The 67727-nt window shown below is 41.6% G+C and overlaps 3 protein-coding genes and 1 pseudogene across 3 annotated transcripts; 1 reads left to right on the forward strand and 3 right to left on the reverse strand.

Annotated features, from left to right (window-relative positions):
- Positions 1 to 2237: 2237 nt before the first annotated feature.
- LOC139458532 (uncharacterized) lies at positions 2238 to 3053 on the reverse strand. Its single transcript, XM_071239965.1, has one exon. It carries the CDS (start codon positions 3051 to 3053, stop codon positions 2238 to 2240), a length of 816 nt encoding a protein of 271 aa, XP_071096066.1.
- A 572-nt stretch (positions 3054 to 3625) lies between these two features.
- Positions 3626 to 20034, reverse strand: LOC139459062 (E3 ubiquitin-protein ligase TRIM45-like). The gene is made up of 6 exons (XM_071240505.1): positions 19995 to 20034; positions 15276 to 17285; positions 7054 to 7183; positions 6277 to 6391; positions 5713 to 5839; positions 3626 to 5129 (listed from the first exon to the last, which is right to left on the reverse strand). Exons 2-6 carry the CDS (start codon positions 16672 to 16674, stop codon positions 4993 to 4995), a joined length of 1908 nt encoding a protein of 635 aa, XP_071096606.1. The 5' UTR covers positions 16675 to 17285; positions 19995 to 20034; the 3' UTR covers positions 3626 to 4992.
- A 7034-nt stretch (positions 20035 to 27068) lies between these two features.
- On the reverse strand, positions 27069 to 29302 carry LOC139459063 (glycoprotein 3-alpha-L-fucosyltransferase A-like; annotated as a pseudogene).
- A 26564-nt stretch (positions 29303 to 55866) lies between these two features.
- LOC139459064 (uncharacterized) lies at positions 55867 to 66818 on the forward strand. The gene is made up of 10 exons (XM_071240506.1): positions 55867 to 55934; positions 57349 to 57473; positions 58126 to 58199; positions 59498 to 59564; positions 61205 to 61280; positions 61990 to 62058; positions 63594 to 63665; positions 64276 to 64420; positions 65977 to 66064; positions 66718 to 66818. Exons 2-10 carry the CDS (start codon positions 57383 to 57385, stop codon positions 66816 to 66818), a joined length of 783 nt encoding a protein of 260 aa, XP_071096607.1. The 5' UTR covers positions 55867 to 55934; positions 57349 to 57382.
- The last annotated feature ends 909 nt before the right edge of the window (positions 66819 to 67727 follow it).

Consider the following 67727-nt stretch of genomic DNA (forward strand, 5'->3'; position numbering starts at 1 on the left):
CACAACTGTGCTTAGTGCAGCATAACTATTTTGTGCAACATGATTGCAACACAATTGTGCTTAGTGCAACATAACTATTTTGTGCAACATTACTGCAACACAATTGTGCTTAGTGCAACATAACTATTTTGTGCAACATGACTGCAAAACAATTGTGCTTAGTGCAACATGTTTGTGCTTAGTGCAACATAACTGTTTTGTGCAACATGATTGCAACACAATTGTACTTAGTGCAACAGAACTATTTTGTGCAACATGACTGCAACACAATTGTGCTTAGTGCAACATGTTTGTGCTTAGTGCAACATAACTATTTTGTGCAACATGACTGCAACACAATTGTGCTTAGTGCAACATAACTATTTTGTGCAACATGACTGCAACACAATTGTGCTTAGTGCAACATGTTTGTGCTTAGTGCAACATAAGTGTTTTGTGCAACATGACTGCAACACAATTGTGCTTAGTGCAACATGTTTGTGCTTAGGGCAACATAACTGTTTTGTGCAACATGACTGCAACACAATTGTGCTTAGTGCAACACAACTATGCGTCAAGGAACATGATTTAGGTTAGTGGACTAAACTGGAATTGTGAATTAAAACTGTATTAACATTACACCTTTTGAGTTAGAAGCACCACTGAATTCGCTGACAGTTTCCCAAGTTCTGTTTTACAAAGACTGATGGAGTTCTGAACAACTTGTTTATCTGTACCATAAACATCTCCAACTCATGATCCAGAATATCTCATCAATACCAGTATTCCAAACATAATTACTGTTCACTCTTTCCATTCCCCTCCAAGGTGTTTGTTATCTCCCGACAGCCACATCCAGTCGTAGGTTTCAAAAATCCTTTTTATTATACTGCCCTCTCAACCCCCTTTCATATGTGAGAAGTCCCTCTCTCCCAAACACCCCATGCTTGTCATGAGATGACTTAAATGAGGATTGGATGGTGTCAATATACCCTAGTGGCTTAGGTTTGAGGATTGGATGGATATAATGAGTGACCTAGATCTGTGGTGTCATTGTACCCTAGTGGCTTAGGTTTGAGGATTGGATGGAAATAATGAATGACCTAGCTCTGTGGTGTCATTGTACCCTTGTGGCTAAGGTTTGAGGATTGGATGGATATAATGAGTGACCTAGCTCTGTGGTGTCATTGTACCCTAGTGGCTTAGGTTTGAGGATTGGATGAATATAATGAGTGACCTAGCTCTGTGGAGTCATTGTACCCTAGTGGCTTAGGTTTGAGGATTGGATGAATATAATGAGTGACCTAGCTCTGTGGTGTCATTGTACCCTAGTGGCATGGGTCCGTTGCTCTTGCGGTCAAACACTCGTCTATCAACATATGATTTTAGGATCAATGTGATGTAGTTGGAATATTGCCGAGTTACAAAAAGCAACTCTGGTTCAAGCACTTATATGTAAATGTGTGATACAAGCAGTCTTCAGTTGTACACTTATTTACATTTTGCATGTTTCCGTCTTTTTAAGCCTGACATGGATGGAGCCTATATAGGTTCAATTTTAATTTCATATTTAGTGTCAATTTTAAAACATGTACCCACAGAACCTTTACTTACTGTTTTAACTTGTGTTTTATGATTGTATTTCAGTCCTCTTTGTCAAGAAGCCTACAGTGTTGATAGTTTGTACATACTCTACTGTTGTTTGACTTCTGTATAACAGCGCAAGTGATTGTGTAAATAAAGTAACTTATTCAGGTTTTGGATTGATTACTTCATTGCTGGTTGGATCTGGGAAGTGTTGGGTGGTCACATGTGAGGATCTGGTGTGTTGGACTGGGAGGTGTTGGGTGGTCACATGTGATGAGCTGGTGTGTTGGACTGGGAGATGTTGGGTGGTCACCCGTCAGGATCTGGTGTGTTGGACTGGGAGGTGTTGGGTGGTCACACGTGAGGATCTGGTGTGTTGGACTGGGAAGTGTTGGATGGTCACACGTAATGATCTGGTGTGTTGGATCTGGGAAGTGTTGGGTGGTCATACGTGATGATCTGGTGTGTTGGATCTGGGAAGTGTTGGATGGTCACACGTAATGATCTGGTGTGTTGGACTGGGAAGTGTTGGGTGGTCACACGTGTGGATCTGGTTTGTTGGACTGGGAAGTGTTGGGTGGTCACATGTGAGGATCTGGTGTGTTGGACTGGGAAGTGTTGGGTGGTCACACGTGTGGATCTGGTGTGTTGGACTGGGAGATGTTGGGTGGTCACCCGTCAGGATATGGTGTGTTGGTTCTGGGAAGTGTTGGGTGGTCATACGTGATGATCTGGTGTGTTGGACTGGGAGGTGTTGGGTGGTCACACGTGAGGATCTGGTGTGTTGGACTGGGAGATGTTGGGTGGTCACACGTGTGGATCTGGTGTGTTGGACTGGGAGGTGTTGGGTGGTCACACGTGAGGATATGGTGTGTTGGACTGGGAAGTGTTGGGTGGTCACACGTGAGGATCTGGTGTGTTGGACTGGGAAGTGCTGGGTGGTCACACTTGATGATCTGGTGTGTTGGACTGAGAGATGTTGGGAGGCCACACTTGATGATCTGGTGTGTTGGACTGGGAAGTGTTGGGTGGTCACACTTGTGGATATGGTGTGTTGGACTGGGAAGTGTTGGGTGGTCACACTTGTGGATATGGTGTGTTGGACTGGGAGGTGTTTGGTGGTCAAACATGATTATCTGGTGTGTTGGACTGGGAAGTGTTGGGTGGTCACACATGTGGATCTGGTGTGTTGGACTGGGATGTGTTGGGTGGTCACACATGTGGATCTGGTGTGTTGGACTGAGAGGTGTTGGGAGGCCACACTTGATGATATGGTGTGTTGGACTGGGATGTGTTGGGAGGCCACACTTGATGATCTGGTGTGTTGGACTGGGAGGTGTTGGGTGGTCACATGTGTGGATCTGGTGTGTTGGACTGGAAAGTGTTGGGTGGTCACACGTGTGGATCTGGTGTGTTGGACTGGGAGGTGATGGATGGTCACACGTAATGATCTGGTGTGTTGGATCTGGTAAGTGTTGGGTGGTCATACGTGATGATCTGGTGTGTTGGACTGGGAGGTGTTGGGTGGTCACACGTGAGGATCTGGTGTGTTGGACTGGGAGATGTTGGGTGGTCACACGTGAGGATCTGGTGTGTTGAAATGGGAGGTGCTTGGTGGTCACACGTGAGGATCTGGTGTGTTGGACTGGGAGGTGATGGGTGGTCACACGTGTGGATCTGGTGTGTTGGACTGGGAGGTGATGGGTGGTCACACGTGAGGATCTGGTGTGTTGGACTGGGAAGTGTTGGGTGGTCACACGGGTGAGGACCAGGTTGACGGCAATTCATTTCACCCTTATCAAATGGCATATCATGTAACCACTGAATTATCTGGTCCAGATTGGATATTTTCAGGCAAGTGTCGTTAGAAACAGACAACCAAAGGACCAATGCCATATAGCTGTGATACTGCTGCCTAGAAGAATATGTAATGTAGTTGTAATATTGCTCGCTTGAGGCCAATGTGATATAGCTGTCATATTGTTTCATGGCCATTCAAACAAAACAAATACTGGTAGAAATATTTTGGTTAACACTTTTATTTTTTTAACATGTCCCACATAAATAAATACATGTTGAAATTTTATTTGTACAAAACATATTGTTAATTTGTGTTCTTGGTCATTTGTGATTTGTCTGTCTGTGACGAGACTGTTAAGTCTCAACAAATGGTGATGTCACTTGGCAGTTCTAGCTTTTGTGGCCTGGCCTTTCTTTCTGTGGGTGACATGGGATTCTTGAGCAGTACACACAGGAATAGTAGTACTCTGTTCTGTCCATGCTCCATTAGATGACGTCTGTCTTATCCTGTCGTTGGCTTTATAACATGGTCTGAAAGCAGAGAGGATCAGAGAAGGGACATTCTTCCTGACTTCTCATCTCTCCTCAGCTCAAGTCACGTGTCTGGGGAACCTGTCCCCGAGACAGTAGTCTCTGTAATGTGGTGTTAACAGAGAATGAGACTATTCTATGTTCCTGAACTTTGGCTGCTCAGCGTGGCCGTCTGGTTGAAGAGTGAAATGGAGAGAGTGTTTTGTCCATGTTATATTTTGTTGAAATCCACATGTTTGACACAGAGATGAGAGCGTTTGCTGTTCTCTATGTGTTATCTTCTCAACAACATCTGTTGTTCACTTGAGAAGCCTCAGCAAAGATGTGAAACAAGATGACTGGCAATCTACCAAATACCTTCGCTACGTTGCATATCTAAGCAAGGACGGGAAGGTGGCCTGGTTATCCTCTGAGACTGAGTTCTTCACGATGACTCTCTGATCAAGCATGGGGGATTGTACGAGGTACCTTACAATGGCCACTTGATGCACACAGTGAAGTCAAGCAAGTGTTCCAAGTTTGTCATCTTGCTTTTCCTGTGGTGATCTGCCTTTAGATGTTAGCTTTAAAATGTGGCCACCAGCTTCTGACGTGGCCATGTTCGTTTCATCATCAGCCGCCAGCTTCTAACGTGACCATGTTTGTTTGATCATCAGCCGCCAGCTTCTAACGTGGCTATGTTTGTTTGATCATCAGCCGCCAGCTTCTAACGTGACCATGTTCGCTTGGTCATCAGCCGCCAGCTTCTAGCGTGGCTATGTTCGTTTGATCATCAGAAGCCAGATTCTAACGTGGCCATGTTCGTTTGATCATCAGCCACCAGCTTCTCACGTCGCCATTTTCGTTCGACCATCAGCTGCCCGCTTCTAACGTGGCCATTTTCTTGTGGTTATCTTCTGCCAGCTTCTCACCTGGCCATTTTTGTTTGATCATCTCCCGCCAGCTTCTAACACGGCCATTTTCGTTTGATCATCTGCTGCCAGCTTCTAATGTGGCCAAATTCGCGTGGTCATGTGCTGCTGTGTAGTCAGTTGCTGTTGAACTTGGGCAGTCTGACAAGACGAGTGTGTTTTCCGGTGATCAACTGTGACTGCTTCATAACGTGACCTGTCTGAGCGGAGAGGGTCTGCTGGTAACAGAACATTCTGAGTTCTTCACCATCTTCCCACAGCACGACCAGTGAGGTCCGCCGGGGTGGTTGCCATGTCCGTGCCCGCAGCCTGCAAACCCACCTAGAACATCCACAAATATATATTGTCAATGCAAGAGAACAACCATCCTAGATTTTCTGCCAAAACAGATTCCATTTGGAGCAAAGGGCAAAATAGCTGTGGATAATATATGAGTGGACCACTGAAAATCAGCGTCACCAGGTGTTCCCAAAAAGGGTAAGCATGTCCTAGCGGTTGACAAACGAATCCAAATCTCTCTTCTATCTTCAATTATGATCATTGTGTCAATAACATTTGCATTGCTTTAAGTCTAACCTATGAGTTCACCCTTGAACAGGACAACAATGTGAACAATTGAACTTACTGTCGTCTAGCATAAAGACATTACAATTGGTTAGCATTGAAGTGGTCTGCAGCAACCAATGCTTGACATAAAAAGTGACTGTTTGTTGTAAAAGGCGACTCAGATGGTCAGGCTCATTGACATGGTTGATGCATGTCATTGTATCCCAATTGCGTGATCAATGCTCATGATGTCAATCACTGGATTGTCTGGTCCAGACTCGATTATTTATAGACCTCCGTCATATAGCTGGAATATTGCTAAGTGTGGCGTTAAACAACAAACAGAATTGAAGCTCACCTGGCATTGCCCCCTTGCATCCACACGTGACGTCCCTCTTCCCTCCGGTCTGACAGAAGGTGCAACACTGCCAGATACCCTTGTGTTCCCGCCATCTTGCCTTCACACTGAACTTGAAGGGGCTATCCTGAAGATGGACATAAAATACTTAAATGATAAACAAGTTTATCATCATCAGATATGATAAATTTCAGGTGCTACTATTCTTCAGTTCCAGCCCACTGAGATACCATGTAGCAGTTTAACATTATATACCTCTCTCATCACCTTCCAGGCAGTAAACAACAAATACCATCTTTTGACAGTTGTTTTGTACGACGCGACGGGATGGGAACCCCTGACCTTCCACCCTCTGGGCAGGCGTTCTGTCCACTAGACCTCCGAGCCATATATATATATATATATATATATATATATATATATATATATATATATTTGCAGAAGTAACATCAGTTGAAGTTTTATTTTTAGGCCTTTATGTAGCAAGGACCATATTTTCATACAGATTTATAGGCAGAGAGGCTATTAATTTAACGCTGTGATTTTAGTCCGAATTTAACCTACCTTGACCGGCTGGCCACTGACTGCCACGTGGAGGAAGTGCGTGCCCTTCTGGACCGGGGTGAAGGTCAGCTGGTGGGTTCCGTCCTTCTTACAGGAGATGTTTACAGGAACGCTTCTGTGGAGGGGAAGAACACATTATCAGCGTGTACATACTCGTCAAGGTGCTGACAGTGATAAACACACCACGAAAGACGTCAATGGCTAAATTAGAGAAGTTACGTATTCCATCTTCTCTGGGTGTACATGGGGGTGCAACCTGGGTCTTTTGGGGCAAAATTTAATCCGAATTCCGAAAATGCTGAGGAATTTGTCCTCCAGTTTATTATAATATTCAAACTGCACAGTACATGATGATGTTTAGAAAAATGTGATGCCCACCCCCCACCTCACCCCCACATATTGTTTGTTTTAAAGCACAACTAAAAAAAAATATATTTCTAGAAAAATCCATGGACACTTGTGTTTAGTAAAATATGTACATGGACAGGTGGTCTTACTAAGGAATTGATAAAGGCAAATTTACAGAAACACAATCTCATTAAACTCTGATCTAAGTTCTCGCTGCCGTTAAACAAAGCTTTGTTTAGCGATAGGGAGAACTAAGATATGATTTTAATGAGATTGACGGAAACAGTGCATTTAAAGTCCATAAGTTAATCCTGCCTTCATAGATATCCCACCTTCTATGTACCATCTAAAGATCTTCATTGAAGTATCAGTAAAACTGTGATCCAACTTGAAATCCTTTTACATACAGATATATACACTCCAACTTACCTGAGACTTTCATTCTGGTAGATAAGCCACGCTCTGACGTTGACGTCACTTCCGTTGTACTGCACGTGCTCTGTATCTCTTACGGTCAAGGTCATCTGAGACTTGTGACCAATCCTCGCTGTGCTCAAACCTGTAACAGGATATCCAGTGTAAGCATACAATACTTAGTATAAACTAAATCCCCATTAACATCCGGGGTAGAATAGGTCTTCACCAATCCCTACTTACCGTAAAAGGCGAAGGCGACCATGCTTGTCGTAAGAGGCGACCAACGGGATCGGGTGGTCAGGCTCGCTGACTTGGTTGAAACATGTCATCGTATCCCAATTGCGTGGATCAATGCTCATGATGTCAGTCACTGGATTGTCTGGTCCAGACTCGATAATTTACAGACCGCCGTCATATAGCTGGAATATTGTTGAGTGGGGCGTAAAACAACAAACCAACCAACCGTTAGTCGCCTCTTACGACAAGCATGAGTTGCTGAAGACCTATTCTACGCCAGATCTTCATAGGTCTCAAGCGGCTTCTAAATAACCTCACTTAACCCAACTCAAAGCACAATGCTAATTATGCACCTGAAACACCGTTTCCTCACTATCTCACACACGTTGTTCTGACCATGTCCTGGTGACATACAGTGTGCCTGGTTGTGCGTACTAAACATAACATGCCAAGATTATCATCAAAACATCGATCCATTGGCCACGTCATACCAAAAGACGTTCAAGGGTGGTACTTGTCGTTACTCTGCCTGGCGCTTGGCATTAAGGGGCTAAGGCAAGGACTGGTCAGCTCGGAGTCCGTATACTGTGTCTGAGTGGGGTATCCATGTTAAACTGCGGCATGGTATCTCAGTGGGCAATCGGCATTAGTCCGGACTAGGACAAGCGGCCACACACGCACGCACGCACGCACGCACGCAAGCGTGCAATAAGTGCAATAAAATGTTAAAAACCTGTTTCACCTCACCTCATCAAGAACACGAACTTAAGTTAAAACTCTCAACGGTGTTAAACAAATCAACAAAACAATTTGTAACAGCTTCAAACCCTCTCAGGTTGCTGAGAATAATCTCGCAATTAGTTAAAAACAGAAACAAAAATGTTCCCCTTGTAAAGCAGGCAGTGTTTTTGCGAACATGTTCGCCTTGCGTTGCATTGTACTCAGATATGTGCTGCTGGGCCAAGAATAGCCGTGTAGTGGGGATGTGTGAAGGTTATGTCATTCCTGCAATGTATCCCAGTTGTTGAGTAAACCTACCCAGCGCTGCACGGAGCTGTGAGATGCGGCAGGGATCTGTGTGGGGGGGTCCGACTGCTGAAGCTCATTACAGGCAGCAGTGTGATGAGTACGACGTATGGTTATACACACTTGTAGCATGTTGTGTCTATTCACGCTGGAAATAATCCTCTCTGATTACAATCACCTGGTGTACTTAAGCAATGGTTCGTCATAAACTGAACAAAAAATGCGATCATGAATATTTGGGGGATTTTTATTTGCTGTGAAGACGGAGCACTAAATTTCAAAATATTTCTGACTCTACACGGTCCAAATTACAAAGGGTTTTTGACAATTTCAAAAGACGTTTACCCACTGACATACTGGTATATCACGTGTCAAACATACCCGATATACCTTATATCACCCTGGATCTCGAGTGTCTACAACCTACATTCCACACATAGCGTCAACCAGACAGGGTATCACGTTATACAGACACGGGTCTTTTCTTAATGAAACGGATCAGTCGGGGTACATGTTGTCTCGTGGGGACACTAGGGTGCTGACTGGGATGCTGACATTCATTCGTGGGGCGATTAATGTCAACTATTCATGAAGATATTCATAAGTTGTACATGACCCTGGTGTCTGGTATGGCATCATGCAGCTTTTCTAAGACGTCAACTCAGAGCCACAAACACTACGTGTGGCTACGTCCACCCGCCTAGTTTCCCGACATCTACCTGTAACCAGACGTACGCATATAGTCAAATTATGAAATATCCCTTGTAAATTCTTGAGTTTGAAAATTCGGAGGCTTCACTCGCTGCTATAATGTGACGGCTTGATGTCTCTCCAGACACTTGAGTGAGTGAGTGGGTGATCAGTGTATGGGTGAGTGATTGTATGGATGTGCGTTTGGTTATATGTGTGAGTGGGCTAGCGAGTGAGTGGGCGTGAGTGTATGTCGCTTTTCTCAATATCAGTGAGTGAGTTGGGTTTTACGCCGCTTTTAACAGTATTCCAGTTATATCGCGGCGTGTCACCTTAATGTGGGAGGGAAGCCCGAAGTGATGCAGGTCTCAGACTTATCAATATCAGGGCAGGGGACACCACAAATGGCTTCAAACATTGTACCCATATGGGGAATCAAACCCGAGACGTCGGCGTGACGAGCGAACGCTTTAAACACTAGGCTACCCAACCGCCCCACAACACGTAAAGCTCGGAGGTATAAGAACGAACAAGACACCAATGGGTGATTGAATATTGCTTAACGCTGCATCAGCAACTTTGCACCTATTCGCGGCGAGCAAGACACCAACATAAGTTCCCTGTTTGAAGGGAGGGGTTGGTTATTCAAGACCATGGTTTGCAGTAATTAGTTACGACGTACTGCCTTCTCTCCATGCTAGTCACGGTGACTGACAATTAGTGTTATGAACCTCGGAATGCTCTTTCTGTTGTAACTGGGAAACACCAAGCGCGACGACGTAATTTAAGCTTTGAGAAACAATAGCCAATAGAATACGTCACGGCACATTGTCTGTTTCAACCACCTTGTTGAGTCAATGTTCCTTTCGCTATGTAAGCTTGCCTTAGACAAATAGATGTGAAGCCACGTCTGAAAATAAATGATTGATAAATATCCCCTCTTGACAATCATCATCATCATCATCATCATCATCAGCATCACCCGTGTGATATTTATATAACCAAAACACAATACATGTCATTATTTATCTTATTATCATTCATGTTGTTTTTTGTTATATTATTAGTAGTATTAGTATTAGTAGTATTGTCCAGAAAACTATGATCGTGGGTCGAATCTTGGATTCGTCCTGGTTATGTTTCTAGGTTTGTCAGCACCATACCCGTGGTCGTGTGTTTCACCAAAGTGGAAAATGATTAAGATTGACATCAATCTTGCTTTCCTCCCACATCAAGCTAACACGCCGTGATATAACTGCAATACTGTTTAAAACGAGGTTAAACCCAACTCACTCACTCATCTGTACCAGCATCTACATACTTACGATGCTGATGATGATGATAGTGATAACCAAGACACGTAGGTATGTGATGATCGAATGAGTGAGTAAGTTTTTGTTTTACGCCGCTTTTAGCAGATTTCCAGCAATATCACGGCGGGGGACACCAGAAATGGGCTTCACGCATTGTATCCATGTCGGGAATCGAACCCGGTTCTTCGGCGTGAGGAGCGAACGCTTTAACCACCAGGGCACCCGACCCCCTGACGTTCAAGGGAAATAAACGACTCCGCGTACCAAGACCCTTGATATAAGATAACCTTTTAAGTGTTTATAGTTTTATGTTTGTGTATGTTTTTAGTTCATATATGGTCTCTCGTAACCCTTAAAGGGTGGCTCACTTTTTATTGTATTTTGTATAGCCTATTTTTACCCTATACTTGTGAGGTGAGACTTTAATAAATTATCTGTCTGTCGGTCTGCCCGGCTACATGGTAAACATAAACACATACGCTCAATGGCACTATTACCGAACTAAACATAATAACGTTTTTTTCATAATAACTTCTCAGGCTGCTGCTGTCCCGACCTCACGGCGCCCAAAAGACACGGCTTCAGTATCTAATACCCCGTCTCACGAAGTTAACAAGATTTAACATGGGTCAACTCTCTCCGACCTAATGTATCCAACTATCTCAAACCTAACATCTCTCTTACCGCTACTGTAGACGGGCAACTCGTCCGACCAGCTGGCGGAGAGGGTAACCACCATCAGAAGTACTCGCTGAGAGGGCTAATTTTAGTCGAACGGAAACATTTGGTAGAATGAATTTCAGTGCCAGCTGGTTGCAACGTAAGCTATGCACCAGCTAGTAACCGCTGGGTTGCCTTTTAATACATTCGGTAAATTGGTGGGATGGTTTTCACACATAAACAGACGCTATTCATGATGATATTTGATTAATAGCGGAAGTAGCAAAATTGATAAACCACGAATCATACCTTGTACAGGAGTGAAACTAGTTTGATGTATTCATTCCCCCGCGGGGATTCCGTGACTGAGAGGGCCAACGTACCTCAAGCTTGTAACTGCCGGCTAAAATGGGCATCGTTTATTTCTTGACCACAGACGCGATAAAACAGATGAATTCCGATTACAGAGTACCAAAGTTGGTTCCAAGAAACCACTGATTTAACCGCTAAATTACCAAACATGAAGTTGCTAATATATCCATATCTTTGTGTTTAACGCTTGACTCAGCGATAGGGGCGGGTGGTAGCCTAGTGTCTAAAGCGTTCGTTGACCACGCCAAAGACGCGTGTTCGATTCCCGACATGTACAATGTGTGAAGCCAATTTCTGGTATTCTCCGCCGTGATATTTCTGGAATATAGCTAAAAGCGGCGTAAAGCCATACTTACTCACTCAGCAATAGTTCAGCTACATGACCACAGACTATAAATAAGCAAGTCTGCATCAGACAATCGCAACTATATAGCGACACTGTGTTAATCAGGTATAGGACACACATATGTGATCTATCGCGTATATGACCCTGAACCCCGAGGATGGAACAGGGTAAGCAGATATTGCTGGATTTTTTTGTTGATATCTCATATGACCGTGTTTATCTCGCACTACCAGAAGCTAATGGTCTGCAGAAACGGAAATTATAACATTAGAGTCATCACAAAACGTGAAACATGTTTACACACTATATATATGTCCGGGGATATGATTAGGCAACCACCTGATGACAAAAAAATAACAGCTGTGCAGTTTATCCAATTAGGAAAAAAAATTAAAATTATCACTCACGGAATAGTTGATTACGCAAAACCGACGATTTGTTCCTAACTATGTTTCAGTCGGTAATTTACTTTCAAACCTACATGCCTCTGTAACCTCCCATGAACAAATCTGTTAAAACCACAACTCATAAATGAAACGAAACAGCCAATTTACGGGAATGCCTGTTGCATGTCTGATGCGCGTGGTGTGAGTCATAAGCTCATTACACGCACGTATAGCGCTTGTTCCCATGCTGTGCCTGTAGATATTCCCAGTTTTAGAATATACCAGGTTTCTCTGAGATCTTATCTTATTGTCGGTTATTCTAGAGGTTAAAGTGTTTGTTCTTCACACCGAAACAGTTTATGAAATCCTGCCTATAGGTGTCGTGATGTAGAAGTGCTACACTAGCAGCACAATACCCCCAATCACTCACTCACCCACTCTCACTTAGTCACGTGGTGCAGACCGGCTCCCCTCTCCTTCACTTTGGCGTATTGCTGAGTGTGGCGTTAAACAACAAGCAACCAACAAACAATAGAGGTTCAAGGGAAAATGTAACCAGAACTTTGGTACTCGCGAACAAAAGAACACCACAGATCGCATGTTGGCATGGAGTTGAATTCCTTTACATGAGATCATCAGTACACTGTATCAGTGTTTGTTTTGTTTGTTGTTTAACGCCGCTCTCAGCAATATTCCAGCTATATGACGGCGGTCTGTAAATAATCGAGTCTGGACCAGACAATCCAGTGATTGACATCATCAGCATCGACCCACGCAATTGGGATACGACGACATGCATCAACCAAGTTAGCGAGCCTGACCACCCGATCCTGTTAGTCGCCTTTTACGACAAGCATAGTCCCCTTTTACGGCAAGCATGGGTTGCTGAAGACCTATTCTACCCCGGATTTTCACAGGTCGTTTATGCTTTGACTCGTCTACAGCACTGTATCACATACGACCCCTGATCTCCTCCCTACCCACACTCCTACATCAAACCATGTGATAACATGGAAACCGTGATACATGAACATAACTCCCACATCCTCTGTACTAATGATGGTTCTTTGATGGCTGATTAAGCCGTGTCGATCTATGTGCAAGTTCATTCCACGGTTGTTCTAAGGGCACGTGTGCGAGTTGTCGGAATGCATGTAGCTAAGAGGGCGGATACGAAGAGCGGTGCAATTACGTGCACCTGAAATAGACTAAATACGTGCACGTGCACAAAAATAGACCACTCGCGTGCGAGGTCAGAATTCCAGGGTGAATGTGCTTTAACTTGGTTCACAAGTGGTTCGGTTCGTTCTTCGTGGCAAAACCGCGAATGTTGCAAAAAACATGTTTGCATTCTGCAAATAATGCACATTTACTATATGCGAATTTCAATGTGTTCTTTAATGCTATAATAGCCTACAAACCTGAAGAAATACGCTCATTTTATCCTGGAGGGTAAACGCTTGTTGAAACCCCTAAATGGTAAAACCGTGCGTGTATGTTGTGGAGCTGTGTAACTTACGCTTGCGTTACAATCTCAAGACATCAGATCTAGCACAAGTATACATATTTGTATACAGTGAGACCTCATTGATCCGGACCCGTAAGTCTATGTAAAGAGCGTCTATATATAAAGGGACATGCTCGATTATCTAGTGTATCTTATCTCCATGAGGATAGGAATAAACATTTTCTGACCATCATTAGGGTCGTAATATTGCAAAAAGCGGCGTAACACCGCCCCCCCCCCCCCCCCCCCCCTCCCGGTACACTTTAGTAAGTGTCAATCATAATTCAATCTGAAAATGAACCTGGATGCATTCGTGACGAATGACCCGGATGGTTATGCCCCTTACCACCTCCCCCTCCCCCCCCCCCCCCCCCCCCCCCCACAGCCCTCTCCCCTACCCTACTATAGAACCACGCAGGTTGTGTCATGTGTCACCCCATTGTCATGATATTCTATTGCCCCTTACACCACCGTATGTGCTACAGTAAAATGTTGCATAGCTGAGGTGAACAGCCCAGCGGGCATAAGCGGCGTGTTGATGTTAGGGTGTTGTGTAAAGGTTTGTTGTGCTTATCTTATGTGGCAACTCACGAAACATACCAGAAAGAAAATAAAGAAACGTGAGAGCGTCTCAAAATAAACCATGAGAAATATCAGCAATATATGCAACATACAAGCACGCGGTAGTGTTCAGTAGCAGGGATTTGAATAAGCATGGGAGCACGAGCTCGTACGGAGTCACAGACTTGCATGGAAAGCTTTGTTTGTTTGTTGTTTAACGCCGCACTCAGCAATATTCCAGCTATATGACTGCGGTCTGAAAAATAATCGAGTCTGGACCAGACAATCCGGTGATGGACATCATGTACATCGATCAACGCAATTGGGATACGATGACATGCATCAACCATGTCAGCGAGACTGACCACCCGATCCTGTTAGTCGCCTCTCACAAGCACAGCCACCTTTTATGACAAGCATAGGTTGCTGAAAACCTATTCTAACCAGGATCTTCATGAGTCTGCATGAAAGCAGTCAGTGATGTTGGGAAAAACGACTCAAATATATTTCCTTTCCATTTCAACTATGCAACCTATACAAGCAATCATCCATTGAACTATACAACCAAAGATTCGTTGAGCTAAATAATCAATGATTCGTTGAACTATACAACCAATGATTCGTTGAACTATACAACCTTTGAGCCATACAATCAATGATTCATTTAACTATACAATCAATGATTCGTTGAGTTATACAACCAATGATTTGTTGAACTACCCAATTATTGAACCGTACAATCATTGATTCATTGAACTATACAATCAATGATTCGCTGAGTTATACAACTAATGATTCGTTGAAATTTACAATCATTGAGCCACACAATCAATGATTCATTGAACTATACAATCAATAATTCGTTGAGCTATACAACCAATGATTTATTAAACTAATCAACCACTGAGTCATTTAACTATACAACCAAAGATTCGTTAAGCTTAATAATCAATGATTCGTTGAACTACACAACCATTGACCCATACAATCAATGATTCATTGAACTGTACAATCAATGATTTGTTGAACTTCCCAATCATTGAGCCATACAATCAATGATTCGTTGAACTTTATAACCAAAGATCCGTTGAACTATACAATCAATTATTTGTTGAACTAGACATGTATCAACTTACCGTCACCGTCGACGGTGGACTTGGCAGCGGTCACTTGTCTGGACACCACCTTCCCATACATCTGGAAGTCGTTAATGACGTCTGCTTTCTCCTCGGGACTAAACCTTACGAAATCGTTGATCTTGGTCTTCGGGTCAACAGGGAGTGAGTTCAGACGGTTCAGACGTCCGGTTATTAACTTCTTGACGGTCAGTATCTCCAGATCTGAACCTGAGTCGATCAGTTCAGACACGAGTTTACAAGTCTCTCCGACCTCTCCCTTCGAATCCTTCAGGTGCAGTTCAGTCACGTTCAGACTTCGTTCCCTGTCCTTGACTAGTGAGTCTATCTGACCAATCAACGCCTGCCTGTGTTTCTCGATAGCTTGGATGTAACTGTCCATGAACTTGTTAATCTCAGATTCCACCTGTTTCGCTCGTGTCCGAATCTTGTCTTTCAGAGTTGAGACGCTTTTAAGACGTGCTTCAACGGCATTGACTTTGGGAACGACGTTTTTTATGAGAAGTTGCATCGAATCCATCTCCGTTCGAAATAGATCTGATGACACGAACTGACACTGGTGGTCCCTGTGGTCGAGCACAACACAGTCCCGGCATACGACCTCGTCACAACTTGAACAAAACAGTTTCAGTTCTTCTGACGTATGTCTAGGACAAAATATTTGACGATGAATGCTTTTTCTCTTTTTGTCCGTGTCTGTAGGTTCGTTCACGCTGACAAGGTGATGGCCCTTGGTTCGCCGCTGTCGTCTGTGGGCCTGTTCGCAATAGGAACACAGACTCTCGGAACACTCCACACATCGCACTCTCACCACAGACCCTTCTGTGAGATCAACACAGGAGTCACAGAACTGGGGAATGTTGTTGTTGATATTCTGCAAGCAGTCTTCAGCTAGTTTTCTCTCAACCACATGATTTTTATGTAATTCACTGACGTCCGTTGCGATTTCAACTTCTCTTAAGCAATCAGGGCACAGAATCATGCGTTTCTTGTGATAGTAAGTGTCGTCTGTTTTGCCGTCTGCTGAATCGAAGGACGGCTGATCTAAACTCGGAGCAGACGACAACACCTTCGCACTCGATAGCTCCTCCCTTTCACCCGAATCATTCAAATCAGGGCAGTTAATGGGATACGTACGGAATCCGGAGATGCACTCGGAACAAAACGTATGAAGACACGGGAGAATCCGTGGATTTACGAACCTTTGAGAACACGATGTGCACACAAGTTTTGGCGAAATGCCTGCACATTTGCTGGATTCGTCCAAGTTGGCCTCCATGCTAACCCGACTGTTAAACGCGTACTGTTCCACCGAACCACTCAGCTGTTCTGAATAGGAAATGCAAGAGTCGTCTGCCTCTACCTGCAGCACGTGAGGCGATCCACCGGCCGCTTCCATTTGGAGGTTTATGTAGCTGTCTGCTCTAGATCAACACGCTGTTCAGAACACTATTGTAACCCCTCCTCTCACCGAGCCTATTCAATGCTAACGAATCTCCGTACTGGTGTATAGAACAAATAATCTCGTTTTCAGTCCGTAAAGATTAAGAAGTGTATGTAGTCTACACTTCTCGAAAGTGGGTAAGAACTAAGCAGACCTTGGTACACGCGGTATTCAGAGTACACGCTGTTTAACTGTCGTCTGCTTATTCATACGGTTGTCAAACGAGTTCACGATCACTCTCATAACATGAAAATAGAACAATTTCAATAGCAGATGTGCGTCAGTCAGATCCAAGCCTAATGACACTGAGTTCCCTATTAATGAATTACCCTGGCGTGTTGAGCAGGTACACGTCTCACTCAAGGAGGGCGAACGATTGAGTGATCGTCTTCCACAACAAAGGGTGTTGATTACGTCGTCTGACGGCGATGCTCCGATAGACACCTATCTGTTGTACCGTACACTTATCAGTGTCGAGGCGAAGTGTCAACACTCGTCCTCTACACAACCCACAGCAGCCCAGAACAGTGATAGGCCCGCTTGGCTTTTGGGATTCGTGTCTTGTCCTACAATAGATGTGAAATTGATGTTATTTATACCTATTATTGAGATTGGATTATGATTTGTTGGAAACGTGGTGTGATACTGGTGTGTTTAGAAACACAGGTGTGTGCAGGATATCGTAAATAAACATATAACACTCTCAAATACACATATCACCCTTATCAAAACGACATTTCACACCCCATCGGCATCTATTCCAAATCTCAAAATTCCCAAATTCTATATAAGCAACCCCTAAAGCCCCCTCTTGGGTTGCACAGACCACCCTTTCGGAAACACATTAAATGGCCTGGCCGGGCCCGTGTGCGAAATACGCACCAGTCGGAAAGCGCACGTTAAATCTCCAAAGTAAGTAAGTAAGTAAGTAAGTAACGACATTTCACACGTCACGCAAGTCTCTCTCCATTAAGATATACTGTCGAATACTAGCACTCATACAAACAAACATCTTGATCTCAGCATTCTCTCTGTGTCGCGTTGTTTTTAAAAAATAACTTTGTATTCATGACCCACCCGTAAAGATCTATCAACTTGCTCTCGTCGCTATGAGGTTGAAATAAAGCCGATGCGACGTCAAGATTGTAACTCACTCACTGTGCCACGGGGCCTTTCTTTACCTAAGTGACACCATTATGATAATTAAACAAACAAATACTGTTACATACATTTGAATGAAAAATTGTTAGTAAATAATTTTCTTATGGTGAACTGTATTGCAGAAATGACATAATATCGTGAAACTGTCAATACCATTTAATAAACTGCCGGGCAAAAGAAAGCATACGTCCATGTTTGATGGTGGCTAAAAATGATTGGTTGTTGGTTGGTTGGTTGTTTAACGCCGCACTCAGCAATATTCCAGCTATATGACGGCGGTCTCTAAATAATCGAGTCTGGACCAGACAATCCAGTGATTGACATCATCAGCATCGACCCACGCCGTTGGGATACGATGACATGCATCTACCAAGTCAGCGACCCTGACCACCCGATCCCGTTAGTCGCCTCTTACGACAAGCATTGTCCCCTTTTACGGCAAGCATAGGTTGCTGAAGACCTATTCTACCCCGGAATCTTCACGGGTCGGCTACAAATGAAACAAACAAGAAATGTGACGTCATATATATATCCGCACTTGAAGGTTGACCTCGCCTCGGTGCATCGGGGTACAATGTGTGAAGTCCATTTCTGGTGTCCACCGCCGTGATTTTGCTGGAATATTGCTAAAAGCGGCGTAAAACCATACTCACTCACTCGGTGCATCGAGTCATCTTTATATATTTGTTCAGTTTCCCGTTATCTCTTTTTGAGATTAGGTTAATCCCAAATATGGTTGTCAATTTGTTCAGATAATAAAATTGTGTTGATGTTGACGTATTTGTATATATTCAAAGAACTTTTTGTCTTTGCGTAACTGAGTATGGGGAAACGTGTGTGACCGAGAGACAGGAAATACCGACAAAATAACATTGTTGCAATGTTCCTCCGCGAAACCAGAGAACTTCAAAGTTAGGCGAGATCAGTAAACTACAAAGTATGAAATTATAAGAACTGAAGTATCTATCTATCTATCTATCTATCTATCTATCTATCTATCTATCTATATATATATATATATATATATATATATATATATATATATATATATATGTGTGTGTGTGTGTGTGTTTTTACGTTTTGGAGACAACAGAGAGCTTGGAATTTTAGCGCTCTTCTATATATACGACTGTTATATGTTTTTATATAATGGTTTGCTTTGTTTACTTTAGGGATGCCCACCTCACGTTAGTTTACCAAGTTGCCGGGTGCTTATATGCTTTCAATGCCTGTCATATGTTCGAGTAAAGTATTTGGGTGTAAACAAACTGCTTGAGTATATACAGCATCATATTTTGTTCGGTGATTCCGTAATTCAGAACGATAACCCACTCAAAACACTGGACTCAACCCATGCCCCTTCACTCAGTATATTTGCTAACACCAAAGAGTTCGCGTTTTATTTAGTCATGGTAGAATGGAGATAAACATACTGTGTTTTCAATGTAGAGCTAGGTTACCTGTAGATCTAACCGCGCTAAATTTAACATTTGAAACCTCACACTGCGCGTTCGGTTCCAAATTCAATTAGGCGCGGTTAGATCTACAGGTAACCTAGCTCTACATTGAAAACACAGTATGTTTATCTCCTAATTCTCAGCTCCCTGGGACTCATACAACCTTTAACCACTGATCACAACTCGTTATCTTTCCACACTTGCGCGCCTCTACTGAAAGTGTTCCTATAATCCAACGAATACTACAAACACTATAACACAATAAGGAGATGACGGTTTTGTTGAACGATTTAAACGCATATAAACATAAACAACTCAAAGAACACCCGATTGTTTCTATTGATATGTCGTCATGAATTCTTTCAGTAGTATATAAACATGAACACATATATACGTTATTTGTATCTGAACTACACTGACATTTATAGTTGCACGTGTTTACTTCAGAACTGAAACACAAGACCCGTAGTGTATCCCCTATCCCACCTATGTGTCTAAGTCTAACGGCCCGGAACTACACCCGAGTACTCATCCTAGCAGATGTGCAGTTCAGAATGTCCATTAAACATGTTGACATGTTGTCTCCAAAGAACGACAATCAGAAAATATCCGAGCATTGTACATGTATGCGACAGTGCTAAGGAGACAATAGCTTACCTCTACTTTAACGCTGTATCTTCTAGGATGTAGGAGATCGTATCGAGTGTCTACAAATGCTTCGAGGTATATCTAAACCCCTCACCGCGTGGCAAATTTATGTTAAGCAATACTAGTACTGCTCAACCTGTTTGTGAAATTCCTGTAGCGTCAACCCCCGCTTGAGCGGATCAACGTGGGGCGCTGCGCCAGTACAAACACACGCCTTCCAATCTGGGAGGGACGATAGTTCATGGCCCGGTCAGTTTGTGTTACCTGTAATCAGAGCGGCGCTCCCGCGATAGAATTTCATGGCTGGCTGTCCAGGGTGATTATTCTTTGTCATGAAGGGGAATTCCACACATCACGTGACCAGTCTGCGAGTCTCCGCTATAAATACAAATTTAGCGGGGTATCCAGTCAGTGTTGAAAGTTATAGCTGAAGTCAAAGTTCTGACTGCAAATCAATGCGATATGACGGTAATAGTGCTGACTACAGGCCAATGTCATATACCTATAACTCTCATATCGTTGACTACAGGCCAATGTCATATACCTATAACTCTCATATCGTTGACTACAGGCCAATGTCATATACCTATAACTATCATATCGTTGACTACAGGCCATTGTCATATACCTATAACTCTCATATCCTTGACTACAGACCAATGTCATATACCTATAACTATCACATCATTGTCTACAGGCCATTTTCATATACCTATAACTCTCATATTGTTGACTACAGGCCAATGTCATATACCTATAACTCTCATATCGTTGACTACAGACCAATGTCATATACCTATAACTATCATATCCTTGACTACAGGCCAATGTCATATACCTATAACTCTTATATCGTTGACTACAGGCCAATGTCATATACCTACAACTATTATATCGTAGACTACAGACTAGTGTCATATACCTATTACTCTCATATCGTTGACTACAGACCAATGTCATATACCTATTACTATCATATCGTTGGTTGACTACAGACCAATGTCATATACCTATAACTCTCATATCGTTGACTACAGACCAATGTCAGATACCTATAACTCTCATATCGTTGACTACAGACCAATGTCATATACCTATAACTCTCATATCGTTGACTACAGACCAATGTCATATACCTATAACTCTCATATCGTTGACTACAGACCAATGTCAGATACCTATAACTCTCATATCGTTGACTACAGGCCAATGTCATATACCTACAACTATCATATCGTTGACTACAGGCCAGTGTCATATACCTATTACTATCATATCCTTGACTACAGGCCAGTGTCATATACCTACAACTATCATATGGTTGACTACAGGCCAATGTCATATACCTGTATAATTGCTGACTACAGACCGGTGTATATCTAAATTGCCAGATTCCACCTCTCGTATCACTTGTGTTTGCTTCACACAAAATGGTGGCGCCCAGTCAGGACGATCTGATCGATGATCAAGTTCTATATCATGATAAAACGGGTAAAACATCGCGAAATGCATCAAATCACGTGAGCACCTTGATTAAAAACATGAAAAGATTTGGAAAATATATGCTTACAACGAGTTGGCGGTGCACATGCTTTGTCAAATCCTGCAATCGACCGAAATCTGCACGACAGTTTACGAACCGGATTTCGATTTCGGTGCGCGATCTTGATTTGGACTATGCATAGACATGTTAGTCCAGCCAAAATGTAACTGCATAATACCAGCCTAGTTCGGCAAGGGTGGAAACTGGACTTGTATGGTCAGTATACTCTCTTGCCTCGGGAAGATGTGGGATACCATACCCTATAGACGTTTGTGTTTGTCATTAAAACGGCATATTTCTCATTTATGGGAGATGACGTTCAGTCATACGAAGGCACGTCACCAATAAGTGACTGATTTACTATCAATACAATGTCAGTGTTTTTACTGAGTGCTGCATGCGTGATGAGGTGTTTTGCTGCATGCACCTAGGGGTGTAACCGGGGGAAATACAATTGTAAGCACATAAATGCCGTAATAGAGAAGATTTATGATTTTATATGCTCCGAGGAAAGGTTATTATTTTTCAAAGCACTTGTTGTTGTTTTTTGGGGCTACGCAGACGTTACGCCACTGGCATCCTTGTGTATTCAGCTGTGTTCACAAAAACGCCACACTCAGCAATATTCCAGCTATATGACGGCTGTCTGTAAATAAACGAGTCTGGAGCGGACAATCAAGTGATTGACATCATGAGCATCGATCCACGCGATTGGGATACGATGACATGCATCAACCAAGTTAGCGAGCCTGACCACCCAATCCCGTTATTCGCCTCTTACGACAAGCATGGGTTGCTGAAGATCAATTCACTCGTCTAAGGCGCCGCGATTCGCTGTGCAGAGTTGTGTCCCTTAGGCACGCCAGAAACCTACGATTGTGGGTTCGAATCCCGGTTCGCCCAAATTATGTTTCTAGATTTGTCAGCACCATGACCATGCTCGTGGGTTTCACCGAAGTGGTAAACGTCTGAGACCTGCATCACTTCGGGCTTTCCTCCCACATTAAGCTGACAAGCCGTGATATATACTGTTAAAAGCGGCGTCAAACCCAACTCACTCACTCACTAATCAGCAACGGAGAAGGGTATGGTTATATGACAATGGCGTTATCACCATTTCAAAATCACAAAGAAGTCTCTTCATATCATCTTATGTCTTTACTGGAATGTTTAACCTCCTTTAAAGGGGCACTGATCTAACGCAATTCCCCGGGACTGGTTGTTGCCTTTGTTATTGTTTTTCCCCAGTGAGTACCCGGATGTATAGCAGAAATCTAGACTAGTTCGCGACCTCTGCTGCGCCATTCGTAAGCGCATTAGTCACTTTTATTGTTAGTAATAAGGGCGTATGGTCAAATTGATCAACAAAATGAAATAGCATCGGTAATGGTGACGAAGTCACTTGCTTGGTAATTTTGCGATTTTCGTTTACACTATTTTGACTTGCAACACAAAGTAAATATTTCACCCGAGCATTGCTTTTTTTATAGTGTGTATATTTTTTTACTGTCAAATGTGTAACACATTTATTAAACGTCTAAATATTCAGTTATTTTACAAAGTGACTGAAAAACATTTCTATCTGTATTATCATGATAACAAATTCCAAACATTTTGATGTTTAATGTCATCACCAAGAGACTGAAAATGTTACGTTGAAAAGCTGCTAATCCTACATAATAATCTGTTGTGATGTTTGTAGGCCTTTTTGATCGCCTTAATCAATCTGGACAGATTTTTTAGTCGAAATGACTGAAATATTTACACATTTTATAAATTGCCTGAGAGAATCACATTTTACAAATTGACAGTAATATATACACGCTTACAAAGGAAAAGACCTGTGAAAATAACGTCTATCGCGCATTGAAGAATTTCCCAACCAAGACGTAGAGAAACAAGAACGAATCGGTTCAAAAGAAGGAAAACAAAATGCAAATATCATAATTACAACCTACCAAATTTATGTGTATAAATTTTAGGCAGCTTCCTTGTTCGAGGAATGTATCCATGAATATCCACACAAAGGAACAATATCCCACTCGTCTGCAGCTTTACAAAGAAACGTATTCGATGTCACGTGTCTCACTAACAATCAAATATTTTAAAAGATATATATCGTTTCGGGATATTATAACCCGTGTTCGTTTCTCAACTGATCACTTGGATTGTTTCAGGTGTTTTACATAGGTGTCACGTCTCAATGGTCGGCTGAGAAAGCCCACGTGACAACTATTTTCATAACGTCCACGGTTCCTAAAAAATCCATTGAGTGATAGATAACAATGATCAATCAATCAACGTATTATCAGTTAACCATTTGAACAAAATATGTTGTTTTTACAGCGGCACTTCACGCCAATATATGAGTGTATTCCCTTTGTATTAGAAAACCTAGACATGTAAACACTCACTCTTGACATATCCACTGTGCAAGATAACAGTGATAAATCAATCAACGTATTTTCTGTTAATCCTTTGATGACTAGGAACGATCCGTTGATTTACAAAACAAAGTAAATCAACTGATCATTCATCTCTTGCTGGGCTGCCACGTGCATATTACATAACACACATTTCACCTCACTTCAAACCTGGATTTAGATTGAATAATTACCCCAGACACAATAAATGCCAAATGGGAACCTTTGTCAGGTAATGTAAGTGGTGCTACCACTAATTGCACCTGTAATAAATTCATTAACTGAGCATCAAGTGAATGACGACAAATACACAAGTGTAGGGTTATACGAGAAAACGTGGATGACAACAAGGGAGTAGTAATCGTATTATCGACGCAAGCCGAAATCCGAAAATCCTTTCACTGCATGGATACTCTTTTTAGTATTAAACTATAACCATCTGGGGTATTTCCAAATGACATCTGATGAGCTCCGCTGTTCTTTTTGTCTGTTTGTTTAGGCTGAAGAAATTAATTAACATGTGTCCTTTGTCGAAATCTTTATAGATCACAGTTAACCAATCAGTGTTTATGCAAAAATGCGTAAAACAAATATTGCCTCCAGCCTCCAAGTTTATTTAGCTGTCCTTGCAGACGGTAGCCCAGTCTCTGGTCACGCTCAGTTGCGTTGCGTATCATCCGGGTACTCACGGGGGGAAAAACAATAACAAAGGCAACAACCAGTCCGGGGAATGGCGTTAGATTAGTGCCCCTTTAAATGAGATAAAGGATACAACATTGTACACGTACGTAACTTACATAAGTTTTTAGTATCAATTTGCAATTTTTGATTAGAAGTTTCAAATATTAAACTGTTAGCGGTCAATTTCAATTTCTTTATTCAGTATAAAGGCCACAGGCCCATGTACAAATAAATATTGACCTATAGAATATACATATTGGTGCAACATTAAACAACGAATGGGATGAACGTAATACAATAGCCTCTTTAATATATTTACAGCATTGAAGTAAATCAGGGAGTTTGCCTGAGCTTTTATGCTTAAAAAAATGAGATTTACAATATATATTTGGAATGTGTTTCTGTCTGATATCATCATATAATGGGCATGATAGCATAAAATGTAATTCAGTTTCAATGATGTTCTTACAAAAAGAACAAAATCGAAATTAAAATCAATATTACTTTTTCTTCCAATATTCACCATGATATTTTATTCTCCAATTCTTAATAGTGATAACATTCTTCTTAGTTCTTTACAAGTGATTTTTAAAATATACAGTTCAATAGCAAATGCTGTTTTGAGTGACGAATAAAATTCTAGATGTTTATAATCATTAACTTGTGAATGCCATGTTTGTATATAACAATCTTTAACTCTTTGTGAAAACTCACATATAAATAAATCAGTGAGACCAACAGATTGATTTACAAAACCAAAACCATATAAATACAAAATATTCTTAATGTTAGTAGCCCTTGTAACTCTTCCTACCTGATCTAATCTATATATCATATTATAACATTGTCTAGGATATCTTTCATTTGACATAGTGGTTAGTTTACACCAATATTTCAAACAATGTACATAAGTCTCACAATACAATTTATAGCGTCCACATTCACCCAAAATAGCAACATTAGTACAAGATTTCTCGACACCAAGTAAATATTTACAAAATTTAGTTTGTATAGCTTGTAAAACATTCCAATTGTGGGTTCCCCAGATTTCCGAACAGTAAAATAATATTGGTTATATTTGTGTATGAAACATTTGAAACAATATTGGTAAAGGAAGGGAGTTAAGTTTAATGTTTCTGGACTTAAGTTTGCACACATTTTGACCATGATAATCGGTTTGAAAATACAGCACCTAAATAACTATATGTTCCTATCTTTTTATGTACATCATCATAAAACCATTTTTCAACATTTTTAAGCTTTCCACCATTTCGGAAAACTAATATTTCAGTTTTATCAAAGTTAACTTTCATACCCCATTTTTAACAAAAAGAAGATAAAACATTAATGTTTCTTTGCAAACCAACAACTGAGTCATCAAATATACATAGATCATCAGCATACAACAATAAAAACAGATCATTGAAATCTTCTCCAACAAATATACCTCTACCACCATACGTCTGTAATGAGTCTTCCAATTGATTAATAAACATAGAAAATAAAAGAGGACTCAAAACGCAAACTTGTCTAACTCCACTAAGACATTCGAAATAATCTGATAAAGAAAAAGTTTATCATGTCATTTATTCCCTCATTAATCTCCAAATTATCTATATCATCAATATAACTACTGACAAAAGACATGGATTCTGTATCTGTAACATTGTCTTGAATATTGAGCCCCTGAGTAAAGTGTTCTAATCTAATCTGTTTATTCAGTACATGAGTGGGCCAGCGGCCCATAGTACAATTCGGTTCACCAGACATGTATAAAAATACAACTGTGTACACCTAAATACACAACAGCAAGGCATTCATAGATAAAGAATATTACTTCTGCAAAAATGAATTCCTTAACTTAAAAGCGTGGTAAATATAACAAGCCAGACTTCTAATTGTTGACTGATGCAGAGACGACATAAGTATGTAAAATTGTTCTATTGATGGATTTACATAATATTTTTGAGGAATATATGTTACTCGGAGAGCATAATATTTTTCACAAACCAATACAAAATGGTATTCAGACTCAACATAGCCTGTTTTACAAACCATACATAACCTTCGCTGTCTTGGGATACCAAAATATCTCCCGGTTTCTATGTGGAGCGAGTGGGAGCTAGCTCTAAAACGTGCCAGTGCAACGCGAAACTTATTGATTGTATTTATCTTCGAGTAAAGTGTTCAATCCATGCTTTACTGCTTATATCGCCTTGGCCTTTATTACTGGGATTTCTAAGAATGGACTTTACATAAGACCAAAAGGCTTTGGGATTTTGCTTACTAGAGTTGACAATATCTACAGCAAGTGTATTAACATAGACGGATGATTTAGAACGACAAACCTTTCTATACTTATTTCTTGTACGTCTAAAACTCTGCAAAAAATCAAGATTTCCTGACAATCTAAACTTATCAAGGTACATATACTTCTCAGTTTTTAATGAGTGACATTATCGGTGATGCGTAGCAAATACCTTTGTCAAACCATGCTGTTATGTCATCGTAGTGTTTCCTGTATTTGTCAACATCCCACAGTCTTCTGCATGCTTCACACATCGCCTGAACCTCTAGTCTGTACAACCGCCGAAAAATGACACCACCTTTCTTACGTATGTATTCATCATATACAGGTTTGTATTTATCCTTTCTCTTCAAATATGCCGTGTATTTGGTTTCATTGTTGGCAAGTTGTTTGATAAAAACGGCTAATTGTTCAGGAGATTTAAAATCCATTGCATTTATGTAAGTATTGTTTTCAGCATGTTTAGTATAATCAGCACCCCCTAGAGTCCGTAATATAGAAAGAATTTTTCTGTTACATAATCTTTACAAAATGCATTTTCAAAAGACAGATAAAATTTATACTTTGAGCTTAACATCTCTAAACATGCGGGGCCATCACTCTTTTGGCATTTAAGTTTTCCACAAGCACCATATACGTCGACTTGGACGTATTTCTTTAGCTCCTTAACATAGTCCATTCTTTTGCTATCTGCGTAACAATGACTTACCATCCATGCAATTGTGCCATTTTTTTGTTTAAAAATCGCAGAATAATCTTTATCTATGGTGTGATTTCTAGCTTGTAAAACACCATAAGGAGCAGGAATATCACTATCGTTTCTGTAATCAATTGTCCAGTTGAACACATTCTTCCAACTCTGTAGCCAAATACTTCTTTTTCCAACCCAACTCGTCCGTGGTGATTCGTGGTTATGTAGAATCCAAACTTGGTCTTTGTACCGCTGTGGTGGAGTTTCCAGCTTCAGGGAAGTCGCAGCAAACATCACGGCACTGCTTCTTTGTAAATACGTCAGATTTGTAGTCATGCGACAGTTCACGTCCGGGCAACCACGAAGCGTAGATAACTCGTCCATGACCGGTTGATACATTGACCTGGTATACAACAAAATTATCTTTGGGTTCTCAAGGACATTGTCTCGGGGATGTGACCTCGATGAGTAGTTAAGTGCACGCGCAGGAAGAACTATGTTCTTTGTCTCAGATTTCGACGTCTTGAGCTCCCTTGAAAGGGCGAAAAGTCCCACCATGATCGTACATGTGAGCACTAATCCGTAGAAGCAACGGCGAATCTGTAAATTGATAAGTCTATTTGTTATTTATTGGTCTGAACACAATTTCACTAAATAGACTAAGAGACGCTATGTGGTCCCAACCAATGACATCGTCATGTAGCTGTGCGCAGAAAGGGGGGTGGGGGTGTAATTTGTGAGCAGTTAGATACAAATAATTGCAAGCAACGGTTTATTGCTGAATTGTCCTAACTTGGAACATATAACTACTTCCGGTAAGGGACATTGGGGTAGCCTGGTGGTGAAAGCGTTCGGTTGTCACATCGATGGACGGGTTTGACTCCCCACAGGGGTACAACGAGTGAAGCCCATTTCTGGTGTTCCCCACCGTGATATTGCTGGAATATTGCCAAAAGCGGAGTAAAACCATACTCACTCACTCAGTAGTTCAAGGTAATAGCAGTGTACATTTCTCTTTCTACCTGATCATGTCAATAGTGGCCCCTTAAAGAATCCCAAGTAACGGAAAAGCTGATAGTGAACTAATTGAATTTATAAAATATAATTGAATTATATGAAATCGGAATTGCGGTGAATATAATCTGTCAACGCACAGAATAACCAGCGAAACAGAATCTATTGGGCCTAAAAGGCATATTAGCGGTGGAAATTATATGAATCGATCACTGTAATTCAGTGATGACCCCAGGTGTTCGCGAAAAGGGTAAGCATGTCCTTCCCCTCCGGTAGCGCATGCCACTCACACTCACACAATTTCCATGAAAGGGCATGAAAAAAATAAAATCTCAATTGTCTGTCGAAACAGATTCCACTGGTGTTAAAAGACAAAATAGTGGAGAAGATTATATGAATGGATAAGTGAAACACCCGGTGCTCACGAAAAGGGTAAACATCAACGACAGGCGTGCTCCGAGCTACCACCTTAAACAGACAGGCAATGCAGGCAACAACCCATTTCCTGCATTCGCTTACTTCATCCGACAAGCAGAAACATACCTTGCACCCTTTCAGTGTGAAAGTACACGCCCCTTGGATCCAAGACCTTATACTTGTCCAGTGTAGCATCGTCATCGTTCTTTCACGAGAACTAGAAATCTGTAGGAATTGCATTCATAATTCTCTTTTCACAATATGGATTTTTTTCCATTAAACTTTAACTGAAATAACAACCGAGATAGTACTGAATACCCTGCGATAGTAACCAGACTGTTAACTCGTTCCGTTTGCATACACGCATGTGTTTACTTGCCTGTATTGGAGAAAATTAAAAAGATGCACATACACAACAACGAAAAGTCTTTTACGTAATTTATAGGTTATCTCGCAAAACTCCACAGTCAGTCAACGGATAATTCTCGAATTTATTCTCGACTTAATTGCCCCTTTTATGGGAGTTAAGCCCCCTTTACACAAGGCTTCGACCTTTGTGCCACCTTTGAGCGATCAAAAACTGGCCAGGACGCTCAATGGTCGCCTTAACCCAGAAAATCGTGTTTCTATGTAACTGCTCCAGCAGTTGTTCAGCAGTAACTACTCGAGTTGTTCAGTGTCTGCAACCAAAATGAAACACTGCAGGTACACGCCCTCTATCTATAGGCAGGCTCAGAAGGCACAACAGGTAGCTCAAAGGAGGCAGAATAGAGGTAGAAGCATTGCCATGGTGTCTCAAGGGTTGCTGTGGTCGCCGAATGGAGGCACAGCGGTCGCCACAGTCATCGTTCAATGCACGCTGTTGATCGCCCAAAGGAGGCATCTGTTACCTGGCGACAATTGAGCGACCACTGTGCCTTCATTCTGCAACAGCGGCAATGCTTGTGCTTCCCTTCTGCCTACTTTGAGCCACATTTGAGCAACCAACCTCCTCGGCGACCTTTGTGCGACTGTTTTGAACATGTTCAAAAACTGCCGGCGACCATGGCGTTCATGGCGATGCCTGAACCTCCTGTGTACTACATTGGAACGACCTAGGCAACCATTCTGCCTCCTTTGAGCCTCCAACAACAACCTGGCAAATTTTATGGTCGCACACGGGAGGCACAAACGTCGACATCCTGTGTAAAGGCCCCATTATTAGTTTATGGCCTGCGTTTTGTGAGTTATGTAAATATCTACCACATATATACGTAGCGGATTCTTACAAAAGTTTGCACATCGGTTTTTCGATTCATACCTCAATGAACAGGAAAATAATACACAGTCAATGCTTATAATTAAATTCGACAACGTAAAACATGTTTCAGCTACAATAGTTAAACCAAACACTGTTGTATGTATCAAAACAGGCAAAAATGACGAGATTGATAAACATTCCAGGTGTAGGAATACAAACTGTGGCGTGACATGAATCAGGTGATCGTTTAATTAATGAACATAACTTGACACGCCTACACGGTCAGTAGCCAATCAACGGAGAGTAGGATCAAAACAATGTTCATTGGACCTGCCAATTAAGGCAAGAGGTGAAAAGAACTGCAACAGTCAGACTATAACAAACCTGAAGAAATATGTCCGGGGGAAGGCGGCTGTTTCAAATTACATGGTCAGTTATCGCCAGATTCAAACATTACTTCCCTGATTACGGTAAAACAAAGTTGGAAAAATGCTAGTTAGAAATGAAACCCGAAGACATGAAAGTTGAACCCACTCGCGAGGGGAAAAAAAACAGGCGAGCGAGCCTGCAGTTTCATTCATTCTCGGCCTTCGGTTTCAAATGGTAGTTTGGACAATGAATATGTATGAAAGTCGCTAAATGTCCTGTGCATGACGATACACGTGAGCAGAAGGGGAATTCCCTCGACTGTAATATTAGGGTTCCCCGACATTCCGCAGTAATACAAGTAGTGCGCCTCGATGGATTCATACAGTTTGCACATGGGTTTATCGATTCATTATAACAGGTGACCAATTCGGCTAATCAGAATACAAGAATTTCAATGAACACAACGAAAAGTTAATTATCTAGTTTTGAATAGTATATATTTAGGAGATAAACATACTGTTACCTGTAGATTTGATCACGCTAAATTGAATTTTGAACCAACTAAATAAAACGCGAACTCTTTGGTGTAAACAAATAGATTGAGTGAAGCGGCATGGGTTGAGTTCAGTGTTTTGTGTGGGTTGACGATCTGAATTACGGAATCAACGACAACTCTTGAACAAAATATGGTGCTGTACATGCTCGAGCTGTTTGTTTACACCGTAATACTTCACTCGAACATATAACAGCTTTCGTTCTACATCGCGCGTCACCATTACGACGTCATATCGCTCATTGTGACACAAATGATATCACGTCACAGTCGAATATAGAAAAGCGCCAAACAGACCGATCCAGTCTGTCAATCAAAACTAGCGCATGCATGAGTTTGATCCAATCAGAAGGCCGGGCGCTTTGCGGATTTGTCAAACTTACTTCCGGGGTCAAATGATGCTCGAGAAGCTATTTTCACTCGCGATATAAATTACGAATCGCTGGGATTAAATGTATACCCTTACCCAAACCCACAGGGACGGGAGGAAAATGTTTGAGGCTGATCGAGGTGTGCGGTAGGCCTCAACATCAGTAAAATGTCGCCACCATCTTCCAAAGCTCTCTGTTGTCCAAAAAACATACATGACATTATCTTTGTAGATTTCTATAGTGTTTTCTGCACGAAATGTATTGCCACACAGCCTTTGAATATTGTAGTAACCGCATCTGTGCATTTTGTAACCTGTAATTGTAGATATAATTATGTAAATATTCCTTCCGACAATGACTGAAAAAAGGACTATTCTATGAATATTAGCTTCCGCTGTGACGCGGCTGTCAAATCGGCTGTTTTAATCAGAGGGTGTTTATTGTGATTTGACAACTTTTGATTGACCAATCAGAATCGATTCATATGCATAAAAAGAGATCAGCAAGGAGGGAGTATAGGTGATGGTACACATGGGGTTGCCTACTTCGGTGTCTAAAGGTCCTCTATCCAAATTTAAGTTTGTCGTAAGGAATAGTGTAGAAAGTTGAAATATCAAATGTTTTGACACAATTCAAACGAGGAGTCAAGTAAATCCTTAGATTGTTGAGAATCCAGACGGGTATTAATTCTGTGAATATAATGAAATTGCCTTCCTTGATCGGACTCAGGATTATGGTTCATCTTTCAGATAAGGATTTGGTGCATACCCAAGAATCTGTGCCATGAGTATCACCCCACGTTGAAATCACTCAACCGTAAAATGGTGATAGATAAAGAGGACACGTAGTTTCAAAGTTCTGTACGTTAGTAAGGTAAATATATTTAATAAAGTTTCCACTGGACTTAAATGATTGGATTACATGTCTTTATAGTGAAATAATTTACAAATGTTTAAAGCATTTGGGAAACATTTAAAACTACGTTTGAAATATGTTACTCGATGCTTCTACGTGTATGTGTAATTCTCCAATTTCTGTGAAAACATCGAACTTCAGTGATCGATTAACAGTTAATTAATGTAGAAACGTAAACGTTTCAACCGATATCATAACAATCAACCTTTTCTCTATGTATATGCAAATTATCAGAGGTGTAAATAAACACCTTCACAGTTAACTTTTAACTTTTATTAAGCATAATAACAGGACGTTTAAAGTTATGTGGAGTTACATCCCTTTACTCGGGGCACAAATATATGTATAGGTCAGTATCCACTGGCGAGAACGCTCAGTGGGGGTAGGCAATTAAGCCGGTGCATCCGGTCATGTACAGGAACACCCAGACAGAGGTTGGCAAGTAGTCTAAGCCACATGTTATTTCATGGGATAACGAGGGGACATGATATATAAAAAGTAAATATAGTATTCCAAGAAGTTTATTTACCACATTATTTAAACAATCACAAATCATTATCACAGGTCATTGCATTATACACAATACATTTTAGTCTGGACAAGTTTTTCACACATCTTTGAACTTGAAAACAAATGTTGGTTAGATATCTTTAGTTATGATTATACATTTGTCAGTTTCCTGACGGGCAGATTAAATATGCATTGCTGAATGGATCAGGTCAATTAGTTTCTCCCTGGAAGACACTTTAGTGTGTACTCCAAGTGAGACAAGTTTGTCTCGCAAGTCAGCCACACACATGTCATCTAAATGTGACTGAGTACTGGGAGCAACGCTGCTGATGTCATTTTGTATATTGGCCCTCTTTGCGCTTCTGGCCTCTTGTAGCTCAGATTCCCAGTACTCAAGCTTACGTTTTGTGTAAGGTCGTTTTGTCCTAGCCAAGTGTGACTGACTTTCGACACGCTTTCTGACAGTCATAGTCTCAATGGGACCGTCCCACTTTTGTGTTTTCTGCTGGTGAATCCTTTTGATATCGTCATTTATTTTTTCAAGGGCCTGTCCACTAAATTTGCCAATATTCCCGTGCCTCGACATGAAAACGGGAACATGGTATACTAAGCAGTGCATGTAGGGAGTGATGTTCTTTTTCAAGATGCCCCTCCTTTTCTCCCCTACTCTAAGAAGTAACAGTATCCACTCCCTAGCCATGTCGTGCAACTGTCGTGCGTCACTACTTTCCCCGCCAACTACGAACTTGAAAATGTCCCTGAACCCTGTCCAAACGTTGATTAAGTCTGTCTCCGTGTCTGGAGTCAGTCGACCGTGAAGTTTGTCAGGCAGTTGATTGAGAACTTTTTTCTTGTTGTCCCCTGAAAGGCTGGTCCACTGTAGACCCTTGCTGTCCCTATCCTCCCATACATAAAACGACACCCCACAACTTCTGATGCTTTCTACTATCCCATCCAAATATTTAGGTTTCCCTTGCCTTAATTTTGCTAACTCTTTATCCCTTGCTACCCCATCCTGAATGATTAGTCTTTCCAGAACGTCTGTGATTCTCATCAACAGATGTAGCTCGTCAAGGACAAAGTTGTCGATAGCAATTTCAAACAGTGGTGTGTGTTGAACGCCGAACTGAAGCTTATCTGAGTGAGATCTTATCTCGTCAATTGTCCTGCACATAGGGTCGGTAGAGAAATACATCCAGTCATGCGTCATGTTGTGTCGGTCGTCTTTGTGTACTTTACACAGTGGACACGCATAATTTCCCGTCGAACCCCCTAAGCCTAAAACTAACTGAATCATTTTCATATCAGACCCAAAGAAAATATCGACCTCTACACATCTGTCCCCAATTTGGATGAACTTGTCCTTAACGATGGAGTTGACTTCTTCGAACAATGGGACCAGAGCCATTTTAAGGTTGCTGTAGTTCTCTTTGCAGCTGATAATTGCTAATGTGAATTGATTTACTGATGATTGTTTGATTGCATCATCTATGATATTGAATGAGAAAACAACGAAATTTGAGAGGCTACTAACTCTTGTCCCATCCCCACCAAACTTTATTCTAACTTTTTCCACATTTGGCCTAGACTCTAAGTACTCCCCAACGCGAGATTCTAGCTCTTTCTTAAAACTCATCACTGCTCCTGGGACATTGCCTGGTACTCTATGTATTTTGAACTCGCGTGACAGTTTAGCTCTATATTCTGCAACTGCCCCGACTCTGGGCAGGTCTTTGTTGATCTGGGCAATTTCATGATAAGTTGAGTCACTTACCCCAAATTTATCAAGTACAAACAAGATCTGCGACAAATTTTCTCTTTCCCCATCTACTGATTCCTCCTGATCATAATTTATAGTAATTTTTCCCCCTTTGATGACTTTAGTTTGAGACTAGTTGGTGTAAGTCCAAGTGTTCTAACGACATCTAATGCCTTTAATGTAGATGCCTGAACATTGTTCAGGGTTCTGTAGGCCTGGCGTTTGCTCATTTCGTCAAACTGTCTACTCTGACTGAGTGGTGTTTGAGGTGGCGTTTCAGCAGGCTCCACAACAGTCTCGCTCATTTGTCTAGCATTAACAACTTCATTCTCTAATAACCCTAATTTGTAAGACTGCTTTACGTATGCCTGCTTTTTCACACCAGTAAGCCTTTTGAATTTTGAGTTAACTTTTGAAATTGTTACGCGTATGCGTTTTTCTATTCTGACGGATTGTTGTAATTGTATTACATTTAGATTTGCATTTAGAATGTCCACGAAAGTGGAATCCGGATGTGCGGTTGAGTAACTGTCTATTTCTCGCAAACATTTATGGGAAATTTCTAAAAAGAGACATTTTTCGCCTGATTTAGGAGTTGGTGACGCACTGAAAAATGATATCTTAATTCTACTACTCAAAGAAGTATCCCTAACTTCTTTGCTGTTTGCCATGGCTATATCCGTGTACCTAGTCAAACACACATTTAATATCCAGAATATGAGCCAAAGATAGGTCATGCTAAGTGTTTGTTACTAGGAGTCCAGTGTCCTCAAACTGCACACTTTACTGGTGACAAACATAACAAGCTTCTCCACCGGTACATTCCGCATTGTCAAAACTCCTCCAGTCGCCGTCCACGTCTTCTTCATCGACAACTTCGGTGAAACTCTCACGGGAAAGTTAATCTGATGACCCTCGCCATGTTGGTTAAGGGTATACCACCAGTGTGTAGACAGAGACAGTTTACTGAAATCCTTCTTTTCAAGAAGGATCCCCTTGTCATAGCTGGGCAGGTGACCAAATGCGTGTCTGTACACGTCAAGCTCTATGTGTGCAGATAGTTGGCCACCTGGCGACTTGACTGCTGTCTTCAGTAGCCTCTCAACAGTAGCTGAAGCGAGCCTCAGGCGCTCGCCGGACACGGGAGGGCAGTTGTAGTCCTCCAGGAGATGGGCAGGGATGTGGCAGGAGGGCTCCCAGGTTGCGTCGTCTAGGGGGTAGTCCGCCCACTTCACTAGATAAAGAAGACCCTGCAATAAATAATGAAAAGCATAATTTCGATTCATATCACCTCCCTCAGGAATAAGCTAATATTTGATACACTCAGGTAACACGCGGGATAAGTTGAATGGAAACACATTGTATGTCATAATTTTAATATTCTCCATGTCTGATGGTCCCTCTCTTAGAACATGAGGATATAGATACAATGAAGTGAGTAGTCATTAAATATAATCAGATAAATATATTTCATTTTTATACTAGCCCTTTGGGCTTGATGGGTTTTTGAGTTGATTTCAATCCAGTTATTAGTTAATGTTCAATACAAAATATTCATCTTATTGAGTCATATATTCTAAATAATGTTGGTAAGTGAGTGAGTAGGGATTACGCCGTTTTGAAAGTATGTCAGTTATATCACGGCGTGTCAGCTTAAAGTGGGAGGAAAGCCCGAAGTGATGCCTGGCCAGCTAGAAACATACTCGGCGAGAACCGGCACTCGAACTCACAATTGTATGTTTCTGGTGTGCCCAAGTGACGCAAGTCGAAACAGCTAATTGCGGAGACCCACACAACTGGGACACCCGTGTCCCTATAATATTTACGAAAACAATTAATTGAAACACTACGTTTGGATAACCGTTAACCATAATAATTAATAAATATCTTACATGAACACATAATGCAGTATCTATAAATATAGCTCTTAATATTTTTTCTTGGTCTGAATATTTCTGATATGAGCATAACTATGGGAATTATCAAGAAGATTTTCAAAACGCAAGTACAATTTATCGCAAGTCAGACAGAAATCTTGACAAATTTTGGTTGATATCATAAACAGAGAACTTCTTATCTTGATAATTTTTTATTTTAGTTTCATAGACTTTTTACGCAATAATTTAGGCTTTTGGTACATTTCGCAAAAGTTCAAGTTGTTATAATGCATAAAATAACGGATCCTGCATTGCGGATTGTCAATTTCCTATTTTGAATGGTTTGTTTTCGGAGATGTGACATGTTTTGTCAACCAGACAACTTAAACTATTTGTCGAAAGTATAGACTATAAAATACATATTAAAATCAATAAGTTAATATATCAACATACCTGGGGAGACTTGCGCTTCCAAATGAGTCTCTCTACGGGGTAGATTCCAACTGTGACACGATTGCTGACAGATTTGTTGAAAGAAACAGTCTGTCCTTCATGGAGCACTCTGTAGTTTGTGACAATTCGAGGGCGAAGTTCCATGTTTAACATTTGGCGAACTGATGACACACACTAATGAGATTCCACACGCTTGTAGAGCTTATTCTTTCAATCAAATTGAACACAACATAAACAACATTTCAGTGCTTTCATTGTCCCCTATGTCGTAACGAGGATAACAGTACAAATATTGTTGTCATAGAAATTAGAGTAGGACAGGTGTAACTCTAATGGACCAAGTCATGTTTTCATATCAATAAAGGATAGTGTAGGTACACATAATCGTGTATATATAAATTTGAAGATTATCAACATTTCCTGGCTAAATTAACATTGTTTGTAATGTTAAAAACGACAGCAGTGGATATTAATGGTTATGATACTTTGTATGAAGGTCTGATAGACTGGTTTTAGAATGGCTCAGATGACGCAATAAATACAATCGTTGCTGTGCCTTTTGTAAATGTAATCTGTTTAACATTCAATGTTAGATTGTGATCAGGCTTATTCCATTTACCTCATAATCGTTTCTTTGTTCCCTAAACATTCAAACGCAAATAGGTTTCTTGACACCAATTCAGAAATTATTAAACAGTTTAGCGAGCGCTGCGATATCTGAACATTTCATTGATGCAATTATTAACAAAACTGCGACAATGGAGGAAGCCATTTATCGAAAAATATTTTAGCTAATAATATCTTATAATAAACAGCAATATGAGTATGCATATTGATGGCTTTATTCAGTTGAGTATGCAACCTGGTATTATCAATAATATAGCAGGAGTAGATCTTATTCATTGTTATATTTATTCCACTACCAATACAATGTTTTCGAGAACTAAGTGTAACCACAAGCTCCCGTGATGAAGCACACTGCAGGGGTCTGGTCATGGGCTCTTGGTCCTAAGCCAAACCACATGTGCTGTTGTCTATATTGAAGGGCATTAAAATAATCAGAGGGTAGAACCACGCTTCTTATGACAAGACGAGTAACATGCCCTTGTTTGTACGGTTGGTTGCACATATGTGTGCATGAAGCGCCAAGTGAGCCATGGCACAAATAGTTGGACATGGGTACAACGCACTATCGAAAAAAACATAACGACGTTTTGAACAGCATTTTGGTCACATCACGGCATGTCAGACAGCTTGGTGTGGGAGGAGAGCCCCAAGAGATGCAGGTCGTATTAGTTCTGTGAATATAATAAACGTTTAACACACGTGGCAAGTCAATCGTATACCAGAGAAAAATACGGTAACATATGGTACAAGTGAAAAAGAATTTTTTGTGATTGATGCGTCAAATTTGAAAATGTCCTCCGAATGTCTATACGACCCCGTGAAGATAAGGGTTAGAATAGGATTTGAGCAAACTAAGCTTAAGGTAAAAATCGACTGTGTGATCCATGTCATTCCCATTAGCGGGTCCCATTTGTGTTGATTGGTGCTCATGATCCAGACTCGATTATTTACAGACCGACGTCATATAGCTGAGTGCGGCGTTAAACAACAAACAAATAAACATGTCTATACCGAAACAAAGCTTTAAACTTTTGTGAGGCTTTGAATGTTGTAATATAGTCCCATTGCTGACGTCAGAGAAACGTAAATCGTAAAAAGATCGGGCGTGATTTTGCAAACACTGATAATTCATGTGTGAGCTTCTTTGATAACAGAACCCGCCTGCCATTGTTCGCATAATGTGGAAACAATTAAAGTATTAAAATATTCATCAAGCTTAATATGAAATGAATGTGGTACTAGTAACCATTCCGCCAAGCCAAATGGGACGGGTTTTTTTTCAAATTTGCGACTTATAATGAAAATATACAAGACAAATATTCGTACGCAGGTTTCCGGGATTCAATCCCATTCCATAACGTATTTAATCAATCATATTGAAGCACATACAGGCATTATTTATACACTGGTTATACTCTAACAAACGCTTCTGCCTTTTTATATGGCAGACAAGGATGAGTTCATGGGAAGCTGAAGATAGTTTGCATGAATTATTGAACAGTTTATAATGAAAAACCCAGTTGATGGTGACAATGCGTTTTTTTATGATAACCCATGGGCATATAATATATACATGTAGTTATGTGACGTATTTTATCATAACTCAAGGTCATATAACATATAGATATGTGATGTATTTTGCCATAACTCAAGGTCATATTATATACAGTATAGTTATGTGACGTATTTTACCTTAACTCAAGGCCATTTGATATACAGATATGTGACGTATTTTACCAATGCTCATGGCCATATGATGTATCGATATGTAACGTATTTTACGATAACACATGGTGATATTATATATAGATATGTGACATATTTTACTATAAGGTCATTCAACATAAAGATGGTTCAACTTTGACAAGCACGGTCAGTTTCTACATGAAGGAAAAGTCATTGTCCCAACAACTGGGAAGTCGATCTTAAGAGAAACTTTGTGTTCTTGTAATGCTAGTAGAGAAGGGCAGTGGCAACTGAATCCAGGTCATTTTGGGGGGACACATACAGTTTGGTGATGTATTTTGCGTGATGCCGCAACAACTGGATGTAGTGATGGTGGTACCGCAACAACTGGATGGTGTGATGTCGGTGCAGCAACAACTGGATGGTGTGATGTGGTGCAGCAACAACTGGATGGTGTGTTGTGGTGCAGCAACAACTGGATGGTGTGATGTCGGTGCAGCAACAACTGGATGGTGTGATGTCGGTGCAGCGACAACTGGATGGTGTGATGTCGGTGCAGCAACAACTGGATGGTGTGATGTCGGTGCAGCAACAACTGGATGGTGTGATGTCGGTGCAGCGACAACTGGATGGTGTGATGTCGGTGCAGCAACAACTGGATGGTGTGATTGTGGTATAGCAACAACTGGGTGGTGTGATGTGGGTGCAGAAACAACTGGATGGTGTGATGGTGGTGTGATTGTGGTATAGCAACAACTGGATGGTGTGAGGGTGGTGTGATGTGGGTGCAGAAACAACTGGATGGTGTGATGGTGGAGTGATGTCGGCGCAGCAACTACTGGATGGTGTGTTGGCGATGCAGCAACAACGGGATGGTGTGATGGTGGTGTGGTGTCGGTGCAACAACAACTGGATGGTTTGATGGTGTTGTGATGTCGGTGCAGCAACAACTGGATGGTGTGTTGGTGGGGTAGCATTAACTTGATGGTGTGATGTCGGTGCAGCAACAACTTGATGGTGTGATGGTGATGCAGCAACAACTGGATGGTGTGATGGTGATGCAGCAACAACTGGATGGTGTGATGGTGGTGCTGCAACAACTGGATGGTGTGATGGTGGTGCAGCAACAACTGGATGGTGTGATTGTGGTGTGATTGTGGTATAGCAACAACTGGATGGTGTGATGTCGGTGCAGCAACAACTGGATGATGAGATGGTGGTGCAGCAACAACTGGATGGTGTGATGGTGGTATGATGTCGGTGCAGCAACAACTGGATGGCGTGATGGTGGTGCAGCAACAACTGGATGGTGTGTTGGTGGTGCAGCAACAACTGGATGGTGTGATGGTGGTGTGATTGTGGTGCACCAACACCTATGTGGTGTGAAGGTGGTATGATGTTGGTGCAGCAACAACTTAATGGTGTGAAGGTGGTATGATGTTGGTGCAGCAACAACTTGATGGTGTGATGATGGTGTGCTTGATGGTGGTGTGGTGTCGGTACAGCAACAACTGGATGGTGTGTTGGTGGTGTGATGTGGGTGCAGCAACAACTGGATGGTGTGTTGGTGGTGGGATGTCGGTGCTGCAACAAGTGGATGGTGTGTTGGTGGTGCAGCAACAACTGGATGGTGTGATTGTGGTGTGATTGTGGTATAGCAACAACTGGATGGTGTGATGTCGGTGCAGCAACAACTGGATGATGAGATGGTGGTGCAGCAACAACTGGATGGTGTGATGGTGGTATGATGTCGGTGCAGCAACAACTGGATGGCGTGATGGTGGTGCAGCAACAACTGGATGGTGTGTTGGTGGTGCAGCAACAACTGGATGGTGTGTTTGTGGTGCAGCAACAACGAGATGGTGTGATATCCATGCAGCAACAACTGGATGGTGTGATGTCGGTGCAGCAACAACTGGATGGTGTGTTGGTGGTGCAGCAACAACTGGATGATGTGATGGTGTTGCAGCAACTACTGGATGGTGTGTTGGAGGTGCACCAACAACTGGATGATGTGTTGGTGGTGCAGCAACAACTATCTGGTGTGATGGTGGTGCAACAAAACTGGATGGTGTGATTGTGGTGTAATGCAGGTACCGCCACAACTGGAGGATGTGTTGGTGGTGCAGCAACAACTGGATGATGTGTTGGTGGTGCAGCAACAACTATCTGGTGTGATGTTGGTGCAACAAAACTGGATGGTTTGATGGCGGTGTGATGCTGGTACCGCAACAACTGGATGATGTGTTGGTGGTGCAGCAACAACTGGGTGGTGTGATGGTGGTGTGATGTTGGTGCAGCAACAACTGAATGGTGTGTTGGTGGTGGGATGTCGGTGCTGCAACAACTGGATGGTTTGATGGTGTTGTGATGTCGGTGCAGCAACAACTGGATGGTGTGTTGGTGGGGTAGCATTAACTTGATGGTGTGATGTCGGTGCAGCAACAACTTGATGGTGTGATGGTGATGCAGCAACAACTGGATGGTGTGATGGTGATGCAGCAACAACTGGATGGTGTGATGGTGGTGCTGCAACAACTGGATGGTGTGATGGTGGTGCAGCAACAACTGGATGGTGTGATTGTGGTGTGATTGTGGTATAGCAACAACTGGATGGTGTGATGTCGGTGCAGCAACAACTGGATGATGAGATGGTGGTGCAGCAACAACTGGATGGTGTGATGGTGGTATGATGTCGGTGCAGCAACAACTGGATGGCGTGATGGTGGTGCAGCAACAACTGGATGGTGTGTTGGTGGTGCAGCAACAACTGGATGGTGTGTTTGTGGTGCAGCAACAACGAGATGGTGTGATATCCATGCAGCAACAACTGGATGGTGTGATGTCGGTGCAGCAACAACTGGATGGTGTGTTGGTGGTGCAGCAACAACTGGATGATGTGATGGTGTTGCAGCAACTACTGGATGGTGTGTTGGAGGTGCACCAACAACTGGATGATGTGTTGGTGGTGCAGCAACAACTATCTGGTGTGATGGTGGTGCAACAAAACTGGATGGTGTGATTGTGGTGTAATGCAGGTACCGCCACAACTGGAGGATGTGTTGGTGGTGCAGCAACAACTGGATGATGTGTTGGTGGTGCAGCAACAACTATCTGGTGTGATGTTGGTGCAACAAAACTGGATGGTTTGATGGCGGTGTGATGCTGGTACCGCAACAACTGGATGATGTGTTGGTGGTGCAGCAACAACTGGATGGTGTGATTGTGGTGTGATGTTGGTGCAGCAACAACTGGATGGTGTGATGGTGGTGTGGTGTTGGTGCAGCAACAACTGAATGGTGTGTTGGTGGTGGGATGTCGGTGCTGCAACAACTGGATGGTGTGTTGGTGGTGTGATGTCGGTACTGCAAGAACTGGAGGGTGTGATGGCGGTGCAGCAACAACTGGATGGTGTAATGTCGGTGTAGCAACAATTGGATGGTGTGTTAGTGGTGTGATGTCGGTGCTGGAAGAAATGGATGGTATGATGGTGGTGCAGGAACAAATAGATGGTGTGATGGCGGTGCAGCAACAACTGGATGGTATGATGGTGGTGCAGGAACAAATAGATGGTGTGATGGCGGTGCAGCAACAACTGGATGGTATGATGGTGGTGCAGCAACAACTGGATGGTGTGATGGTGGTGTGATGTTGGTGCAGCAGCAACTGGATGGTGTGATGGTGGTGTGGTGTTGGTGCAGCAACAACTGGATGGTGTGTTGGTGGTGGGATGTCGGTGCTGCAACAAGTGGATGGTGTGTTGGTGGTGTGATGTCGGTACTGCAACAACTGGATGATGTGATGGTGTAGCAGCAACAAGTGGATGGTGTGATGGTGGTGCAGCAACAACTTAATGATGTGATGCTGTAGCAGCAACAACTGGATGGTGTGTTAGTGGTGTGATGTCGGTACTGCAACAACTGGATGGTGTGTTGGTGGTGCAGTAACAACTGGATGATGTGATGGTGTAGCAGCAACAACTGGATAGTGTGATGGTGGTGCAGCAACAACTGGATGGTGTGTTGGTGGTGCAGTAACAACTGGATGGTGTGATGGTGGTGCAGTAATAACCTGGTGGTGTGTTGGTGGTGCAGCAACAACTGAATGATGTGATGGTGGTGCAGGAACAACCGGGTGGTGTGATGGTGGTGCAGTAATAATCTGGTGGTGTGTTGGTTGTGCAGCAACAACTGGATGATGTGATGGTGGTGCAGGAACAACCGGGTGGTGTGATGGTGGTGCAGCAACAACTGGATGGTGTGATGGTGGTGCAGTAATAACCTTGTGGTGTGTTGGTGGTGCAACAACAACTGGATGATGTGATGGTGGTGCAGGAACAACCGGGTGGTGTGATGGTGGTGCAGCAACAACTGGATGGTGTGTTTGTGGTGCAGTAACAACTGGATGGTGTGTTGGTGGTGCAGGAACAACTGGATAGTGTGTTGGTGGTGCAGGAACAACGGGATGGTGTGTTGGTGGTGCAGCAACAACTGGATGGTAGGTTTGTGGGGCAGGAACAACTTGATGGTGTGTTGGTGGTGCGAACAACAACGGGGTGGTGTGTTAGTGGTGTGATGTCGGTACTGCAACAACTGGATGGTGTGTTTGTGGTGCAGTAACAACTGGATGGTGTGTTTGTGGTGCAGTAACAACGGGATGGTGTGTTGGTGTAGCAGCAACAACGGGATGATGTGATGGTGTAGCAGCAACAACCGGGTGGTATGTTAGTGGTGTGATGTCGGTACTGCAACAACTGGATGGTGAGTTGGTGGTGCAGCAACAACTTAATGATGTCATGGTGGTGCAGCAACAACCGGGTGGTGTGATGGTGGTGCAGCAACTTAATGGTGTGATGGTGTAAATATACACTTGCAATTTCACACTTCACTCTGCTCATTACTGTGTACTGTAAAATTGCGACCCTTATGTTCCTTTAGGCGTCATGTGCACGTCGCCTCTTGTGAGATACTCATTGATATGACGCTTGTAATATATACTTGATACCCGCACAAAATCGAATAACAATTTCTTGTGTTTTTTTATGCACCATCAACCATGGGTGTATGCTTTCTCTATCCAGGTAATTTAATACCGATCGTACGGTGGAATAGTTCTCCATGGCCCTTGATTGTACAAAAAGTCCTAAGATCTTGTTGTGTCTGTTGATTGGTTTTCGATATAGGAACATGCTTTGAAATGTCTCGACCAATGAACACGTTCATTATTTCATTATTGGATCCACTTCCACACTGTACTGTACACAACATATCTGATCCTGGGCAAGTGATCTGATCCTGGGCGAGTGATCTGATCCTGGGGGAAGTGATCTGAGCCTGGGGGATGGGGGTTATCTGAGCCTGAGGGGAGTGGTCTGAGCCTGAGGGAGTGATCTGAGCCTGAGCCTGAGCCTGAGGGGAGTGATCTGCGCCGTGGGGGGAGGGAGTTATCTGAGTCTGAGGGGAGTGATCTGAGCCTGGGGGATGGGGGTGATCTGAGCCTGAGGGAAGTGATCTGAGCTAAGGTGTTGGGGGTGATCTGAGCCTGAGCCTGAGGGAAGTGATCTGAGCCTGAGCCTGAGGGGAGTGATCTGAGCTGCGGGGGGAGGGAGTGATCTGAGCCTGAGGGGAGTGATCTGAGCCTGAGGGGAGTGATCTGAGCCGCGGGGGGAGGGAGTGATCTGAGCCTGAGGGGAGTGATCTGAGCCTGAGGGGAGTGATCTGATCCTGGGGGGAGTGATCTGAGCCTGGGGGGGTGGGGGTGATCTGAGCCTAAGGGAGTGATCTGAGCCTAAGGGAGTGATCTGAGCCTGAGGGGAGTGATCTGAGCCTAAGGGAGTGATCTGAGCCTGAGCCTGAGCCTGAGGGGAGTGATCTGAGCCGCGGGGGGAGGGAGTGATCTGAGCCTGAGGGAGCGATCTGAGCCTGAGGGAGTGATCTGAGCCTGAGAGTGTGATCTAAGCCTGGGGAGGTGCCCGGGCGCTGGGGGAGTGCTCTGAGCCTAAAGTTGTGCACCAGTGATTAGAGGGGTAATATGCTGACCCCTTCGGAAACATATATAGTAGTCCTGCCTGTGTAAAATAAGGTAAAAAAGAAAAAGAGACCACAATGACCAAATTTAACCTACCACAGTATAGTCAACAAGCAGTCACTGGATTTTTATAGTCAGTTAACTCTCATGTCTCGAGAAGATGGCTACAGTAAGTTACTGACAAAACATCGGCAGCTCCAGGGTCTCCGTTCTGCTTCGCGGGTGCCGAATTACTTGTTGAAGGCTTGCTAACTAGGTTTTTTTTGACAGGAGTATTTCTTAGCCGTCGGGTTTTTACTAGTTGTCCATGAGTTGGACTACCAGTAGGCTCCTTATGTGTCAAGTATCAGTGGCGTAGGGCTCCCCAGCTTAAAGGCCAATTGTTATTAACAACGTTCCTGACGAGTTGGAATGACAAAAACACTTGCTATATAATTATGTTTTTAGGTCTGTCAGCACCATACCCGTGCTCGTGGGTTTCACCAAAGTGGGGGATTGCCTAAAAGTCGGGCCGGGCCGGGCCTGGCCGGGTCAAGACGGGCCAAAGTTGTTTTAGCAAATTACTCCATTATCGGCGACCATACCTACATATCATTGATGCAACACACACATGACATTAATGAACAATCATCAACCAAGAACGTGCACCATTATTAAGTGATTCGGAGTTGATCGCTTGAAAACCAGAAAGTGGAGCTGTGTGTAAGCGTCTCTGATCTAGGTAATATGTAAAAGGGCAATCGATAATCGAAATAGGATTTGAAACGTATCAAATACTTCTAGCTATTGTGATACATAGTCGGCATAGCGTTTACATTTATAGGACAGTACTATATCTAAGTAAATAGCACTCAATAGTGTCACTGTTCATCATATTTAAAGCAGACACGTTGGTTAAAGTAGAACTCTTCTCCCCATACTCTCAACAGTCTCACAAGTGTTCGGTCCGACTTGGCCCGGGCTGTCAAAATGCACTTTAAACACACAGATGTATCATCAAATGTGTTTACATCCATAGAGTAGTATTATATCTACCTATATACCACTTTATAATGTCTCAGGGACAGCATTGCAAGGTCACGCGTGATAAAGATCGATATATTTAATTCAATATCATAGATACAAATATGAAATTTTGGAGTCCGATAGTCACATGTTTTTGTACAAAGGCATTGAAAACTGTTCATTGTTACGCCACATGAGGCCACAAGGGTACGCCCTTAGCAGCAATCAGGCTCAATCACCGGCTGTCAATATACAAAACAGATATACAATCAAGATGACAGTTTTCAAGTAAAGATATGTATTTCTAAGCAAATTAAAAATACATATATCTAGATATTGAACATATCTTTAAGTTGCTTAGAAATACTTAATCGTTACATGGAAACTGCCATCTTGATGTATTATAATGTATTGTATATTGACAGCATGTGATTAATTGTTACCAGATGGCTCCAGCTGGGGTAGCAGACGACACACTTTCCAACAATGGGGAAAAGGGTAAAGATATGAGTAGGCTGGTTATCATCGAGCAGATGACTCACCAGTCTAAGATATATTGAAAAACCACATAATTAATTCTCAACCTTATCTAATGTTAATTCAACAATTTATCATATACTTAGCAGTGGGATATTCTGTTACTAATCTCTCATAATTCTATTGAATAGTTCTGCACATTCTATCAATGTTTATTTGTACAAAGCTGTTTTATGAACGTACAGAAGTTAGACATTAATAAATTACTGTCTGTCTACAATGTTTACCGTACAATTAAACCGATTACACACAGAACCTTCACTTTGAGTTCCTTGTTTTCTTTAAACACCGCAATCTGAGACACTATAAAGTGGTATTTAGGTAGACATAATACTTGTCTATAGATGTAAACACATTTGATGTTACATCTGTGATGTTTAAGTTGATTTTGACAGCCCGGGCCGAGTCGGACCCAACACAAGCCAAACACTTCTGATGGAGAGTATGTTGAGAATGTAGAGGGAAAAGGGCTTCACTTTGAGCACCTTGTGTGATCCGTTAAACTCAAACACTTTTACTGTATAAGTGTTGGGTCCGACTTAGCCCGGCTGTCAAATTCAACTTTCACACACATAGATGTTTTATCAAATATGTTTATGTCTATACAAATATATGTTTATGTCACAAATATTTCGCATACTCTCCACATCCACTCTTGGCCAAAATTCACTGTTACTTTATAGATTTAAATGTGATTGAACGCTGTATTTGTCATGTTAACTGTAAACTTTTGATCGAAATCCTAATCTTTTGTAAAAAGAACTAACTTACGCGTTTAGAGGCCTCCCAATCTTAAATCCTTGGTAGAAAACGAATGATTTGATGTAAACGTATTACAACTGTTCGATGAATACTAGCAGTAGACGTTACACATCGTTCGATCAATGTAATGGTCAGTTTACTGACCCGGTATATTGACATTTGTCATCAGCAGGTGTTGAATTTTAAAAATGTGTTTTTAACTTTCTCAATGTTTTGACATTTTACGCAACATTTATTTTTACATCAGATGCAGACCCTTGTCTGTTAAACATTAGATCAATCTTAGAACTGTTACTCATATAGTACATGTACTTACATCGGAGGTACCACTTAGGTTTCCGTACCTTAACATATGCCCATGTACATGTTTTTGCAAGAAAAACACCTTCCTGCATCCAAACTTGAGTTGATACCATTAATGTTTGGTTTCACAGTTCAGGCACCGTCTTACAATACGCTAATTTGATTATTCGATCACACTGAATTTAAATTGAGAAATGTTTTAGCTTAACTACAAGTCTTGTGTCTCATCGACCCTTCTCATAGCGTCTGCATATGTACGTTAAGTGTGAACTTAATCCAAATCACACCTGTACTCAGCTTGTGTAATTGCAATCAAGTAGGTGTTTGCGTAATCAATCAACCATTTGCCCTTAATTAGCTGTCCCGAGCTTTTAGTTGTAGTTAATAGCCTACCGTTTCACTGATAACTTATGCATTTGTTGAGGCTCATCAACAAAACCAAAATATTGTCTTTTTAACTTCCGGTAACATGTCAGTCCTAAAATGCTTCCGGTACACTCTTGGAAGCCATGATAGTGTAGTTTCCCTCACAAATACGAAATCAAGTCATATTATAATGTATTGTATATTGACAGCATGTGATTAATTGTTACCAGATGGCTCCAGCTGGGGTAGCAGACGACACACTTTCCAACAATGGGGAAAAGGGTAAAGATATGAGTAGGCTGGTTATCATCGAGCAGATGACTCACCAGTCTAAGATATATTGAAAAACCACACAATTAATTCTCAACCTTATCTAATGTTAATTCAACAATTTATCATATACTTAGCAGTGGGATATTCTGTTACTAATCTCTCATAATTCTATTGAATAGTTCTGCACATTCTATCAATGTTTATTTGTACAAAGCTGTTTTATGAACGTACAGAAGTTAGACATTAATAAATTACTGTCTGTCTACAATGTTTACCGTACAATTAAACCGATTACACACAGAACCTTCACTTTGAGTTCCTTGTTTTCTTTAAACACCGCAATCTGAGACACTATAAAGTGGTATTTAGGTAGACATAATACTTGTCTATAGATGTAAACACATTTGATGTTACATCTGTGATGTTTAAGTTGATTTTGACAGCCCGGGCCGAGTCGGACCCAACACAAGCCAAACACTTCTGATGGAGAGTATGTTGAGAATGTAGAGGGAAAAGGGCTTCACTTTGAGCACCTTGTGTGATCCGTTAAACTCAAACACTTTTACTGTATAAGTGTTGGGTCCGACTTAGCCCGGCTGTCAAATTCAACTTTCACACACATAGATGTTTTATCAAATATGTTTATGTCTATACAAATATATGTTTATGTCACAAATATTTCGCATACTCTCCACATCCACTCTTGGCCAAAATTCACTGTTACTTTATAGATTTAAATGTGATTGAACGCTGTATTTGTCATGTTAACTGTAAACTTTTGATCGAAATCCTAATCTTTTGTAAAAAGAACTAACTTACGCGTTTAGAGGCCTCCCAATCTTAAATCCTTGGTAGAAAACGAATGATTTGATGTAAACGTATTACAACTGTTCGATGAATACTAGCAGTAGACGTTACACATCGTTCGATCAATGTAATGGTCAGTTTACTGACCCGGTATATTGACATTTGTCATCAGCAGGTGTTGAATTTTAAAAATGTGTTTTTAACTTTCTCAATGTTTTGACATTTTACGCAACATTTATTTTTACATCAGATGCAGACCCTTGTCTGTTAAACATTAGATCAATCTTAGAACTGTTACTCATATAGTACATGTACTTACATCGGAGGTACCACTTAGGTTTCCGTACCTTAACATATGCCCATGTACATGTTTTTGCAAGAAAAACACCTTCCTGCATCCAAACTTGAGTTGATACCATTAATGTTTGGTTTCACAGTTCAGGCACCGTCTTACAATACGCTAATTTGATTATTCGATCACACTGAATTTAAATTGAGAAATGTTTTAGCTTAACTACAAGTCTTGTGTCTCATCGACCCTTCTCATAGCGTCTGCATATGTACGTTAAGTGTGAACTTAATCCAAATCACACCTGTACTCAGCTTGTGTAATTGCAATCAAGTAGGTGTTTGCGTAATCAATCAACCATTTGCCCTTAATTAGCTGTCCCGAGCTTTTAGTTGTAGTTAATAGCCTACCGTTTCACTGATAACTTATGCATTTGTTGAGGCTCATCAACAAAACCAAAATATTGTCTTTTTAACTTCCGGTAACATGTCAGTCCTAAAATGCTTCCGGTACACTCTTGGAAGCCATGATAGTGTAGTTTCCCTCACAAATACGAAATCAAGTCATATTATAATGTATTGTATATTGACAGCATGTGATTAATTGTTACCAGATGGCTCCAGCTGGGGTAGCAGACGACACACTTTCCAACAATGGGGAAAAGGGTAAAGATATGAGTAGGCTGGTTATCATCGAGCAGATGACTCACCAGTCTAAGATATATTGAAAAACCACACAATTAATTCTCAACCTTATCTAATGTTAATTCAACAATTTATCATATACTTAGCAGTGGGATATTCTGTTACTAATCTCTCATAATTCTATTGAATAGTTCTGCACATTCTATCAATGTTTATTTGTACAAAGCTGTTTTATGAACGTACAGAAGTTAGACATTAATAAATTACTGTCTGTCTACAATGTTTACCGTACAATTAAACCGATTACACACAGAACCTTCACTTTGAGTTCCTTGTTTTCTTTAAACACCGCAATCTGAGACACTATAAAGTGGTATTTAGGTAGACATAATACTTGTCTATAAATGTAAACACATTTGATGTTACATCTGTGATGTTTAAGTTGATTTTGACAGCCCGGGCCGAGTCGGACCCAACACAAGCCAAACACTTCTGATGGAGAGTATGTTGAGAATGTAGAGGGAAAAGGGCTTCACTTTGAGCACCTTGTGTGATCCGTTAAACTCAAACACTTTTACTGTATAAGTGTTGGGTCCGACTTAGCCCGGCTGTCAAATTCAACTTTCACACACATAGATGTTTTATCAAATATGTTTATGTCTATACAAATATATGTTTATGTCACAAATATTTCGCATACTCTCCACATCCACTCTTGGCCAAAATTCACTGTTACTTTATAGATTTAAATGTGATTGAACGCTGTATTTGTCATGTTAACTGTAACCTTTTGATCGAAATCCTAATCTTTTGTAAAAAGAACTAACTTACGCGTTTAGAGGCCTCCCAATCTTAAATCCTTGGTAGAAAACGAATGATTTGATGTAAACGTATTACAACTGTTCGATGAATACTAGCAGTAGACGTTACACATCGTTCGATCAATGTAATGGTCAGTTTACTGACCCGGTATATTGACATTTGTCATCAGCAGGTGTTGAATTTTAAAAATGTGTTTTTAACTTTCTCAATGTTTTGACATTTTACGCAAAATTTATTTTTACATCAGATGCAGACCCTTGTCTGTTAAACATTAGATCAATCTTAGAACTGTTACTCATATAGTACATGTACTTACATCGGAGGTACCACTTAGGTTTCCGTACCTTAACATATGCCCATGTACATGTTTTTGCAAGAAAAACACCTTCCTGCATCCAAACTTGAGTTGATACCATTAATGTTTGGTTTCACAGTTCAGGCACCGTCTTACAATACGCTAATTTGATTATTCGATCACACTGAATTTAAATTGAGAAATGTTTTAGCTTAACTACAAGTCTTGTGTCTCATCGACCCTTCTCATAGCGTCTGCATATGTACGTTAAGTGTGAACTTAATCCAAATCACACCTGTACTCAGCTTGTGTAATTGCAGTCAAGTAGGTGTTTGCGTAATCAATCAACCACTTGCCCTTAATTAGCTGTCCCGAGCTTTTAGTTGTAGTTAATAGCCTACCGTTTCACTGATAACTTATGCATTTGTTGAGGCTCATCAACAAAACCAAAATATTGTCTTTTTAACTTCCGGTAACATGTCAGTCCTAAAATGCTTCCGGTACACTCTTGGAAGCCATGATAGTGTAGTTTCCCTCACAAATACGAAATCAAGTCATAACATATCGTCAAAATTGCTATGAAAAATACTATTCTATAAACAACATACCATCACTGGCCATTGACAAACATTAGCAGTATTAGAATAAGAAATAATAATTAAACACAGTATGACGTGATGATGTGTAAGCATACAGAAAAACCTAGATAGGTTAACCTGCACACCTTACTTCATTTTTTTACGAGCAGTACCTTCTTTTGCATCCTGCGTATCATTCTACCTGTCGGATTGACTTGGCCCGGGTGGTTAAAAACTTTAATTGACGGCGACTTTTGACCATCACGACAATAATACTGAGTGGTCCAAGTCAGGTTCAGGAGAAGTGTGTTTTCCCAGTACGTACTTTGTCGGAAATGTAGCACGTATTCTAGCGGTATGGCAGATTACAACTGTCTCAGATAATCCTGTTTTCCTGAACACACACACACACACACACACACACACACACACACACACACACACACACACACACACACACACACACACACACACACACACACACACACACACATATATAATAGAAACATTAAGAAGGGTTGAGGGAGACGTTTATCCTGAAATCCAAAGTGTCTCACCTAACCTTCTCCAAGTGACCCGGCTTACACCCCCCGGACGCAGCGACAAGTTTTGGACGACTCACCAAACTGCTCGGCTCATTAAGGGAACGGTATCTCCTGTCATACAGAATCCAATATTTCTATGTAAATTACCGGCTCTAAAGGTGACTTCGCAATGCACCGTCACATATAATCCATAACGTTGTCAGATGACAACACATAATAGGTTCGTAGGTTCGTCCAATTTGTTTGAGTTGACCGGCAAAAGTACTGTCTGGGGTGTAAATAACGTCTAAGATATTTATGTTTGTACAGAGCTGTAGTATTCCTTTCCGAAGTCACTCCGAGAGATCAGAACCGATGGCACCATAGCCAGGGCATTTCAACCCACAACGCCCTGAATAAGAAGGCCTACGCCCTGAACGAAGGTCTAAAACACCTTTCTGAAGAGGATCGACTAACGTAGTGGGATACCCTGAATTCATGACAACCTGAACAGTGAGAAAGGATTTTATCGCGCATAATCGGCTACATCTACGACCAGCAGGTAAAAAACAGCTGGCATCAGACCTGATCCGTGCTCTTTCTGACAGCCCAGGCCATGTCGGACCCAACACTTCTGACAGAGATTTTCTTAAGAAAACGTGATTGACTTTAACGGACTAGTTTTCTTAAAATGCGATATACTGTGACATTATAAAGTGGTATATAGGTAGATATATAGATGTAAACACATTTGATGATACATCTATGTGTTTATAGTGCATTTTGATAGCTCGGGCCAAGTCGGACCCAACACAAGCCAAACACTTTTGATAGAGACTATGTTGAGAATGTAGAGGGAAAAGGGCTTCACTTTGAGCACCTTGTTTTCTTTAACTACCGCAATATGAGACATGAAGTGGTATATAATTAGATATAATAGTAGTCTTTAGATATAAACAGAGAGCATATACCGATATATGGTCTCTGATATAAAGAATGTTAGGAACTTTAGAAGTGCTAGGACAGTTCTTAACACGTGTCGTGTCAGCCCTATGACATTCGCGAATATCCACTTCCAGAAAACATCCTGTGTTGGTTTAACATGAATTAGTAAAGGTTAATAAGGGATGCCCAACACGTTGATTAATGAAAGAAGAGTAGTCAAAACACTGTCGTTTCCTGCCCTGGACATCACACAACGGTGTCCTCCCCATTGGCCTACTTCCCATTTGGCCTACGCTTTTAGGGGATTTAATTATGGTAAGTAATCGCTTGGTTGATCACTGACTAATTACCCGTCTCCCCCAGAGTGATGAAAATGAACCAGTCCAACAACAGAGAAATACAAGCTTACAGAACCTTTTTAATGTAATTTATTAAGGATTCCTACTGCATCTGCTAATGCCAAGGAAGATATTTCTCCTTGCTGGTGTCTGTCTCGGAATCTGGACAGCTGACCATCGAGGTACACACAATGCTGGTGTTGTTTTTCTGCGTTGTCTTTACAATCCACTCTCCATACTAACAAAGGGAGGACATTGTGCAGCTTCTAAGAAAGTTGCAGTTGACCCCTTTCTGTTAATTATATATTTAAAATTGTCAATCAAAACTTGACGACCACCTCTCTGTGACTGAACATACTCAACCCTCTGAATATGAAGAATGATGCACTGATAACCGTTAGTACTTTTATACTATGAATACTAAGAACAATGTTTTGTTATTAAATTAACTTCGTTATCATTATCCGTATACAATGGTATGTGATCAAAGAAATAAAACCAATAATAGTTGATCCTATTGACTAAATACACAATAGGCAAAGAAGCCAGTTATATACAATCCTTATCTTATGGTGTTTAGCTACCTGCTCCTTTAGCCCCTTTATCTCCGCCTGAGGGAGTGAGTGAATATGGTTTTACACCGCTTTTAGCTATATCACGGCGGGGGACACCAGAAATGGGCTTCACACATTTTACCCATGTCGGGAATCGAACCCGGGTCTTCGGCGTGACGAGCGAACGCTTTAACCACTAGGCTACCCGACCGCCCCTTATCTCCGCCTGAAGTGAATAAACTATTTCATTCAGTTCTTTAACTGTATATTTAACACTACCTGCTGGGGTTTCAGGACCTGGGTTCGTCTCAACGTCCCCACACACAGTCACAGTCAACATCGCTATCACGAAAAGCGTGGCCACTGACAACGACACACACAATGTGTTAATTCTGAACTTTACGCTTGGTTTTCGTCTCAAAAAAGTTCCTATCTTTACTCTCCGGGTATTGTTATCTCCCCCCATACCTTTCTGAGTGCTTTGCTTTGCTTTCTTGCTTTGTGTACTTTTAAAGAAAAATCAACTCTGCTTGTTTCCTTCGTGTCAATAGCAAAGGGACGCCCTTATGATGACAATCCTTATGAACATAAGAAAAGGATTAATTAATTGTGAGATAGTTACATTAATGAACTTTACAGAAGAAGCCTGTGAGAAATAACAAGAGCTAATTAAGCTCAAACCAAACCGTTTTTCAATAGGGGTGTAGGTTGTTTAAAATAATCTGTGGTAGGCCAAATGGGAAAGGTCATTTCTGTTTCTTTAGGCCATATGGGACGTAGGTCAAATGGGACGTAGACCAAATGGGATGTAGGCCAATAGGGGATGCACCCACACCCCTACACGCTAAGGTCGGTGAGAAACTTTCCCATCAAAGAAAACACACAGTCAAGACATTGACTTTTCTACGAGGACTCACGGTATGTAGTCATAATTATCAGTTTATTACATTGTTGAAGATGCATTTTGATTCAAACTCAATTAAATGAGCAAAACAATACGTTTGTGGACATTTGCGATCTGCCTAGATATGCATGTTTCGTTTTATTATTCTGCAATCCATTTTTAGTATTACCCGCTGGTCCGGCCCGACTTTCGGGCAATCCCCCAAAGCGGTAAACGTCCGAGGACTGCATCACTTTGGGCTTTCCTCTCGCATTTGACACTTTCGTGTAGAGTTATGGCATCAAACATGGATTGTCCTTCAAAGTGCTTCATTTGATAGAGACAATAATAATTAAATGTTTCATTCAATAGGATCTGACATTAATCTAGCTAATTTTAGACAGTTCTACACCATAAACACCAAAGAATCCTTCACTTCCCTCTGATAAATCCTATTTCGGTTGCAAACTCATCCCAATTTTAAGAGAACCACAAAATGGCGGCAGATTTGACTTTTTGAAAAGTACGCGAAAACACAAATCTCCACGGAAGATTATATGGTAAATCGCATGAAACAACATTGCGTGCAGTTGTCTGAAGATTGCCCTCCATCTAAAACGTCTTACTTTAAAAATAACAGCGATGGATCTATTATAAGCATCACTGATTTTATAACATGGTCGATATTCGATGGAGGGTCTAATTTTCGCGCACTGTCAACACAGAGCTCTGACCACGAGTCCATGTTTATTTTACTGTTACATTATACTGTATGTCAAGGCACGCAATGCTCAATGTTGGAGATTATTTGGTCAGAACAAATATCATTTTCAAAAGGAATGGGGTTTCTTATGTTGCGTACAAAATGATGCATTCTTCATGGTAAAGTTTAAAAGATATATTTAGAAATGAAAGAAAGACCCCCTACCGCAGTACTTTATCGACCATTTATCACCATTTTGTCTATTCCTGAAATATTCAGTGTATAAAGTTGTCTATTTCTCTAGCTTTGATTTTTGTGAAAGTATGAGCAAATGTGATTATTTCTGTCTGTGGAAAATGTTTGAGTTGATTTCTGAAATATAAGGAGAATAAAAACAGTGGAAAAGTGTACTCTCCCATCGACCAACTGTACCAGTTATCGACATTGTCTGATCAGCACATGCCATAATCATGCGCACCCCTTCAGTTACACAAATTCCATTTTTTATTATCTGGATCATGTGCAAGCTGTAAAGGATTGGTGATAATTGGTCCTCAGCGATAACTGGTCTCAAGCAAATATACTCTAGATTGTTCATATAAAAGTATCATTAGTTGTAGAACATTGTTAAATGATATTTACAGTGGTGGTAATTTAGGGTGGTCCTTGAGTTTTACTGCTATGATATTGTAAGGTTATTCAGTGTTCCCACTGGCTTTTGAAACTCTAGAATTTACCAGTCCCCCCAATTTTTGTCAGTCCCAGCTTACAACAAATAAATAAATGTATGAAAATTACCTGGTTTTAATTCCTTCAACATCATGTTCAATGCAATGACGTCATCTCTGCAGTAACTTAGTTAGATCTACACGTCATTCACTCAAAGTCACAATTTTCTCTCTTTTTTTTTAATATTTCGAGACTAGGTCACTACAAATATATATTTAACCTAGAAGCAAGGCAAAATGTTATTTCCTTGTACTAAAAATAGACAATGGGAAACCCTGATGGTGACAGATAAGCTGACCTCGTTCAAAAAAGATACAAATATGAATATTGCTCATGTTTTGTTTTAACCACAAAGATTTTTATAAGGTACTCTATTTGCCGGTCCACAGAGACTAGAAGTCACATGAATTATCTAATTTTACTGGTATAAAAACCTGATTAATACCGGTAAACAGGAACACTGTTATGACCTTCATGACCCCTTGACACTCTTGACTTTCATGCTTAAAATCAAACACTAAATCTATGGCATCTGTTTACAGTTGTTTATGTTAACTGATTGATGAAGGTGGAGCCATGAGTGGACAGAAGACCAAGACAAAGAGAAGATCTAGCTTCACAGCTAATAGAGTGTCTCTGCTCTCTCGAGATGTGTCATCAGCTAAAGGTCAGGAACATAACACATCATCAGTTGAACACGTCCTAAGTAGAACACCCTGCGAATATATTATTATACACGTAGTCTAATGTGAAGTGTGCCACAGACTATCTGATAGAATAAATCAGAGCTACAGATTAGCTGCGTATATGCATAAAATCCCCCCAATAACTATTCAAAACCCAATTACATTCAATTGACTTGTGTACAGAAACATGGATTAAATGAAAAACTCACTTGTTTGAAAACAGCACGCGTAAATACCCAATGTTGCTTTTTCAGCATGCGCACAACAGAGCTAATTTCCGAAACACAATTACGAACTAATTTCCTTTCTGAGTCAAGCCTATATTTAGAACCGTTATATACATCTAGAACATTATTTCATTTTTGTTGTTGAAATCTCAAAATGCTTACTCATTTTGGGAAAAACCCAATAGAGTGATGAAGAGATGAGTGAAAAATATTTGTTACCCAATGAAAAATGTAATAACTCAATTAGAATAGAAACCTTCTAGTAAAAACTCAATCGCTCAAAAAGTTATCTGGAACTCTGGTAAACGCACACAGTATTCATTTAGTTAATAATTCACATTTACACTGTGCAGACTAAACATGAAATTTCAAATGAATCCTTTACCACAGTCAATTTTCCTTACAGATTTACACAGGATGGTGGAAAAGGAATTGTCAAAAGAAGATCGACTTGCAAAACTAACTCGACTTTGTCTTCAGGTAAACTGCTAATACATATCTTCATCTGGGGATGCCAAGGGAGGGCCCAGTGGTAACCTTGGTATTAGAGTTGTGTCCCTTAGCAGGCAGGATTGACAGTTTCTCAAGCATTTTTCCGATTATTATTTTTCATGAAAGTCTTTGACAGAAGTTGATTTTCTTGAGACATGTTGGAGACGTCAGAGATAAAATCAGAACAAACATTGTGAAAATGTGCAGGAAACAAATGTTTCTCTTGAACATGTTGAAGTCATCTTCCCGAGGCTAGACAGTTAACTGACTTTAAAAGTCCAGTTTCCACCCTTGCCAAACTAGGCTGGAATTCCTGGGCTCGATCGTTGCGCCACCAGTGGCTATGACTAGTTATGTCCCTTCTAAACCTCTCCTATGGACCAATCAGATTCCACCTCTCGTATCACTTGTATTTGCTTCACACAAAATGGTGGCGCCCAGTCAGGACGATCTGATCGATGATCAAGTTCTATATCGTGATAAAACGGGTCTTACATCGCGAAATGCATCAAATCCCGTGAGCACCTTGGTTAAAAACATGAAAAGATTTGGAAAATATCTGCTGATAACGAGTTGGCAGTGCACATGCTCTGCAAATCCTGCAATCGACCGAAATCTGCACGAAATCTGTTTACGAACTGGATTTCGATTTCGGTGCGTGATTTCAATTGGACTATGCCTACTCATTAGTCCAGCCAAAATGTAACTCCATAATACCAGCCTAGTTCGGCAAGGGTGGAAACTGGACTTTTTAAGTCAGTTTACTCTCTTGCCTCGGGAAGAAGTTTTGATTTGAAGTTTGACAAATCAGCCTTTGTGAACCATCTCTGCCATGTCTCCATGTCTTCTCCATGTCATGTCCCATACAAGCAAGTGGTAGAAGAGAATCTAGTTGTTTGTTTGGTGTTTAACGCTGCACTCAGCCATATTCCATCTATATCGGGCGGTCTGTAAATAATCAAATGTGGTCAAGGCAATCCAGTTATTGTCATCATGAGTATCGATCCACACAATTGGGATACGATGACATGCATCAACCAAGTCAGCAAGCCTTCCCCCCCCGATCCTGTTAGTTGACTCTTACGACAAGCATGTAACATGTTTTGCTTGTTGCCTTGATCAAACTAGGCATTGTGAATTTCTATGAAGAAATATCAGGAAACTGAATGGTTTAGAATGGAAAATTAGTCCAGAAGAACCCGAACCCAGGTGTAAAAACTGGTGACTATTGTTTCTGTCAATATAATGTTTCCTTTGGATGGTTATTCATGTTTTATGATTTTCAGTATACTGTGGATACTTTAGCAAAAGAGTTCAAAGGCGAAGACTGGTTTGACAAGTTCCGAGTTAGCGGTTTGTATAGTGCTTCTTTTACAACTTTCTTGATTTCCCAGAAAGTACAGCGGAATCACCATTACTCTGGGATGGTGCTTCTGCCAGTCGAATTGTGTGTTTAACCAGTTACCATTTTATAGAATGACATATATATTGAATGTCTGAATAGTACTGGTATATAACTATAGGTCTTCAGCAACCCATGCTTGCCGTAAAAGGCGACTATGCTTGCTGTTAAAGGCGACTTTGCTTGCCGTAAAAGGCGACTATGCTTGTCGAAAGAGGCGACTATGCTTGTTGTAAGAGGCGACTAACGGGATCGGGTGGTCAGGCCTGCTAACTTGGTTGATGCATGTCATCGATCTCAACTGCGCTGATCGATGTTCATGATGTCAATCACTGGATTTTCTGGTCCAGACACGATTATTTACAGACCGCTGTCATATAGCTGGAATAATGCCGAGGGCGGCGTTAAACAACAAACAAACAAAGTATAAAACTGTCTGGATGTCGCTGTACTTACCTTAGAATACCACACGGATTGAAGAAAATGATTCTGCCAGTTTTTATAATGAAATAGATAAATATGCCTGAAAACCAGATGAAGTGATAGAGACTGGTGACAGAATTTCTGTTGTAGTGTTCAGCAATGTTTACCCCTTCATCTTCCCCTTCATTTACCCTTCACCAAGCAACTCACTCACTGGCTTAATAGATTATTGTTGGGCCAGTAGAGTTGCATCCCTAAGTGAATCTCTGATTGCTTAGGATCCTTGATTTTCCTCAGTTACGATCCCTTGTCTTTCTACATATCCCTGTGATAATGTGCTTCACATGGTAAATATAGAGACCTGTGTCATATTCCTCCAACATCCAGTTGACATGCTGTGAAACCCCTGAAATACGGGTTGAAACTTCTAACCAACCCTCTCGATTGCCCATCACCTACCCTCCCACTCACCTACCCTCCCACTTACCTACCCTCCCACTTACCTACCCTCCCACTCACCTACCCTCCCACTTACCTACCCTCCCACTCACCTACCCTCCCACTTACCTATCCTCCCACTTACCTACCCTCCCACTTACTCACCTACCCTCCCACTTACTCACCTACCCTCCCACTTACTCACCTACCCTCCCACTTACCTACCCTCCCACTTACCTACCCTCCCACTTACCTACCCTCCCACTCACCTACCCTCCCACTTACCTATCCTCCCACTTACCTACCCTCCCACTTACTCACCTACCCTCCCACTTACTCACCTACCCTCCCACTTACTCACCTACCCTCCCACTTACCCACCCTCCCACTTACTCACCTACCCTCCCACTTACCCACCTACCCTCCCACTTACCTACCCTCCCACTTACCTACCCTCCCACTTACTCACCTACCCTCCCACTTACCCACCTACCCTCCCACTCACCTACCCTCCCACTCACCTACCCTCCCACTCACCTACCCTCCCACTCACCTACCCTCCCACTTACCTACCCTCCCACTCACCTACCCTCCCACTTACCTACCCTCCCACTCACCTACCCTCCCACTTACCTACCCTCCCACTCACCTACCCTCCCACTTACCCACCTACCCTCCCACTCTCATGCCCTATTTCACTGATTCACTCACTGCCTACCTCTGGTTGCAGCCGAGGAAGAAGGGAGTGAGGTGATCTCCCGCCTCCAGGACGAGGATCTGTTTGAGCATGCTTGCTCCAGGAAGCAGTGAGTTGCTACCTATTTATGATGTGAAGATATTCTGTATTAAATACAAGTCTCTTATTGACGCTGCTTTTTCTTAGGCTTGTTTAACAGTAATGGGGATTTATCATCAATGGGTTTGTCTTAGTTCAAACAGTCAAGTAGTTTCTTGAATGACACAGTTTACTACAGGTGGTGTCTGAATCCATGCCTAACACTGTTTATTTCCAGAGATAACTTCCTGGCAATATTTTGTAAATGACTAATTGATATCATTGTGTAAATTATTTACCATGACACGGGGGCAAGGTGGCCCAATCGTCCAAGGCGCCACAATTTCAAATGCAGAGTTGCTTCCCTAGGTCATGCCAGAAACGTGTGATTGTCGGTTTGTCAGCAACATTCTCATGTTTGTGGGTTTCACCAAAGTGGTAAACCTCTGAGACCTGCATCACTTTGGGCTTTCCTCCCACATTATTAAAAGTTGACACGCAATGATGTACTGTAATACTGTTAAAAGCGGCGTTAGAGCCACTCACTCACTTAAATGGCAGACTTAATGACTGGTATCACCAGTGATACAATCAGGAATTTTATTGCATTTCTTCAATACACACTACATGAAATGCACAGTTTCCTTGTGTGCAGGACAAATGGTGCACATAATATAGATCCAAGCAGGAATTCAACAGAACTTTGCTCTATGTATCATTTTGTGTCATTTAATTTGCAGACAACTTCCTAACCCACTGAATGAAGATTTCAATGCCAATATAGCAGCAATTGAACATAATATGAACAGGTGAGTGTTAAACTGCATTGTGTGTAACCACAAGCTGTCCTACAAATGCTTATGTATCCTGACGAACCCTATTTTCGAACAGTTAAGATGGCATTGTAGATATTTCGAGGTATGAGCGAATCAATACTCAAATTCTGCCTCACACCCGGAGGTGATGTGCTCAACAATATAATTCAGCTCCATTCCGAAGAAAAACAATCCTCTATAAAAGGATTGACCTCATTTGCATGGTCTGTAAACTTCCGCTGCACTTGAGTGACGTCACATATTTTCGAACACCTTATTGCTTTGGTACTTTTCATGAATGGACAGACTGTTTTAGCGCACAGTCCGCAACATATTTCTTGCACTTTGACATTAAAACTCAAACAGTTATTGAAAGTTTGAAACCTAGTCACAAAATATGAATATTTGTCAAATGATAATGTTCACACTATTCCACTCTTCCTTTTCATGGATGGATGGCCCAGTCGTCTAAGGCGCCGCGATTCGATGTGCAGAGTTGCATCCCTTGGGCACGCCAGAAACCTATGATTGTGGGTTCGAATCCCGGTTCGCCCCGATTATGTTTCTAGGTTTGTCAGCACCATACCCGTGCTCGTGGGTTTCACCGAAGTGGTAAACGTCTGAGACCTGCATCACTTCGGGCTTTCCTCCCACATTAAGCTGACACGCCGCGATATAACTGGAATACTGTTAAAAGCGGCGTTAAACCCAACTCACTCACTCACTCACTTCCTTTTCATCATGGCACGGATTCCAATATTCTGAATGACGAGGGACTGTTCTGACAGATGGTGTACAGTACTTCACATGAACCCAATGTTGACGGGCCGAACATGGGCAACTCTCGTTTTAATGAAACAAAATCACTTTCTATATGGCTGTTCGAAAATAGGGTACTCAGCGATATATCTCGATCAAATTGTAGCACGTGCACGTTTCAACACATTCTCTCTACTATGCATCTGCTATATTGATTGATCAGCGTCAAAATTTGAAGCCACAATAGAAAGATTTAAAAATATAGAAAAGAGAGAAATATTTCCATCATGCTGACAAGTCTTCTGCTGGTGATAGAGATATCATTGGAGTTATCCATTACCAAAACTGCAAACTGTTGTTGTTTTTTGCAGGGATAAAGAAATATGGCTCTGTCTGTGTCTGCCAGTTTCTGGAAAATAACTCTTGAACTGTTCAATATTTCTTTCTGAAACTATATACATACATCAGGCAAATACTGAACAAAAGTCTGTTATTCAAGAATATTTGTAAATTGTATTTGAGTTTCGCTGGTAACAAGTTCAAAAGAGTGCAGGGTATGTTGTTGGTGCCAAAGTAATTAACCTATTGTGAAAGTGTAAATTTAGGAAAGCTAGTTAGAAATTCAACATTATTGATTTACAATTGTACAAAAATGTCAGGTCATATGAATGATTTTGTCATCTTGTTTGTACATTTGCAAATGTTTTAAGATCAGATACATAGTGAAGCCCTTCAGTGTTTGTCCTGTCTAACACTGGTCTCTGCTACAGGCTGGAGGAGGAAAGTGTGAGGTGGGACGCTCTGCTGGGGGAGTTGAAGGTGGACAAGGAGGCCTCAGACAAGTATGTATACCTACCTGGGGAGGGGAGGGACGCTCTGCTGGGGGAGTTGAAGGTGGACAAGGAGGCCTCAGACAAGTATGTATACCTACCTGGGGAGGGGAGGGACGCTCTGCTGGGGGAGTTGAAGGTGGACAAGGAGGCCTCGGACAAGTATGTATACCTACCTGGGGAGGGGAGGGACACTCTGCTGGAGGAGTTGAAGGTGGACAAGGAGGCCTCAGACAAGTATGTATACCTACCTGGGGAGGGGAGGGACACTCTACTGGGGGAGTTGAAGGTGGACAAGGAGGCCTCAGACAAGTATGTATACCTACCTGGGGAGGGGGAGGGACACTCTGCTGGGGGAGTTGAAGGTGGACAAGGAGGCCTCAGACAAGTATGTATACCTACCTGGGGAGGGGAGGGACGCTCTACTGGGGGAGTTGAAGGTGGACAAGGAGGCCTCAGACAAGTATGTATACCTACCTGGGGAGAGGGGAGGGACACTCTGCTGGGGGAGTTAAAGGTGGACAAGGAGGCCTCAGACAAGTATGTACACCTACCTGGAGAAGGGTAGAGGGTGGGGGTATTTTTGTTGTATTTAATGTTTGTCGTTTCTGTTGTTTGCAAGGAAAAATGAAAACCTTGAGCTGAAGGCCGTGTCTCTGTCTGAGGATGTGAAGACACGAGCGATGGGCAGCTACATGAAGCCGAGTCCGGACTACCAGGACCTGATCCAGTCCACACAGACAAACCTCAACAAGTGTGCCCTTCAGGTGAGAACAGATCCCCTCCACCCTATATGTTGTTGTCCCTCTGTGGGGAGTCTGGGTGAGGATACGTACCCTCAACCCAGTGTGTTGTTCCCATGTGTTCAGATTATGATAGGTCTCCTCTACACTGTCTGTTGTGCCCGAGTTCAGGAGTCTGGGTTATAATAGGTCTACACTCTGCGTTGTCTATATGAGGAGTCCGTGTTATAATAGGTCTCCTCTACACTCTATGTTGTCTGTATGAGGAGTCTGGGTTATAATAGGTCTCCTCTACACTCTGTGTTGTCTGTATGAGGAGTCTGGGTTATAATAGGTCTCCTCTACACCATATGTTGTCCCCGAGTTAAGGGGTCTGGGTTATAATAGGTCTCCTCTACACCATATGTTGTCGAGTTCAGGAGTCTGGGTTATAATAGGTCTCCTCTACACCATATGTTGTCCCCGAGTTCAGGAGTCTGGGTTATAATAGGTCTCCTCTACACCATATGTTGTCCCCGAGTTCAGGAGTCTGGGTTATAATAGGTCTTCTACACCATATGTTGTCCGCGAGTTCAGGAGTCTGGGTTATAATAGGTCTCCTCTACACCATATGTTGTCCCCGAGTTCAGGAGTCTGGGTTATAATAGGTCTCCTCTACACCATATGTTGTCCCCGAGTTCAGGAGTCTGGGTTATAATATGTCTCCTCTACGCCATATGTTGTCCCCGAGTTCAGGAGTCTGGATTATAATAGGTCTCCTCTACACCATATGTTGTCCCCGAGTTCAGGAGTCTGGGTTATAATAGGTCTCCTCTACACCATATGTTGTCCCCGAGTTCAGGAGTCTGGGTTATAATAGGTCTCCTCTACACCATATGTTGTCCCCGAGTTCAGGAGTCTGGGTTATAATAGGTCTCCTCTATACCATATGTTGTCCCCGAGTTCAGGAGTCTGGGTTATAATGGGTCTCCTCTATACCATATGTTGTCCCCGAGTTCAGGAGTCTGGGTTATAATAGGTCTACTACACCATATGTTGTCCCCGAGTTCAGGAGTCTGGGTTATAATAGGTCTCCTCTACACCATATGTTGTCCCCGAGTTCAGGAGTCCCAGTTATAATAGGTCTCCTCTACTCTACATGTTGTCCCAGAGTGGTGTGGAGTCTAAAGCAGAGTCTGGGTTATAATAACCCTATATGTTGGTTCCCCCGTGTGGGAGGGGGCCGTTATTTCAGCAATAGCCAATGCTTGTTGTTTCAAGAAAGGAAAATGGAAAATAGACTGGGTTCTCAAGCTTGGTGACTTTGTTGACTGTGTGAGACGTTGCTTGTGATATTTATCACAGATTGTCTGGTCAAGGCTGTATATTTTCCAGATCCATTCAGTGGCCCCCTTGGGCACAGATAAGTTGCTGGAGACCGATTTGAACCTGGAATCCCTGCAGGAGTTGGCAGCAGACTGAAAGCCTGTTTAACCACTGAGATGGACATAACCTATAAATATTAAATACTATGATTCTCAACTAATTATTGTTGATACCGACTTATGCACAGTAATTAATCATGGCCAGTTGTGTTTCAGATGGAGACCTACTGTAAGAATGTTCACCTGCTTGAGAGAGCCAACAAGATGGCCGACTGTGTGGAGGAAAAGCAAACACAACTCTTGTGTAAGTATTTTAACAATTGGCTTCAATATTTTTGAAACACTGGTTTTTACGTCTACACCCCCATAATCCCAAAATAATTTTGAAGTCTTATATTAAATAACTCAACAATAGTAACTTCACAGACTGTTATTGTAATCATAATATACAGAAGATGTGACATCGATCAGCCCAATAATTCAAGCTAAGCCCCTCCCACTCTATTATTAGCCAATAAGGAAACAGTAATCCGCTATTGAGCATGGCCTTTTTTGTGTTGGTTTATGGAAACATAAACGCAAAAATAATTGCTTCGTTAGCCAATCAGGTGTCAAGGAAACACTTGCAGTTTATTTCTTATCTTTTAAACTGGATAACAAGTTTGTTATTATTTATATGATATTTATCTTGATATAAAAGAGTTAATGCTTCAGGAAGTACTTGGGTTGAGAAACTCTCATCTGTAAATACACAAGGGTCATTGTTTGCCTTGAAATATATTTATGATCACAGGAAATTATGAAATTTAGTTAAGATATAAGACAGCAGAAATTGAAAGGATGTCTTACAAAAGTAACCAAGTTGATGTATAAGAAAATTTGTCAGTACAAAGTCGTTTTAAAGGATTATATTATGTTAGTGTAAATAATCTTCTGTAGCAAATGTGATTGTTTCAGACAAGGAATCCTTCAAGGGACTGAACACCCAGAACTCCATGCAGCAGATCTCCAACCTCGTCTCCCTCCCGTCACCCACCAAGATGATGAAACACGCCTGACTGTACATTTCCTTGTAAATAAACAACTGTACATAGATAGGAGTTTGTGTTTGTGTTCCAAAATCTTGAAAAGGTGTTTGAAAATGTAGTGTTGTCTTAAAAAGACGTTTGAAAATGAAGTGTTGTCTTGAAAAGGCGTTTGAAAATGAAGTGTTGTCTTGAAAAGGCGTTTGAAAATGAAGTGTTGTCTTGAAAAGGCGTTTGAAAATGAAGTGTTGTCTTGAAAAGGCGTTTGAAAATGGAGTGTTGTCTTGAAAAGGCGTTTGAAAATGGAGTGTTGTCTTGAAAAGGCGTTTGAAAATGAAGTGTTGCTTGAAAAGGGGTTTAAAATGGAGTTTTGTCTTGAAAAGGTGTTTTAAATGGAGAGTCTTGTGAAGGGGTTTAAAAAATGGAGTAATGTCTTGAAAAGGGGTTGAAAAAAGGAGTAATATCTTGAAAAAGGGTTACAAAAAAAGAGTATTGTCTTTAAAAGGGGTTAAAAATGGAGTGTCGTGCAAAGGGGATTAAGAAATTGAGTGTTGTCTTGAAAAGGGGTTGAAAAAGGAGCACTGTCTTGAAAAAGCATTGAAAATAGAGTATTGTCTTGAAAATGGAGCATCTGAAATATCTTGAAAAGTGGGATGTTTTGCATTGAACACTGGCTTGGAGAAACTTTGGGAGCAGTGAACAAGATAAATCAAATAGCAGACCTTGTGAGAAAATATTAAATATACATAAGCTAGCCAGGTAATAAAAAAGAACTATAGCCAAAGAAAATGTTCCCTGATGGCGATCTGCTCTCCTTTCATTGATTGGCTGAACTGTGAGCTTAGTTTTGGAGGCCCCTGTGGAGATTCCGGGGGCCCAGTATCCTATGCTATTTAAAATGACTAACTGGATGAAGTGGTTAGGCTCGGTGGCTTAGTTGAT

Source organism: Haliotis cracherodii, unplaced genomic scaffold (assembly GCF_022045235.1).
Source record: "Haliotis cracherodii isolate W230 unplaced genomic scaffold, xgHalCrac1.p SCAF_13, whole genome shotgun sequence".
Lineage (NCBI taxonomy): Eukaryota > Metazoa > Mollusca > Gastropoda > Lepetellida > Haliotidae > Haliotis > Haliotis cracherodii.

Bases quoted from the DNA above. Each gene is read 5' to 3' on its own strand.
- LOC139458532 (XM_071239965.1), bottom strand. From the start codon at position 3,053: ATGACCACCCAACACTTACCAGATCCAACACACCAGATCATTACGTGT.
- LOC139459062 (XM_071240505.1), bottom strand. From the start codon at position 16,674: ATGGAAGCGGCCGGTGGATCGCCTCACGTGCTGCAGGTAGAGGCAGAC. The intron at 5,840-6,276 runs GTAGGTTAAATT...GTCCATCTTCAG, and splicing joins TCAGTGGCCAGCCGGTCAAG to GATAGCCCCTTCAAGTTCAG. The intron at 5,130-5,712 runs GTGAGCTTCAAT...TGGATGTTCTAG, and splicing joins ATGCAAGGGGGCAATGCCAG to GTGGGTTTGCAGGCTGCGGG.
- LOC139459064 (XM_071240506.1), top strand. From the start codon at position 57,383: ATGAGTGGACAGAAGACCAAGACAAAGAGAAGATCTAGCTTCACAGCT. The intron at 58,200-59,497 runs GTAAACTGCTAA...TATGATTTTCAG, and splicing joins TAACTCGACTTTGTCTTCAG to TATACTGTGGATACTTTAGC. The intron at 64,421-65,976 runs GTGAGAACAGAT...GTTGTGTTTCAG, and splicing joins TCAACAAGTGTGCCCTTCAG to ATGGAGACCTACTGTAAGAA.